Genomic DNA, 72,089 nt, shown 5'->3' with positions numbered 1-72,089 from the left:
AGACCATTTTTTGGTCCCATTTACCTGGACCAAACTCAAAACTCCCCAGCCACCGCCCCAACTCACCACCAGGAGGAACTGGTCAAAACTCCCATTGGAGTCCTGGCTGCATAAACTGGACTCCACTCGCCCGCTACCCTGCCTAGACCACAATGCGGCAAACGCCCACTATGAAAGCTGGATCACCCATTCGCTGGATTCGATCCTCCCACTTCGTAGATCCTCCTCAAAGAGACTTCAGAAATCAGCCCCCTGGTTCTCTGACTCTCTAAGACAGCTAAAACGCCTTTGCAGGCAACGAGAGAGAGCTTGGCGTCTAGACTTCCTCCCAGATAAAAAGGCTTCCTACAAAGAGGCGATCAAAGCCTACAAAGAAGGGATCAGAACGGCCCAGGCAACCTACTACTCTGCCAAAATACTAGAGGCAAAATCCAAGCCCAAAGAAATTTTTCAAATTATAAAGCAATGTTCCAGTGCCAGCACGGCACCCTCTCCCAACAACACCCAGGACCAATGCAATGAGCTTGCGGATTTCTTTCACGACAAAGTTCTAAAAATTTACTCTACCTTCCCAACGGCAGCCACAACCCTGGATGCTATTAATCCACCTCCCCCTAGACCACCTCTTCACATAGACCAGCCTTCCCTCGAGCACTTCCCTCCTCTGGACCTCGACACTTTAAGCAAGGTGGCACGACAAGTCAAGTCTGGCTCTCCTTGTGACCCTGCTCCGCCAGAAATCCTGATGCAGGCAAGCGAAGCCACCCTGCCGGTAATCTTGGATCTTCTAAACACATCCATATCCACTTGCTCAGTCCCCACAGCTTGGAAGCAGGCCATGGTACGGGCGCTGTTGAAGAAACCCAGCCTGGACCCTAATGACCACTCCAGCTATCGTCCCATCTCACTTCTCCCTTGGGCGAGCAAGGTGTTAGAGAAGTATATAAACGCACAGCTGGTCCAGTTCCTGGAGGTCCACGCTCTTTTACACACATCCCAGACAGGTTTCAGACCGAAGCATGGCACGGAAACCGCCCTGCTAGCGGTCACCGAAGAAACTAGAAGGATACTGGACCAGGGAGGATCAGTGGCAGTGATCCTCCTCGATCTAAGTGCCGCCTTCGATACGGTCAGCCACACCATCTTGCTGGACCGTCTCTATAACATCGGGGTTTCTGGTGACGCTTTAAGGTGGTTTGACTCCTTCTTGTCTGGGAGGTCGTTTCAGATCTTCGACGGAGAGACGATATCCTCAAGCAAACCCCTGAGCTGCGGAGTACCACAGGGCTCCTCCCTGAGCCCTGTATTGTTCAACGTGTACATGGGACCGCTGGCGGGTGTTGTCGAACCATATGGCATTAAAATCGTGTCATATGCCGACGACACCCAGCTTGTGGTCTCGCTGGCCACGGAGAACAACAGGCATTCCCCAGCCGACCTGCTAAAATGCCTAGAGGACGTTAAGGGTTGGATGACCAACTCCTCCCTAAAACTAAACGGAGAAAAAACGGAGCTTATGCTCCTAGGTCCAACCTCTCCTGTGCTTTTTTCCTCTTTGTGGCCCAGCACACTAGCCCCCCCCCCCACCCCTAAGGAAAGTGTCAAGAGCCTGGGAGTGTGGCTGGACAACAAACTCTCCTTCTCCACCCAGGCCACAAAACTGTCCGCCACCTGTTTTGGCCTACTTAGAATCTTGAGGAAGGTTCTCCCGCTACTTCCCCTAGAGGCCAAAAAGGTGGCGATACAGGGTCTCATCCAGTCCCGCCTGGACTCGAACAATGCCCTATACGTGGGGGCACCTGAGATGACCCTCCGGAAATTGCAGGTTGTGCAAAACTGTGCAGCACGCACCCTGCTGAAAATCCCACGCACCCAGTCAGCCAGACCTGCTATAAAAGATCTTCACTGGCTGCCAGTGAGGCAGAGAGTGGCCTTCAAGGCGCTATGCTTGGCGCACTGCGCCTTCTGGAAGACGGGTCCAGCCATTAACACCGACCTTGTCACCCCCTACCACCCTAACAGGAACCTTCGGTCGACGGAGGCGTTCCTCGCCGTTGTCCCCAGAGTAAAGCGAGCCAGGTCTGGGGGTAGGCTGTTTTCTCTGAACGCCGCCAGGCTCTGGAATGCTCTCCCCATCTCACTCCGGTCTAACCCAGACCTCCTCCCATTCCGGAAAAACTTAAAGACACTGCTGTTTGCAAGTTCCTTCGTACCTTAGCCTCCCGTCTCTTCCTTGCTTCAATCCAGCGCTTGGACGCCTACGGGCAGCAACCGCGCTCAATAAATATTTTTACAATTACAATTACAATGTAATGAAGAAACATAAAAAAGAAACAGTAACAGATGCTGAACAAGATAAGGCATGTGCAAGGAAACTAAAAAGTTAACGATGTCCTTAACATTGATTGGCAATCTCAGACAAAGATCGATCAGGGAAATTGGCTTTGCGAGATCAGTTTCAGGTGAAGAGATCAGTTTCTTACATTTCATTTCAGAGTAAAAAAGAAACCTAGTTAATGTGTACATGAACTAAGAAGGCCAGGCCGCTTTGTTTGCCAGGCTACCTTTACAGGCCTACGTGAAGGCAACACAAAATGGTGGCAAAGAACAAAATGGAGTCAGATTTGAGAATTACAGAACCTCAGACCCTCCTTTTGGCATTACGTAGGCAATAACCTAAGACTCATGTTAATCTGAATCTAGGTCTATATCGATATTCATTAGGTCATCAAAGTGTTGCTGTAGCATCATTTTATTATTCTCTACTTCTCTCGGGACAGATCTCCCAACACACATAGTAGCACAAACACTACAAATGGCGGGACCACCCTGGATGCAAAGACAACAAGAGAAAAGGATGGCTAAAACCATACCAAGGAATGTCATAATCTTCCATCCCCATTTGGACAGCAGTCCCCAAAACCATTGCGTCAATGACCAGTCTCCTTCGTCTACATGGATAGACTCAGAGATCTTATGCAACCTAGAGATGGCTTGGTACACTGTAGGGGCATTATCTGTGATGTAAACACAGCAACTGGATCCAATCAATTTACATACTCCTCCTCGATCTGCAAGTATGATGTCTAATACCATACGATTCTGCAAAGTCATAAGGCGGTCCGCTTGAAACTCAGCTGTAACATTACTAAGAGCACCTGCTGTCTCATTAATAGTAGCTTCAACAATGCTGACAAGCTGTTGAATATGCCTACTATTGATCATAGGACCCCAAAAGGGCAAGAAGCCCTTGAAAAAATCTCCTACTTCGTGTGCTGCAGTATCTTCCTTATTGACGACACCTCTACCATAGCTCGTTCTATGATAGTCTGAAGCAGTAGTGTATGTAGGGGGAAGCAAAAACGCCACATAACATGTTCCTGAAAATCAGGTGGCAACCATGTGTAGGCTCTGTCATGACAAACAAAATATGTGCCTTTAGCTGGCACAAACGGTGGAGAAGTCCGGGATGAATAGACATAGGTTTGAGCACACACACTCTTACCTAGCTGAGCTTTCGGATTCCGACCAGTACCTTGCAAACAAAAATGGCCTCGGTGGGGTACAATCCAAATGGGGGGAGACCTCTTTCGTCTCTCCTTCTCTGTCAAGCTAGTACTATATCCAGTCACGTTCCAACCAACATAAGCCTGCACCTCATCCTTAGGGATAGCATTATATGCATCAATATCTCGAATCATAGCTACTATTCCCCTTATCAAAGCATTATTGCTGGAGTTATCTTTAAGGGAACGTAAGGGGCGTACCTCATTTGCATAAACATGGTCTGTAAAGCCCACACAGACCCATTAAAAGAAAAAGGCAAAACCAAATATGGCATACCTTTATCTGTCGTATGAGGCATAAGACCACAAACCCAACAATTAGTGGTATTTACTACTAACTGATGCTGATGCAACAACTGTATGAACGAGTTGTTGACAAATTCTGATCTCCTTGTTTGTTCATGTTCAGGCAACGTATAAAACTGGTGCAAAGAAACAGTAGTGAAAGAAAGCATAGGTTGGGAGGTGGGTGCAGATGTCTGGTGTGTAACATAGACAATACAACCCACACAAGCTAATGTGATACTTAAAAACATCAAAAAGCACAATATTATAAAACATTTGCTATATATCAATGTACAAAATCTTGTCTTAAGATCTATTCTCTCAACATCTCTTTCAGTTACAACAGACTCCATCCTCTAACGTGCTGCTCGCGGAAATTTTCCCTCTTCACTCAAGTGTGCGTCCAGGCGTCCTAGACGTCCCTAGAACCACAGACCTTTCGTCAATACGCAAGCCACCCCTTAAGTCTTATACCGCGACCCTGCAGCTGAACCCGGATGGTGGCTCAAAAAAGCAATAGAAAAATAGTCTCTTGTCTGAAAGAGTGTAATTCACACAAAAAAACTGATTTTATTTGTCCTTTTTAGACCTTAAGTTATAGCGTTCTTTACCTGGCACAGTTTGATCCTGAAAGAATGTCTCTGGATGCGTAGTATCAAATCTCAAACACGGCGGCACAGCTTCTTGCAAGACTTCATTATCCGCACGTTCTGACTGAGTCCATTCCAGATGTGCATCGCTAAAAGGTACAAATCTTGGAACCCTTTCACTCTCGGAATCGGCAACACCTTCCCGGACCCACTTATCGTACGGTAAGGGCAAAGGTATCTTCTTGCAATGGGTACCATGTACCCAGTTTTTCTTGCCGAACACCTTAATAGCAGTCAGAGTTGATAACAGGACTTGTTATGGACCGGTCCATCTTGGTTCCAAGTTCTTTGACCTCTGAAAATTCCTAGTTAGAATCCAGTCGCCAGGTTGAATTGTGTGGCCTGTGTCTACAGAAACTGAAGGCAAAGTGTCATGGACCTGTTGGTGAAGAACACGCAATTTAGCAGTCAAATCATGTAAGTAGTTAACCAACATAGGGTACTCAATATCACTGTACTTCTTAGGCTTTGGCACACCCCAGACATTCGCCGGGCGTCCAAAAACAATCTCGTATGGGCTAAGTCCCACGCGAGAATGTACTCGTTCTCGTGGACAAAAGTGCCAATGGTAAGGCATCGGGCCATGTAAGACCAGAGCGCGCTTGCACCTTGGCCAACTTCAGCTTCAGAGTGCCATTATAGCACTCGACCAGGCCTGCTGACTGGGGCTGATTTGCAGCATGAAATTTCTGTTTAATACCCAGACCCGCACATACTTTCTTCATAATCTGACCCACAAATTCACTTCCATTATCACTCCATACCATCCTCGGCAAGCCATATCTGGAGAAAAATTATTTGAGCAAAACCTTGGCTGTAGACAAGGCAGTATTATCCTTTAGGGGGTAGGCCTCTATCCATCTGGAAAAGGCACAAACAACCACAAGGACATACTTCAAGTTATTGCATCTTTCCATATGAATGTAGTCTATCTGCAGCACCTCAAACGGATACGTTGGAGGAGCAAAATGACCCGCTGGAGTTGGGGTTCCCTTTCCAGGATTATGCATCGAGCAAATCATGCAGATTCTCAGCACACTTAGGAATTCCACCATTCTGCCATACCGGAGCCAACAACTTACATATCCCTTTTGAACTAATGTGAGCCAGCCCATGAGCCATAGTAACCACCGGGAGCACATATGCATCCGGCAACAACCATCGCCGGTGCTCTGACAACTCAACCCATCAGCCTGTTGAATCCAACATTCCCATACTCTCTCTCTACATACTCAATTATTTCTCAGTAGCTTCTACCTGAATCATCTTTACACTTTCTGTTGTATCTTCACACATTCCTCCTTCCACAGGTCCATCTGGCAGGACCTGTAACATACATCCGACTCGTCACATCTTTCGCTGTTTCTATCGCTACTTCATCTGCAAACGCATTCCCTTGACCCACATCATCCGTAACCTTCTTATGCGCACTACACCTACTATCGCAATTTGGAAAGGCAAAGTAAGTGATTCAAGAAGTTCACTCACTAATTGTCCATGCTGAATTTTCGTACCATGGGAAGTAAGAAATCCTCTCTCTTTCCGCAAACGACCAAAACTGTGAGCCATGCCAAATGCATATTGGCTATCATTAAAAACATTCACTCTCTTTCCTTTTGACAACACACACGCTCTAGTCAATGCTATCAACTCCGCTGCTTGTGCTGAATTCTGTACAATACGTGCTGTTTCAACAATCGTGTGCAAAGTTGTGACAGCATATGCTGCAGTCGTCTCTCCGTTCGGAAGCTTAAAGCACGAACCATCTACCCATAGGGTACCATCAGGATTCGAAAGAGGAGTATCTTTCAGATCAACTCTACCCTTCGTTTCCTCCTCTGTCCGGAGAAAACAGTCATGCTGTTCCTGAACATCTGTCTCTGCAAAAATTGGCAACAATGTAGCTGGATTCATTGTGTTGCACCGCTTGATGTGCACATAGCTAGCCAAAAGCGTCAACTCATAACCTGACAAACGTGCACTGGTAAGATGTTGAGTCTTTGTTCTGTTCAATAGGGTATCCACTGCATGTGGAACCATCACAATCAATGTATTATCCAATACCAAACCAGCAGACTGTCAGATAGAAACAGCCGCTGCTGCTGTAGCTCTTAGACAACTAGGCAATGCCCTAGCTACCAGATCTAAAGTGGCTGAAAAATACGCACATGGGCGCTGCTTGTCTCCAAATTGTTGCGTCAATACTGACAACGCACAACCTTCTCTCTCGTGTACATAAAGTGTAAAAGGTTTACTATAGTCTGGGGTACCAACACCGGAGGAGAACACAATGCATCACGCAATTCAGAAAAACTCTTCTGACATTCGTCAGACAAAGGAAGAGGGTGTGGCGTGTCCTTAAGAGTAAGTGCCAACAAAGGTTTAGCTAGCAAAGAAAAATTCGGAATCCACTGTCTACAATACGAGGTGAAACCTAAAAAGGCACGCACCTCTCTCTGTGTGCATGGCACAGCCATTTGGGCAATCGCTTGAATACGCTCTGGGGTCAATCGTCTTCCCTCCTTCAACAAGAGATGACCTAAGTAGGTCACTTCTTGTCGGCAATACTGCAACTTCGAAGGTGACACTTTATGATGAAGGTCAGAGAGGTGTCGCAACATAGAAAGAGTAACCTCTTTACAAATCTCTTCATCATCAGCAGCAACCAACAGATCATCAACATACTGGATAAGAGTAGCACCAGAAGGCAATGCAAAAGTATCAAGCTGAGTTTTCAAAGCCTGACTATAAATGGAGGGACTCTCACAATAACCTTGAGGAGTGCGTTTAAACCGAAAACTGCGGCCTCCTAAAGAGAAGCCAAAAATATCCCTACTTTTCTCAGCAATCGGAATACTGAAGAAAGCGTTCTTCAGATCAATAACAGAAAACCAAGCAGCTGAGGCAGGGATCATAGTCAATAAAGCAGTAATGTCTGGAACAACAGGAAACTGAGGCACAACAATCTTATTAGCCTCTCGAAGGTCGATCACAAACCGATACACATGTGGCTGAGAAGAGTCAGTACGCTTAAGGACAGGCAGAACAGGACTATTACACACATTACCTCTTGTTTCTTCAACCACACCTTTCTCAACCAAATCATGGATAATCGCTAAAAGAGCTCTTTCGCCATCACTGGAAATTTTGTACTGAGGAATGCGAGGTAATTTAGCATTCGACTTAAGGGTAACAACGTAGGGTGGAATCTGCAAGAGACCAACATCATTAGGACCTGTAGCCCAAAGTGTATCAGGGAGAGAACGCAGTTCCAGTGGAAGGCGATCCTTAGACAGATACATCGGGGAAATCACTTTCTTACCCACTGTAAGATGTACTCCCAAAGGAGAACAATGTAATGTCGCATGCAATCTTTTCGAATAGTCAAAACCCAACAAATTCTCGCCACAGCCAGTCGTTAGAATAAGGGAGCCTCCAATTCACAAGGACCAATAGAAAGGGGCAAAGGACAAGAAACCGGATTACAAACTGGGGCGCCAGAAAATCCTACCAAAACATTAGTCAAGCCAGACAAAGGTGCGCCAGGGAGTTTAGAGTGCATGATAGAACTTTTTGCTGCACCAGTATCCAAAAGAAAAGGTTCTGTCACACCTGATGTAATCACTTCAACATAAGGTCCACTCTGGTCTACTGGAACTGACACTACTCCCTCCCTTTGTCCATGGCTGTCCTAACTATCATTAAAACCAACACTCTCACTTCCAACATAAAAATCATCAGTGTAGTACTGAGCGGACTGGGCGGTCGGAACATTCTGTTGGTCAAAATAATTCATAGAATTCTGAGGGGAAAAGGAACGTTCATTCTGGGGAAACTTACCACGTGCCCTACCCCTAGGTACTTGTTGGTAACCACCATGACCTCTCAGACCAGACATACCAGTCGCACGCTGTAGCAAGATCGGGCAACTATTCTTGAAGTGACCTTCCTCTTTACAATAAGCACACTGATTAGAACCTAGCGGGAGTCGCGAAGCAAAAGACTCAGGCTTCTGCAACAGTTTCTGAAACTGTGGGGGTTGCTGAAACTGACGCTGATTAGGGGGAGGCGAATAAGCCTGCTACAGAAGAACTCTCGTTTTTAATTCTCTAGTCTTCTTCTCTACTTTATCCTTCTCATCTTTATCTCTATTCTCATAGTATTGTGCAGTAGCCAATATCTGGGCCGAAGAAGAAACTGCCCATGAACTCTCAGAGTCCTTTAACTTATTAGAAAGTTCAGGAAGTAAATTAAAAACAAACTTATCTACAAACAACCTCTTACCACCTTCTGTACTCATGTCCTGACCAGTATGATCAATGAATGTTTCCTCAAACCTATTGAAGAAATCAGACACACTCTCATCTTTCTTTTGTTTGCATGCTGCTAACTTGTCCCAATTCACCCGCAAAGGAGGCATCATAGTTTTCATTAAATTAATAATCCTACCAGGTAGATCTGCAACTAAGGGTTCAGGTTTGGCACCTCCTACCTGCCGACCATCTGCAGCAGTAATATTAACCCACGTATCTCCTAACTCTGGCGCGTGATCCTCGTGATGGATCTTCGCCCACAAGGGTTGAGGAACTACATTACCCATCAACATATCTATGTCAGCTAAATTCATAACACACGCATCAACTGTCTGAGACAACTCCTTGTAATAACCAGCAGGATTTTTACGGGGGTCAGGCAAGGTCTGCTTAAGAGCCAGGACCTCAGCTCTCTTCCAAGGGACATGTACCCACACTCGCTGAAAATGAGCCGGTGCAGCCACAATACCATGAGTGGCATCAGCCACAACTGCCTCTCTCCATACAGGGGGGACCTCTCTTATAGGATACTGCTTCACTTTTCTCCTAACAGAAGGGTCAGGTTCGAACAATAACTGAGGTGGAAGTCTAGACCTAAAAGTGAGTAGTGTCTCTACCGCTTCCTCAACATCGGAACCCACTATCGTTCCTTTAGCAAATTCAGACTGAACATTAATCAATTCCAGTGGAATTGAACCCAACTCATTATCTTCCCACTCCTGATGAAGGAAGGTACACATGACATCAAAAACATACCTTTGTTTTGGTGCCTCCCACTGTAGGAAGATATCCATAACCACTTGTGGACCGTACTTGGAGGCATTTGAAACCCATCTACGAGCAAGAAGATCTAACACTGCCCTCTCTTCGGGACCAGGAAGCTGACTACGTCTCTGCTTACGTTCAGAAACAGAGGTCATATTCAGTGACCCAAAGAAAGGAGATAAAAGACTAGTGACAGTCTCAGTCATTCATTGCCGAGCAGAAGGAGAAGAAGTTGACATAAGGACAGGAGACAAAGTGTTTTGAGGCAAGAGAGACGTAGGGACAGAAATGAGAGAAGTCGAAGATAAAGGAGTGTAAGGCAAAGGAGTTTGAGGCAAGGCTGGTGACAAAGCTGGCGGCCCTGGAGGGGGCTGTGCCGCGGGAGGAAGAACCACCCGTGAAGCAACAGATGGCTGAACAACAGCAGGGGTGCAACAACTGGAGGTAACAGAGGTGCAGTAGCACCCTGCACATAAGCGGGTGGTAATCTCAGTAAATGTGACATCAAATGATCCTTTTCTGGGTCTTCAGTCACATTGGAAAGGGGAGGTGGCAAAGCCGGGTAACATTTGTCAATGGCCATGCAATGTTGTCTATCTGACACTTCAATCGCACGATCTTCTTCATCTTCCTTAAACTGCCTAGCAGCTTGCATTACCGACATATTCCTTTCCTTCCTATCTCTCTTAGCTTGCTTAATTTCTCGCTGTTTGGCTTCCTTACGCCAAAGGTGGAAAGAGTCAAACATCGCCGGCCGGGCTTTCTTCTTAAATAGCGCAACTTCAAGGTTATCTAAAACATCTGATTCAAAACTACCATGTTGGGGCCATCGTAAAACACCATCTTTCCTTGTATAATGGACCCATACTTCATTAAAGGTAATGGGACCCACACCATGCTTTGAATAGAGCTCATAAGTTGGAGTTCCAACCGGAGGTATCGGACACGAGTCCTCCAATCGGGAATCCTTATTAAAACTACAACAAAACCATTTCCTAATTTTGCCAAAACCAGGCATCTTTAGCTCACTAGTCTTGCTTCAAACTTCAAGGGGTTATCAAAAAAATGAGACACTCGTAATGATACGAACCCCTCGGCTTTGACTATTGCAATGGCCGAATCAAAACCAAGAAACAAAACAAAGTCGTGGGAGCAACCCACTTCCAAAATGTCTGTCACGCCACCTAGAAGACCGTCTAACGTCTCGCCTTACAAATCATCACAAGAGGGTCCAAGACAGGGCGACAGTCAGGGCAGCAGTCCTTCGCAGCCGTCGGAAAGGGGAAGCCTCGCAGAAAAAACCTTTGGTCCACGTCGACATGCAGGGGTCAATGAAGTGGCGGCCGTCCTCCAGAATTTCCTCACGGGGCTCCTCACAATCTTCGGGCTTGGACCAGTACTGCTGAAGTCGCCCCACGTTGGGCTCCAGTTGAAGAACCGGGGTTTAACCCAGCGGCGTCAGGGACACGCCTAAGATCTTCAAGTTCACCTGTCTTGGTATTCAAAGACACGGAATACTTCTGGATGGCATCAGAGACCAATTTTATTAGCTGCAGCTAGTAACAGTGATCCTAGAAATACATCACGGTGTAAATTCTCAGGAGACTGCTCATTTTACTAAGGCGAGACGTCTCCTTTTATACCCAATATTTCACATTATAAATGTACACCCACTGCACAAAATTCTAGCCAATATGATACATTTTCAAACAAATTATCACATAGCAAAAACTCAATTTACAATATCCCAACCCAAAAGTTAATTATTAGGAATGTGTCAAATTCAATCTCCACAAGCCGGACAAACCTATAATTGAAAGCATAACCCATGTAATGAAGAAACATAAAAAAGAAACAGTAACAGATGCTGAACAAGATAAGGCATGTGCAAGGAAACTAAAAAGTTAACGATGTCCTGAACATTGATTGGCAATCTCAGACAAAGATCCATCATGGAAATTGGCTTTGCGAGGTCAGTTTCAGGTGAAGAGGGCAGTTTCTTACAGTTCATTTCAGAGTCAAAAAGAAACCTAGTTAATGTGTACATGAACTAAGAAGGCCAGGCCGCTTTGTTTGCCAGGCTACCTTTACAGGCCTACGTGAAGGCAACACAAAATGGTGGCACAGAACAAAATGGAGTCAGACTCGAGAATTACAGAACCTCAACCTTAGGGGTGACTCACATGTAAGAAAAGGGAAGGTCAGGGCCTGGCAAGTGGGTGCACTTGCCAGCCTGACATGGCACTACTGAACTGTACACAGACACTGCGATGGCAGATCTGGGACCCTTTTATAAGGCTGCTGTGCGGATGGCACAATCAGTGCTGCAAGCCCACTAGCAGCATATGGTTTACCAGCCCTGGGAGCACACAGTGCACTGTAATAGGGACTTAACAGTAAATCAAATAAGCCAATTATGGAAAAACTATTCCATGACAAGAATTTGCAGAATGAGCCCTGAACAGCAGTGGCAAGTGTCCAAAGCATCTAGATCAGCGAAGTCCAACACACAGTAAAAACACAGGAGGCAAAGGCAAAAATACACGGCAAACCCACACCAAGGATGCCAGGTCTAACAGTGAGCATCTTATTCTTAAAAAAGTTGCCCACTAACTAAAAACACAGCTATTTCAAGACAATAAGAAGGACAATATCAATGTTCAAAAAACCTAGTGCTGTTTTGTTTTTTTAAATAACCTTTTCCATGTCAGAAAATTTTAGGTGGACGGACCTTCAGTTTGGTGGATAGGGTATTAATCTCCCTTGTAAAGTAGTACCCTCTCAGCCAAACTCTAAATCTGCCCCTTAATTTCCTACCAACAGAGTAAAGTAAGGTCTAGATTAGGCCCTAGGTAACAGAAATCTGCTTGGTAAGTGATCTTCCTCCTCTTGTGCTATGTGGTCTATTTGATGCCTTTTTTGGATTGATTTAGACTTTGGGGCACAGGTTGCTCCTTCACAACGATGGTGGATATCCCGTCCAGTGAAATATAAATCCGTAAAATCTAAATCAGGTATTGTGTCAGGAGTTTATTTCATACAAGTGAACAGTGACCAATGCACAGTGCACATATTTCCTTGTACACATACACAGATATGCCCCAAAGAACATACACTGACAAAGACAATCTAAGCATTTTTATAAACTGAAACAAAATGAAAGTACCTTGCTACAACGTAAACATTTCTTTTCACACATGTCCGTAAGCCTCAGTCTCACCGTGAAACCACGTCTGTCATAAACCCACTTGCTTTGTGAATTTATACCCTTGAAAGGTGCTGGACATATCAGTCAGAGCCAGGCCTCAAATGCCTCAGCAAAGCACGGACATTCAGCGATGAATGATGATCGCTTTCAGCCAAACACAGAACATGCAGGATGGTGGTGACCCCAGTGAAACTGCAGCAGCTTGTGCTTTTATTTGTTTGATTTCGTTTGTTTATCTGTGCACTATGCCTGGATGGAGGTTTGGGAGAGAGGAGAGCTGCTAAAGTTGCTTACCTAAGTACGTTCTATTTAAATCAGACTTTGTTATGCAAACTGCACTTGCGCTGCTGACCTGTATAAATACAGTAGAACAACCAGCGCTCGGTACCGTAGCACATCAGCTGGGCAGTTACACGGCCAACCACCACCACCTCACCATGGGAAAGGTAATGCAGTAAACCTAATGCCTCTAACTCTTGTTGATGTTCTCTGTTTTTTCTACACGAGCTTGCCTTGGCTTCACGATTTAAATCCATCCTGTTAAAGAGGTATTTTAACTAACCTCTTTGCGGCAGTGGGTTATATAACTAATATTGTATATGCTTTCTCTCGCCCTCTACTATTCCAGGTCAGTATCTGACAGTTTAGCACGCTCAGTCTCGAAAAAGATAGCTGTAAAAAGTAGATCGTTGTAATCAGTATATTTGTAGTCCTATTGAAGGTGAAATATTTTTCAATCTTTGACTATTCCTCTGTCTGCCACGATATAGCTCCTGGGTAGAGGTTTAGAGAGTGAGGGTCCAATTCACATTTGTGAGCAGCTGTTACATATTCTTGACGTAGGCGAGGTTTAGCTCTGAATTTCCACAAAAATCATATATTTGTGAATCTAAAATTGAGTTTGGACATGTGGGGCGCGATCTTTAGAAGGATTTTCACCCTTGCAAAGCCTTCACTTTTTAAAGTAGCAGTTGGTGTGAGGAGGAAATTGCAATGCATTAAAATCATAATGCGACTCTTCATGAAACATTGCAATTCCTTATGAACCACAAGGACGTGGACAGGCTTGGGTGTGGGGGAGAGGGTAGGGCTATGAGGCAGCTTAGAATAGTTTACCCCTTTCTGTGTGTTCTATTAGGAAATGCATCAGTGGTTTCTAACCTGTCTGGGTTACAAACCACAGCAATGGAGGTACATTTGTGGCCTTCAAGTGCTTACCCACGCCTGTTGGTTCTGCACCAATCATTTTGCACCTAACTTTGTCTCGAATGTTGTGCTTCTAAAAGTTTTTCTGCTGATGTTGCCCCAGTAGTGACTTAGCATCTAAATGTGATTTAATGCCTAAATCGGATTTTGCATTAAATACGATTTTGCTCAGAGTTGGAATTCAAAATATATTGCTTACTTTACACCAACGATGATTTTGCATCCGTAGATGTGATAGTGAACCTGAATGTGATTAGTGCTCTTAAATCCTTCCCAGACTCAAGTTAGTGTTGCATCAAATGTGAAAAATGTGAGGCCTTACTAATGCAAAATTGTGGCACTTAATGTGACAAGGCAACAGGCCGTCTCCATCTGTGCACCTAAGATCTGGTATAATAGCTCCAATATCGAGCAGGACTACCACAACCTTGCGCCAGCTTAAGAAAGAGCTGAGGATACACTGCTTTAGAGTACACTACATACATTTTGTAACTTTTCAAAATTAATTTTAATATCAACAGCAACAGCTTATAATCAGATAACAAACGATACACCAGTAGCTGGAGGAGAGACATCACTCTGGAACAAATAGGTACCTGCAAAAAGGATTCAGGGTGCACATTTGCAGTGGGGGCTCCTCCGCTAAGGTGGAGTAGAGTAACCCCAATGCTTTGAAGCAGTGAAAGAAAGGAAATATAAAATGATATTAAAGTAATATTATTATTACTTTATTTTGTCGTGCTGCGGCAGGTTTGTGGGGTGGGCTTCTCTGCTCACAGGTGAGGAGTGGTAGCACCCTCCTAAGTGCGCAATGACTGTTTGGCTGGCCTGCTCATGCGCACTTCGCATGTTCTCCACGCAGGCTGCATTACAGCCTGCATGGAGAACATGTGCAGGCCCCCAGTCCCTGGCTGAGCACCAAAATCATGACGCTCAGACCAATCACAACACTGCGTTGCAGCATTGTGACTGGTCATGGCAACCTGGCCGCCTGCTTCCGGTTTCATTCCAGAGGAGAGACGACAAAGACACACGGTGGTAAGGTATGTTTTTTTCTATTTTTAATAATCCCCTTATCCCCCTACCCACTGCCCTGCCACCCTCGAGTTGTGCCAGCCGCTACTGCACATTTGTTAATTGTCCCCCCACCAGTGAGAATATCAGGGCATCAAGTGTCAAATAATGGTAGATCAAAATAGGGTAAATTCCCTCCAATGCATGTGAGACTTCAAACATTCCCTTCATTGGTGAAAACTGGAACAAACTATGAATGAAAGGGTAAGATGGCAAGGTACCCTGGTGAACTGGGTAGGGTTGAAAGGTCTGAAACATTGTGAAGGGGAAATACTTTACTCATTGCCTCTTTAGTGAAGCCAGTCTGCTCTGTGCCAAGCTACCAGAGGCTGAGCACACGTTATCTTTTAGTGTGCATCTGGCTTACCCTAGAGTGGTGGTCCCTACTTTGACAGGGTGTATACCTCTGCCAAGTAGAGACTTCATTTCTAACACCATTTAGTGTAATAACACTTTAAAGTACACTACATTATGATTAAGGTTCCCTCTTTTCCATTTTACTGATTTTTACAGATATGTACAGACAGAAAACATTTATTTTCATGCCTGTATTTATTTTTAAATGTGGATAAAAACTGAAACTTGGTTGCCTTTTTAGTAATTCTAATGCTGTCTATCAACACTGCCTGGCCAGTAGCTGTGTGGATTGATAGGTTTGGGGGTTAAAAAGAAAGTATTTTTATTAAAAAGACTTTAACAGTAATAGATATGCACAAGGTTGATATTGAATTTTGCATATTTTCATATAAGTGCACTGATTTATCTTCTGCAGGTGTTCACAGCATTGAAACCTGGCAGGCAAGCCTTTCAGCTTCATTTTTCTATAAAGCCCGAAACAAATATGGATAAATACAAATAAAATTAGCAAAACATAAATATGGATAAATGGATAAATACAGACAGAAATGTCAGAAAAATAAACACCCTACAACCGGGAACCCTAATTATGATGCATTAACAGTCCACAAACCAGCTACCCCTCCCATCAGATGTTGATTGTATCTTTGATTTGACCTTGTACAATGCTAAGATGGTTTTTGTCTAGTTTTGGGCTATATAAATAACACATATGTAAATATATCTTACTACTTCATTTGTCTTTGTGCTAAGTGATACCGCAAGTCTATGTATTTCCATGGCCCCGTACTGAATGTTTTTCTCAAGGTCGATTTCCTAAACATGTTTTTGTGGTCATTTTTTGGCCAACGAGCACAAAACAAAGAGAGTTTGTTGTCAGATCAGAGTCCAGGATGCCTATAACAACACCTCAGACACCCTGTTCTCAACTGTCTTATGAAAGCTAGGAAGGAACTATATTCAGAGGCAGACATCATAGTCTCCGAATGTGCTCCATTAAAATTGACCTACATTTAGTTTTTTTATATTTTACAAAGGATATTATTCCTGGACTTATGCAATGTTTTTTCTTTATAGTCTCAAAGACATATGTGAATAGAACGTACTATCTCAGGTTGCCATAACCGTAATATGAGCCACACAACATCTTGTATGAAAGTTTAATGGTCAACCAACAGGGGTGTCAAAGTCCACACTTCCACCGCATTGTTTGATATCCTGAAGGCTCTATCTGTTTCCACTATGACAAGCAATGTTAGGACTGATAGTTACCTCCTTTGGCAACTGATTATGACACCTCCAATTAATCCTCATTCACGCTTCTTCTCATTATCACCCACAAACTCTTGGGAAATTAATACAGAAAGCATAAATCATGGTAATATGGATGATAACCTATTTAAAAGCTACTTCTAACACAGATCAAATGACTAATGCAACAGCCATCCAGTAGCCACCACCACCATTGGATACAGCCACCCTATGTGCGTGCAAGCTCCCAGTCAAGTCAAGCTACACCAAAACAAATTGTCTAGTCCCATAAGTAAACTGCCTGACATCAAATGTAAAATATCTCACCAGCATAAGATCATGCAAAGTCGTCAAACCAAGCTTTCCATTTCTATTTCACAAACTCTCTCCTCCCATGGACTGGTTTTGTGGCTTTCAAGGCGCCGTGAGGGCAACGGCTGAAAACTACATCCCCCAGGTGCCCCTGCAATCACCAGCGCACCGGTGACGCCACAGCCAGCGCCCGGAGGTGCCATCTAACAGCCGAGCGCCGAGCGCTCAGGGGGGGCTGAGGACAGAACTTTGCTGCAAGCTCCAGCCGTGAGGGAAACGGCGGCGGGGCAACTCCGTGGTTCTGTGGCTTTCAAGGCGCCGTGAGGGCAACGGCTGAAAACTACATCCCCCAAGTGCCCCTGCAATCACCAGCGAACCGGTGACGCCACAGCCAGCACCCGGAGGCGCCATTTAACAGCCGAGTGCCTCCCGTCCCGCGGGACGTGCGCGGGCGACGCCGGGCAAAGCCCGGGCCAAGGACGGGCCCGTTTGAGCCTGTTCAAGGCTGGGGAAGGCCGGGCCGGGCCCACCATCTAACGTCTGCCTTGGACATCGAGGACCACTCCCGCCTGGTAAGCAAACTAACTCAAAACCTCACAGTGCGGGGTGCATTTGCGCAAGTATTAGCAATGGCGTCTTGCATTACTAAAGATAAGCCAACTACGAACAGTGCAGGTATGATGGGGACTTTGGATTATTTTTCTACAAAGGCATCTAAAGCACTGGACCAGGAGATAGCGGTTGCAAAGCGGAGGCTATCTCTTGATGTGCATGTTCACCCTGTCCCGCCTGTAAATGGATGCATTCTACTTAGTCCACTTGTACTTGATTTATCTTGTGGCAATAATTCCCCTTCCACGGTGGCCAATTTAACAGCGACGGTCTCACCAAGCATAGCCATGGAAGCTATGGCTTCGGCACAGGCTTCACCCCCTTTAACAAGATCAAGGACTACTTCTTCTAAGAGCAGAAAAGATCATTCACTGACAAAGCAGGGGCCGACCAAAAAGAAACGGGAAATAGCACTCCAAAAGAACCACAGTCACAGTAAACCTACGAACCTGGGATCAGACGACGTGGTGCGGATATCCCCCGTTCGTTCTGAAGAACTGTAAGTAGCATCGGGTGCACCTGAATGGGCGCCACCCGACCCAGTATTTGCTGAAATGCCTTCTGCAAACGATACTATTTGGGACAAAATGGGGGCTTTTTTTACTGATCTTTTGTTACCCTTTACTCATAGATTGGCTGCTTTTGAAGTTAGCTTAGCGTCTGTAACCAATGTTCTAACCCACATTGTAGGGGATGTCGCTAATTTGTCCAAAGCAGATGATAAACTTGCATCTGTAGTTCTTGATGGCCCAAATAATATGGGCACAATTGCAGGTATAGTTACTCCGGCACTCACAATCCACAATGATGCGGGGGCGGGTAGGCCAGTCATACCAGATCCTATTGTACCAGATGTTGGGAGAGCGGAGAGGGATATGAGAGGGAGTGCAGGTGTTGTTTGTAATATGGGGCAAGCTCCAAACATAAGACTTAATTCCAACACATGCCCTGAAACTAAGGCACCCAAACAGAAACAACGCACTAGTAACCCCAAGTCCGTGACAATTGATTTGCCGCCTCAATCTAGCCCATATGTGGTGGTTCTAGCTGGGGTTCTGGAAATTATCAACGCGTGTGAGGAATCTTACACCTCACTCAAAAATAAAGTCGCGGATTGGTTAAACAAAAATAGACCACTCCCCTCAGCCGTGACTAGCGAAATTTTATTTGTTCGTAGGGTGTCATGGGTGGGCCAAAGGGAGAAGGATGTAAAGGGGGATTGCATTTTGATACATCTTAGAAACACACAGACAGTACACCACATTTGCCAATGGCCTCACCCTTGTCTTGCAACTGCCATACAACCGCTCCCCCTGGCATATTTTTATCCCCCGGGACAACTACATACCAACACTGGCTCCGGCCAACCATGGACACGGGTGGGTCGCCGATTGGATGGACCCGCACGAGGGGAAACTGTTGAGTTTGTTGGCCCTGCGACAATTTCCTTGCATAATAGATACAGCGGATTGGATCTAGTTGATTGACTAGGGTGCACCCAGGGTAAAACAAATTGGGATTCAACTGAATCTGACAGGGTTGAGGGAATACTGGGAGAAATTCCTCAAGAAGGAACAGGCAGAGCATAACAGGGGCGAGGCTGGAGGGATTGAATGGTCTGAATGAAATAATCCTACCCTGTCCCAGTAATAGCCAATATTCTGTTGTTAGTTGCAGAGACTCGGGGACTCTGACAGTACTGGAAGACACACAATTGGTGACTACAGTGTGTTCAGTGACCCAGACTAATGCAGAAAGTGCGAAATTGGCTGGTGGCCAGGACGAGGGTACAGGCCCAGATTCACTCACAATACTATCTTGGAATCTGGCCGGGCTCCCTAACAAGATGAGCTGCCCAGAATGGGGCACTTTTGTAGATAGCTCTGACGTGTGTCTCTTTCAGGAGAAGTGGGCTCGTACCATGCAACACCGGACTGGTTTTGCGGCATTCGGTGTGCCGGCTGCCTGGGGAGGGAAAGGCCGCCCCTCTGGGGGCCTGATTATTTGGGTTGGTATCCATCTTGGCTGTAGTGTCAAATCTATAGAAACCCATTCTAGAGACATCCAATGTGTAGTTCTCACCTGGTCTATTGCTTCCAAACTTGCATTAATCAATGTTTACTCTCGACCTGTCAGCATAAGTAATGAGTCTACTACCATTGAGGACCTAGCCCTTTTCATTCCCACCATCCCGAGTGACACTCGCTTGGTGGTCGGTGGTGATTTTAATTGTCACTTCGAATCCCTAAAAGGCTTAAATGATGAAGTGCTAACTTCAGAGGACAATCATTGGTCGATACCCTTATCCCAGGTCCCACCACCTAAGGCTTGGACGCCGTTGGTGATTCAAATCACGGCACTCACCCTAAATAACTCTTTAAGAGCATGTAATGGCCGAACTCTTTCGGACATTCCAGCTAAATTTACTTATAATAAGCCTGGGCACATGTCTCTTATTGATTACATTTTAGTTAAAACAAGGTTATGGCCACTTGTCAATGATTTTACTGTTTCAGATAGAGCAGATAGTGATCATAACGCACTAATTTTAGATTTGGGCTTAATATACAGCAGTAGCAAGGGTTCTTCAGCCTCTGGGGCCAATGATGACACTCTTATTGTTTCCAACGACAGACGTAGAGTCAAATCGCAACATTTATTGGAACATCCAGATCAATTAGGGATACTATACAGCCTTGCAATCCCCTTATTTACGGAGGTTGTGACATTAATTAATCAACCTCCATCGTCGGAGTATTTCAGTAAATTGGAATCTCTCCACGAAGATTTACTGAGAAATCTGGGCGTGATTCTTAATCCCCGGGTGTCGGGAAGAGTAAAAAAGGCGCCTCCTCACTCCTGGTATAATTCTGCATGCAGGAAGGCCAAATCTGAGCTACTGCATGCAGTCAAAGAGAATAATACACCGGCTATCAAAATCTTGAGGACACACTATAAACATTTGATTAAATGTGCTAAGATAGAGTGGGACGAAGAGAAATGGTCCAACCTATCATTGGCGCTGGCAAATAAAGACCCACGTAAATTCTGGACCATTATCAATAATGGATGCACTACGCCAAAGGCAGCTATTGAATCAAATATAGCCCCAGAGGCCTGGGAAGGATACTATCGGGCGTTATACTCTATGCAGGGCCTCCTTGAGTGTACAGAGGAACGGTTCGCTCTCCCCACTCTGCCGGTGGACATGGAGGTGATAGAGTTCACGGTGCCTGAAGTTTGTAATACTATCTTGAAACTTGCTTCAGGGAAAGCCCCAGGGTTGGACAAATTACATGGGGACCTTTTCAAACATGAGCACAAAATCTGGGGTCCATATCTCCAGATATTGTTCAACGCTGTCATGAACGGCATGTCGGTCCCATGTACTTGGTTGGGCGCAGAGATAGTGCCCATATTTAAGAAGAGCTCTCCTCTGCTCCCCACCAACTACCGACCGATTAGTCTTATTGACGTCCCTCAAAAGATCTTTGCAAGGCTCATCTTGGACCGGTTGCAGGACTGGATCAATGAGTCTGCCATCCTTAGTCCCTACCAGGCAGGGTTTAGAAAGAACACCTCCACCGTTGACCACATTTTCCGTCTACAATTATTGTATTGGAAAACGGTGAGAATAGAGGGTGGCAGCCTTTATATGGTGTTCGTTGACCTCCGTTCAGCTTTCGATCTTGTACCTCGGGGGAAACTCTGGGCTGTTCTTACTGACCTTGGCGTTCCTACATACCTCCTGATCATATTGATTAGGTTGCACAAGGCTAATTTTGGCCAAGTCAGATGTGGAAAAAATGGTAAGCTTTCATCCAGATTTTCAGTAGGTAGGGGGATAAGGCAGGGTTGCGTACTTGCGCCGACCCTGTTTTGCCTCTACGTTAACGGGGTAATTGGCCACCTTAACGGAATACAGAACAACAGGGTCCCAGCGATCATGTTCGCTGACGACACCCTTTTGCTCTCCAAATCCCCAATGGGTGTTCAGCTAATTTTGGATGGCTTTCAGGAGTTCTGCATAGTTAGAGGTTTGGAGATCAATACTTCAAAAACAAAATTCATGATCTTTAATCCACCAAGAACCTCACGTCCAAACCCAAGTTTAGGGGAAAGTATGCTAGAGAGGGTAAACACTTTTGACTAATTGGGGGTGACTTTAAATGAAAACCTGACATGGGGACCCCAGCAGATAAAGTCACTACTCAAATTGGCGCAACTCTCTGGTGGAATTCTTAGGCTCTCCAACAATTCCACTATTAAACCTGTGAGACCACCATTGGAGGTTTACAAAACACAAGCCAGGGGAGCTATCATGTATGGGGGAAAACTCTGGGGATTCTGTAATAGGTCTGAAATCACCAAAACTGAAAATAAATTTCTAAGTGGATTGTTGGCCTTACCATCTAGTTCCCCACTGCTTCCTCTTAGGTTAGATTTGGGAATTAGACCTATTGATGAAGAGTTAGCCATAAAACCCCTGAGATTTTGGCGTAGGCTCTGGGTCACCCCGGAGCTTACACATTACAGAGAGGAACTCAAGGAAATTTTGACTGCCACAGGCTCAGGCAACTTTCCCTGGCTCGCCTATATAAGAAAGGAATTCATCAGGTTAGAGATTCCTGAATTGTGGTCAGACTCAGAGAATGGTTGCAGACGACTGTCTCGCACTCAATTAACACATATATTCCATGCAGACAGACAGACAGAATGCTGCACTATCCAACTCCCACTTAGGTTCAATCACTGTTTCTTTTTTGCAAAATAAAGACTCCTACTTATTTGAGCAGTTCCTCGATGACATATACCCTGTGTTAGCAAAAAAATGATATCTTCAGTGGAGACATGGTGTACTTCCACTGCGAGATTTTACTAGCAGGTGGTCAGCCTCTACTCCGAAAAACTGTACGGCCTGTGGATGTGACACTGAAAGTGAAATACACATGTTGTTTTTTTGCCCAGGGTATTGCAAGGCCAGGAACTATTGGATTGTTCCCCTATGTAAAAACTTAGCTTTCAAACAATGCTCTCATGCATTTAGAATATTCAAAACCGACACAACTGGCCCGACCATATGTGCTGTTTCAAAATTTCTGGCTGCCATGTGGCGTAATGCTTACTTTCCCCTGAGGCGGAAGCCGGGGGCATTCTCTACTTTCCCTCCACTCTATTTAGTGCTTGTTGGCTGGTAATATATTTTAAAGTGTGTATATATTTTAAACTGTGCTATTTTACCTCACTTAGCGAGGTGATCCTTGCATGCGAGACTGAAGTCGCTTGTAGGGTCTCTGCACACCGGCGCAGCCGATTCAGGCGCTGACGCCGGCACACAGAGGGACAGCCGCCATCTTTGGGGAAGGCAGGGTAGCGGTCCAGCTCTTGGACGCCTCCCGCCCTCCCTTGCTATTTAAGGTGCTATTTTCTGTTGGCTGGCAGACGTAATGCTTACTTTCCCCTGAGGCGGAAGCCGGGGGCATTCTCTACTTTCCCTCCACTCTATTTAGCGCTTGTTGGCTGGTAATATATTTTAAAGTGTGTATATATTTTAAACTGTGCTATTTTACCTCACTTAGCGAGGTGATCCTTGCATGCGAGACTGAAGTCGCTTGAAGGGTCTCTGCACACCGGCGCAGCCGATTCAGGCGCTGACGCCGGCACACAGAGGGACAGCCGCCATCTTTGGGGAAGGCAGGGTAGCGGTCCAGCTCTTTGACGCCTCCCACCCTCCTCTCCATTTGTTTAAATGGTTGGGCTTCCCGTCCGCGCAGCGGGCGGGCGCAGCGGGCGCGCCGATGGCGAGCCGAAGGCGCGCCTAAGGCAAGCCCGTCTGCGCCCGTCCGCGCCTGGCCCATGCCTAGGGCCAGTCCCCCTGGCTGTCGGTCGGAGGCCAGTCGTATTGGTTGGGGTGGAGATCAGCTTCTGCAGCTGAGACCAGGCATGTGTAAGCCGACAACTCGCTGTTGTCCTTGTTATCTGGAGGTCGGCTCTTTTAAATGCCCACACTGTTACTTCACATTACCCCCTTGGAGTAAACGTTCCCCTCAACATCCCGATCTGGCCAAGTGTTTGATTCACCCTCTGACGCTGAAAGCAGGCTTGGTCAACTGCCGCTCTCTTCCTCGTCATGCCAGTGAAATTTGGACGTCACTTGTCTCTGACGCTTGGGATGTTCTGTTCCTCACTGAGTCTTGGATTAGAGACACTTCTAATCCCGACATTTACTTGGCTACTCCTCCAGGGTATCTCCTAAAGGGTATAAATCGAGAAGGTGGAAAAACTGGAGGGGGTCTTGCTATCATTTTAAAAACTCACCTTAATTTGACCATCAGTATAATTACGAATATTGGAATGATTGAAGCTATGTATTTTACCATTGCTGACTCGGCTGCTGTAATCCTTGCTGGTATTTTAGTATACAACCCTCCCAAAGCATCGAACCTCTCACTAACGTCATTAATTCACATGGCTGCAGACCTCTCCCTCAAACACCCACACTTTATAGTGCTTGGTGATTTTAATCTACATGTGGATAACCCACTATGTGCGCAGGCCACTTATTTGTTAGAAACTATGCAGGGTTTGAATCTGCTTCAACTAGTGCAGGGCCCAACCCATGTAGCCGGCCATACCCTCGACCTAATTTTTTCTAATCATTCGAATATTAAGGCCCATCCCTCTACCCCTAACCTGGTCAGATCATTATCTTGTTCCTTTTGATTTAAACCTTTTTTCTGTACCTAGGCCCGCTGCACTTGGCAAGGAGGTTGGGAGAAAATGGCATAAAGTTACTTGTATTGCCTTGGATCCCCTATTTTCCTATCAGCCGGATCCCCTGTCTAATGACATTGACGAAAGTGTGTCCAAACTCAATTCCTCTCTGCTCCTTGCTATTGATTCCATTGCTCCCTTACAATCTGTTACCTCCGCTAGATCCCGACCATCTGCCCCATGGTTCTCCCCGGCCCTTCGTGAGGAAAAGAGCCGCTGTAAAAAACTAGAACGCAAATGGTGTCAAAATTACGACCTTGAATCTAAAATTATTTACAAGACGGCTCAAAAAAACTTTCTTAAACTAAAACGTTCCACGATGAGAGACTTTTTCTCTTTACAAATCAAAAATGCAGATAACTTCTCAAAAACCTTGTTCAATATTGTTAAAGATTTTGTTAACCCTCCCGCTAGGGTGCCTCAGAATTCTTCTAGCCAGGCCTTATGTAATGGTCTGTCTGACTATTTGCAAGAGAAAATCGACAACATTAGATCTTCTTTCTCCACTGACTGGACTCCTTCGACGCCCTGTGATAGGGTTCTGGAAACTGTATCATTGAAGTCCTTTAAAGAGATGACTATTGAGTCCGCTTTAAGGCTGTTTTCCCAGTGCAAATCGGGTTCCCCTTTAGACCCGATCCCTGCCAAAGTTATGGGTAACTTGGCCCCTTTACTGGTCAGACCTTTTCTTTCTATTTGGAATTCATCACTCCGCACCGGCCTATTCCCGACTGATTGGAAGGAGGCTATGCTAGTCCCCATCCTGAAAAAGGTGGATGCGGACCCAGCACAATTTAGCAACTATCGTCCCATCTCCCTCCTCCCCAAACCAGCTAAAATTCTGGAAAAGGCCGTGCAGCAACAACTGGCGGAATATTTAGAAAGTAAGCTAATATTACACGATTCACAATCCGGATTTAGAACAGGTTTTAGCACTGAGACTGCTCTCTTGGAAGTGTCTGAGACGATCCGTGAGTGTGTGGATAGGGGCAAGGAGGCCATGTTGGTCCTCCTCGACCTATCTGCCGCTTTTGACACGGTATCCCATATGATACTATTAGATCGTCTGAGTCAAGCTGGAATTGGTGGCGTTGTGCTAACCTGGATCGAGTCCTTCCTCACAGGAAGATCTCAGAAGGTTTTTCTTAAGCCTTTTAAATCAGAGGGTAAACCCCTCCTCTGTGGTGTTCCTCAGGGCTCTGCCCTGAGCCCTCTATTTTTTAATGTGTATCTTGCACCTTTGGCTAAAGTGGTGGAGTCTTGGGGGGTCAGAGGGATCTCTTATGCTGATGATACTCAGCTTGTGTTTTCTTTTAGAGATCACTCTGACTCCACCTTTGCCAGTTTTCGCCACTGCCTGGACAACATATGCTCCTGGATGACCACCAATCACCTCAGGCTTAACACTGATAAGACGGAGGTCTTATTTTTTAATCAGAAAACCCCGCTGCCTTCTAGCCTGTGGTGGCCTACAGTGCTCAATCCTCCTCCCACTCCTGTCCAAACAGTACGTAACTTGGGCTTCCAATTTGATAATGCTCTTTCATGTAAAGTCCAAATTAACAAGGTTACATCAGCCTGTTTTGCTAAACTACGCATGATCAGAAAGATCTTCCCATACCTTCCTCTAGATGCCCGCAGAACCATTATCCACGCTCTCATTACATCACATTTGGATTATGCTAACAGCCTATATGCCGGTGCCCCCTTATATCAAATTGAACGCCTGCAGATTGTGCAGAATGCGGCGGCGAGACTGATCGGTAACATCCCGTATCGTCAGTCGGTAGCACTCTACCGTAAGAAGCTACATTGGCTTCTCATTGCATGTCGCATCCAATTCAAGATATTGACTCTTGCTTTCCGTGCTCTTAATGGCTTTGGCCCAGGATACCTGAAAAAGCGACTGGTTGTGTCTCAATCGGTCAGATCCTTGAGATCAAATAGCCTACGTCTTTTGATTATGCCACGCTTTCGACGTTCCAGAATGGGCGGTAGAGCGTTTAGCGTAATGACCGCCAAGCTTTGGAATAGCCTCTCACTTGACCTGAGGTTCAGCCCCTCGGAATTCCTTTTTCGCAGTAAATTAAAAACTTGTCTGTTTTCCATCGCCTAAATTTGTTTTAATGGTTTTCTTTTCTTTTTCTGAGCCTTCCGTCTTCAGCGCCGGGACACCCCTTTTGGTGGTAGCCGCGCGCTTTACAAGCTTCTTAAATAAATAAATAAAAATAAGCGCAGGCTCCTAATTACCCGAACTTGAGCACGGTTTGCCTACGGTTTCATACTGTCCTTTTATCCTGTTTTAAATCATTTTTGAAATGTATTTATTTCCTTAACTATTGTACGCTTTTCCTTGTGTCGAGCTTATATGAACTGTTTTTATCTTGAGTATCAATCTGCTGCTATTTGTACTATTTTTTATAGTAATCTACTGCACTGTTTTTATGTACTACTGCTGTTTTCTTTTATGGCATCTGCCGAAATAAAGATTCTTCGTATCGTAAAGTATCCAGTTTTCTTGCATCCGGCGTGGTGAAACAATATGGCAATCGTTACACGTCCGGCGTCAGGAACATGAGGTAGCAAGAGTCTCGAGTCCAGAGAGAAACAATGTTGCAATAGTCTCGCATCCGGAGGGAGTCAAACAGGCAAATGAAGGATTCGAAAAAGGGGCGTGGAACCAGACAGGAACAGGAAGCCAAGTGAAGGCTTGTACCAATGACGCCGTGTTTGAACCCTCAAGGGGGTGAGGATAAATGCAGCACCCAATCTCAAGGAGTATAGTGAGGGAGTTTCCCAAACGAGAGATTGTCTTTAAACATGACATGCACTAGTGGACCTATATTCTGTTCCAAATTATGGAACAAATGGCCTGATTCCTGACAGTTCTCCCACCCAAAGGCCTATTTATGGGGCGAGGTTTTGCAGGGTGTAGGGCATGAAATCTGCATATTAAAACAGGTGCATGGACGTGGTCTGCAGGTTCCCAGGATCTATCTTCAGAGGAAAATGCCACCTAGTCTATTAAGTATTGCAGCTTGCCTCTGTGTCTACGGGAATACAAGGATATGTTTCACTTCACATTCTGCTTCCCCTTCACTCAGGATGGGCAGAGGTGGTACCTCGGGTTCTAGAGAAGGGGTATATGTCTTAAGTAAGGAGGTGTGGAAAACAGGATGGAACCGCAGGTCTTCGGGTAGACTGAGTTTTAGGGTAACAGGACCTAAGACCTTTATAACAGGATATGGTCCTTTGTATCGAGGCTGTAGTTTTCTGGGTCCCTCTTACCTCAAGTTCTTGGTAGATAACCATACGTTATCGCCAATTTTATAAACAGGAGCAGGACGATGATGCTTATCAGCTTGTTGTTTCATAGCATCTTTAGCTCTCTGTAACTGCTGTGTGGCCTTTTTCCATATTGCTAGGAGGGCTCCATGATGTGTCTTGACTGCAGGGATCTCTACTAATTGGGAGGGCAGGGGACAAGGCAATAACCTAGGATGGTGTGCATGAGAGAAATAAAAGGGAGAGATACCAGAGGGTGAATGTGTGGTATTGTTATAGGCAAATTCTGCCAGATAAAGAGCCTGTACCCAATTGATTGTGATGGTGGTTAATAAATAACGTAAGTATTGTTCTAGAATCTGATACGTTCTTTCGGTCTGCCCATCTGTTTGAGGATGGTATGCTGTAGATAATCTATCATCAATACCAGGAGCCGCACACATCCCTTGCCAAAATCTAGGCTCAAATTGTGTATCTCTGTCAGATGTGATAATGGAGGGAAGACCATGTAATCTGACTATTTGTTCATTGAATACTTGTGCTAGTTATTTAGAAGATGGAATCTTTTTTAAGGGTATAAAATGAGCCATCTTTGTGAGCAAATCCACTACCACAGATATGGGTAGTGGATGGATTTATCCCTGTGATCTTGGGAGATCAGTTATAAAATCCATACTGATGGAGTGCCAGAGTATCGAGGGAATTGAGGTGGTCCTTAACAATCTGGTAGGAGCAGCGGGAGAGGTTTTTTGTCTAGCACAAACAGAGCATGACTTTACATACATTAATATGTCTTTGGCCATCCCATCCCACCAGAATCATCTTTGACAGGTTTGTAGGGTTTTTTTCTCCGCCTGGGTGCCTAGCTAGTGAACCATAGTGACACCATCGAATCATCTGCAGTTGTAAATCCATAGTGGGTACCAACGGTTTTTTGGCATATTAGTATAATCCATTAGTAATGGTATTTAATGGATCTTTTAACCATTCAGAAGGAGGTACTGCCGAGCAAGAGTCTACTAAGTTGCCCTATTCCAGATAAGGCATCTGCTTTACCGTGTTGTGGACCAGGATGATACGTAATCACAAAATTATATTCACTAAAGAATAAGATCCACCTCATTTGTCTAGGCGTAAGGCTTTAGTTGATCAAATAACTGCATTATCTCATGAGCATACTAGATAGTGATAGTGTGCGGGTGCCCAATAGATAATTCTCCATTCCCGAAAAGCGAGTTTGATGGCTAATAACTCGCATTCTCCGATTGTATCGTTTTGCTCAACAGGGAGAAGCGTTTTAAAGAAATAAGCAACTGGATGTAAACAACCAGTCTTTGGGTTTCTTTGAGACAAGACTCCTCCCACCGCGTATTAGGATGCATCATCTTCCGCATAATAAGGCTATGTGTTAACTGCATGTTTCATAATGGGGCTGTTGCAAATCATTCTTCCAATTTGACAAAGGCTTCTTCCGCTGCATGAGACCATTCAAACTTAACTCCATTGTGGAGTAGACGAGTGATAGGTGTGATTATCTCAGAAAAATGAGCTATAAACCTTCTGTAAAAGTTAGCAAATCCTATAAAAGTTTGCACTTCCTTTACAGAACCAGGACTAGGCCACTGCACCAGGGCTTTTACTTTCTTAGGATCCATGTGGATGCCTTCGGGAGAGATCACAAAACCTAGAAAGGCAATTTCGTTGGTGTGAAAAGTGCTCTTATCTAGTTTGGCAAATAACTGATTTTCCTGCAGTTTCTTCAGTATCATTTTAACATGAACCACATGTTCTTGTTCTGACTGAGAAAAAAATCAATATATTGTCAATGTAAATGATAACAAAGAGATCCAGGTATTCTCTTAAAATCTCATTAACAAAAAATTGAAAAGCAGTGGGGGCATTACAGAGGCCAAATGGCATCACGCAGTATTCGTATAGACCAAATTTCGTCCAGAAAGCTGTTTTCCATTTGTACCTTACTTTTCTCTGTATCGAATGATATGCCCCTCTGAGATCTAACTTCGTAAAAATCTTGGCTGCAAGTATTTGGTCTCACAAGGCCGAAATAAGAGAAAGGGGATATTTGTTCTTGATAGTCACACAATTCAACACACTGTAGTCTAGACAAGAGCACAATCCTCCTTCCCATTTGGGTATGAAAAATATGGGAGAGGATACAGGAGATGTGGAGTGTCTTATGAATCCTTTTCCCAACATTTCAGTTATATACGTCTGCAGGTATTCTTTCTCAGGATCTGTTAAAGCATATATTCTACTCACTGGGAATCCGGCCCCTGGTACTAAATCGATTCAGCAGTCATAACTCTGATGAGGTGGAAGCGTAGTAGCTTTGACTTCATCGAGACATCCTTATATTCTCCATACATAGGAGGTACACTTAGTTATTCATCAGAAGTATCAAGAGTTCAACATAGGGTGTTTTTCCAGTCACTGGCTTCTTGGTGGCAGTGTAACATACAGTGCAGTGATTTCAGAGTAACCTTTCTAGAAGTCCAGTCTATATGGGGATTGTGGATTTGTAGCCAGGGAACACCAAGGATGGCCCCAAAGCTAGGCGCATCAATCAAGTGAAATTGAACGGATTCTGAGTGTCCATTGCTACAAACCATGGTATGTCAAGGGTGTGATATGTAACCAAACCTGAGGATTACTCGATTCCATCCACCGCACACTGATTCAGGACGAGATTTAGGTCAAGAAGGGATTCTCATCTCTTGGGCCAATTTGATGTCTAAAGAATTCCCTGTGGCCCCTGAATCCAACAGAATAGATAGATTCTTTCTAATTTGCGAAGAGATAGCTAATGTAACTGACAAGTTGAAATGTTTAGGCACAGTAGCTACTGTATTAGCAAGATATTTGGAGACCTGAGGAATTAAACAACCTGAAGAACCAGTCTCATGTGTCTGCAAGTTAGGCAGTTTCCAGACGGTGACCTACAGTAGTCGGTACCCACTACAGATTTAGGAGGAGAACGAGGTTTTAAAGGACAATCTCTAGCCTAGTGCCCTCTTTTCCCACAATATAAACATAATTTGAGCTTTCTTCTTTTCTCTTTCTTCTCGACAGACTTTGGTGTCCATACTCTCCTTTTTGTCACATCATACTACCAGGAATCAAGAAAGTGTATGGCGTGATTTGTCCCCTCTTCTTTTACTCAATCTATGATCCAACTTAACCACTAGATCTATAAAAGCAGAGAAATCCTCTAGGGGGTCCACTATCCGAGACAGTAGATCTTTCAATTCGTCACAAAGCCCTGGGTAAAAAAAAAAGAGGTCCTTTTCTCCTCTGGCCAATGTGTCTCAGTGACTAATCTGTTGAAACAGGTAATGTATGTGAGTAAATCCTTGGATCCCTGTTTAAGAATTAATAACTCATTGTTACTAGCTTGTATGAATGAATGTTTTGCAAAAAGACTACGCATCTTCTCCTGAAAAAGGGTAAAGTCATACAACAACGGATCATTGTTTTCCACCTATGGCACAGCCCAATTGGCTGCATTGACTATTACATAGGAGATAACAAAAGCAACCTTAGCGGCGTAATCAGGAAATGAGGCGGCTTTACATAGAAACGGCAACTGACATTGATTCATGAATGTACTGAATTTAGCACTGTCTCAGTTAAATCTTTCAGGCATGGCTACAGGAACTGGACTAGGTGTATGGACTGTGAAATGAACAGGAGGATGGTTTCCTTCCCCTCTTGGCATAAAACTAGCGGTAGTGGAAGGGACTGTAAAATAGGCAGGTAGCTTTTCTTGTTTTTATGAGTGGGACCTGTTGCTCTGGTGTCTGAAGAGGTCTGAGTCTTAACATGAACCAACTCCACATGGAGGCGTTGATTCTCTGTCCTTAACCTTCCTACTTCTGACTGTAAGTCTATAAAGGCTGCAACGAGCTCCTCTAATGAGTGGTGTTGTAGTGCAGACTGCAAGGTGACATTCATGGGAGAACACACCCCCTCGGTATTCATCTTCGCTCAGGTGGAATATTATTTTTTTTGGCTTGACTTTTGGTCACGCGCAGGATCCCATTAACCAGAATCAGTTTTGCTTTGACGGGAACAAAGAGAATTTCCCCATACTCCCCAAAAACTGCTCCTCAATTAGACACAAACAAATCCCATTCAAGATCACTATCCAGGGGGAGATAAGGGGAAGAGTGATAACTACTGGCCACTCCACTCTTCCCCCGTAGGTAATAGTAGGTCACACCAGGAGACGGGGTATGAACTGAGGCAAACTGAAAGGGAACCAGAATTAAATCAGGGCCTTATAACTCAGACTAGCAGGGACAATTTGAACCGTTTTAGTGCATGTCCTGTATAAACAGTGATTCCTCCTACCAGTTATGTATCTCCCTGGGCATTGTAGAGATTTTGTAGAGTTGATCACTTTACGAAATCTAACACTCTAAATCAAGGGGCTGGTAAATAATTCTTTACTAACACGTGGCATTGTTAAAGTTCAATGAGGCGTAATATTAGAGTAGAATACCAAAGGTATAACGATGGACCCTTCCTAATGTCAGCACCTGACTACTTTTCACCCCAAATAATAATTAACCCTAAGGAAGCTAAAGGGAATTGTGTGCACACTGACTGGCACCCATCGTTACTGTGCCTATTCCAAATGGAATTATATACAAGTCAAACAACTGCAAAGGTGCACCACAAAAAACAATGAACAAATTCCAATATTATTAATAAGCAAGAAAAAAGGACGTTTTGCATTAACGGGATGTTGTTATTCTTCAAGTGGTCTTTATTTTCAATTTATTCAAAACAATGTACAGCCGACGCGTTTCGTCCCAAGCTGGGACTTCTTCAGGGCTTTTATAAATGTGATCTGTCCCATTTGGAATGAGAGTATGCAGACATTGGAGAGTCCGGACCACGTATTCCCAGATTCAATCATCCATTGTGCACTTTTTGGTGTATATAGTTTTTGTTGTTTCCTTTTCTCAATCAATATGGAACAGACAGGGTTGTACTATGTACTTATGTATTAGTTCAGGACTAGGTTTGGTGGGATTCCTGAGTGTAGGCAAAGGATACTCTCACAAATTCATGTGTTTAAACATCTTCTACATGTTCTGTAATATTGACAGAATATCAGGGGACAAAGGTATCCTATAAGTCCCCAGGAGAAGGATGTGGGCACTGTATTCCAGTAGGCCGTTTGTATTCAAAACAGCCGGCGCCCATCCACCAAGCCTACGTCCCGCCGAAACACCCGCAAGGTCCCCTAGTCCTGAACTAATACATAAGTACATAGTACAACCCTGTCTGTTCCATATTGATTGAGAAAAGGAAACAACAAAAACTATATACACCAAAAAGTGCACAATGGATGATTGAATCTGGGAATACGTGGTCCGGACTCTCCAATGTCTGCATACTTTCATTCCAAATGGGACAGACCACATTTATAAAAGCCCTGAAGAAGTCCCAGCTTGGGACGAAACACGTCGGCTGTACATTGTTTTGAATAAATTGAAAATAAAGACCACTTAAAGAATAACAACATCCCGTTAATGCAAAACGTCCTTTTTTCTTGCTTATTAATAATATTGGAATTTGTTCATTGTTTTTTGTGGTGCACCTTTGCAGTTGTTTGACGAGTAATATTAGAGTAGACCTTCTTTAGATATACAAAAAATAAGCTACTCGTCAGCAGGAATGAGCAGCCTTGAGATTACAAAGGAATCAGAAGGTTTAGGGGATAGCCAATAAGCACTAATAAAAAAAAGGAATCTGGAGCGGGTGCTTAGAGGAGAGACTTGGTTGCGGCTCTGGGGTAGTAAGGACTGATTACAGTCACAATGGGTGGCAGACAACCGTAGGACTGAATGAGATCTGCCAAAAATAAATAAACACGGCTGGGAAAAGAGCTCGTGTTACAGGGCTTCTGTGTTGACTAGTGTCAGTTGTCTTGAAAAAACATAGCAACAGTCTGCAGCTTGAAACTAGTAGCAACAGTCAGCGGTTTGAAACAAAGTAGCCACAGTCCGCGTTAGTTGGCAGGAAAACAAAGTATCCAGTTTTCTCACATCTGGCGTGGTGAAACAATGTGGCATTAGTTACACATCCGGCATCAGGAACACTAGGTAGCAAGAGTCTCAAGTTCAGAGAGAAACAATGTTGCAATAGTCTTGTGTCCGGAGGTAATCAAAAAGTCAAATCAAGGATTCAAAAAAGGGGCGTGGAACCAGTCAGGAACAGGAAGCCAAGTGAAGGCTTGTTCCAATGACGCCGCGTTTGAACCCTCAAGGGGGTGAGGATAAATGCAGCACCCAATCTCAAGGAGTATAGTAAGGGAGTCTCTCAAAAGAGAGATTCTCTTTATACATGACATGCACTAGAGGACCTTTTCTTCATCATCACAGTAATATGTGACCAATGTTCCAATGGCTGGGTCATCATGCATCTCTGTGATTTCGTCAATTGTTAAAGAGATAGGGACATTTGCTACAGCTTCACATATGTTTCCGAGCTGTGCTTCAAACACTTCGGGGAGATATTGTTCATACATTTGGCTAGATTTGCACATTGTCCTTGCTGCAGGGCACAGCTGCCTAATCAGCTTCCCATTTGGACCATCAGTCTGGTGAAGTGGAACACCACCTTCACACCGAGCTTTCACAAACTTGTGCGGGATATCAATCAATCAATCAGTCAATCAATCAATCAATCAATCAGAGTACTTGTAAAGCGCACTACTTACCCGTGAGGGTCTCAAGGTGCTGAGGGGTGGGGGAGCCGCTACTGCTCGAAGAGCCAGGTCTTGAGGAGTCTTCTGAAGGTGAGTAAGTTTTGGGTCTGATGTAGGTGGGTAGGGAGGGTGTTCCAGGTCTTGGCGGCGAGGTAGGAAAAGGATCTGCCGCTGGAGGTTGTTCGTTGGATGCGGGGGACATCAGTGAGGGCGAGGCTGGCGGAGCGGAGCTGGCGGGTCGGGGTGTAGAAGTTGAGTCTGCTGTTCAGGTAGGCTGGTCCGGCGTTGTGGAGTGCTTTGTGTGCGTGGGTGAGGAGCTTGAAGGTGATCCTCTTGTTGACGGGGAGCCAGTGTAGGTCTCTAAGGTGGAGGGTGATGTGGCTGCGTTGGGGGACATTGGCGATCAGCCAGGCGGAGGAGTTTTGAATTAGTTGTAGTCATCGTAGGTGTTTGGCTGGTATTCCTGCGTAGAGTGCGTTGCCATAGTCCAGTCTGCTGCTGACGAGGGCCTGTGTCACTGTTCTTCTTGTTTCGGTCGGGATCCACTTGTAGATCCTGCAGAGCATGCAGAGGGTGTTGTAGCAGGAGGAGAAGTCGTCGTTGACCTGTTTAGACATGGAGAGGGAGGAGTCGAGGATGAATCCTAGGTAGCGTGCATGGTCGGTAGGTGTTGGCGCTGCTCCCAGTGTGGTCGGCCACCAGGAGTCATCCCAGGATGAGGGAGTGGGTCCGAGGATGAGTACCTCCGTCTTGTCCGAGTTCAGCTACAGACGGCTGTTTCTCATCCAGTCGGCGACGGCCTTCATTCCCTCGTGGAGGTTGGTTTTGGCGGTGTGCGGGTCCTTGGTGAGGGAGAGGATGAGCTGGGTGTCGTCGGCGTAGGAGATGATGTTGAGGTCGTGTTGGCGGGCCACTTGTGTGAGGGGGGCCATGTAGACGTTGAACAACGTCGGGCTGAGGAATGAGCCCTCGGGGACGCCGCAGATGATGTCGGTGGTCTCGGATCGGAAGGGCGGGAGGAGGACGCTCTGGGTTCTGCCGGAGAGGAAGGACATGGTCCAGTCCAGGGCCTTCTCTTAGATTCACGCTTCTCTGAGGCGTGTCTTTAGAGTGCGATGGAAGACCGTGTCGAAGGCAGCTGACAGGTCCAGGAGGATGAGTGCTGACGTTTCACCGTTGTCTAGTTGGCGCCTGATGTCGTCTGTGGCGGCGATGAGGGCTGTCTCCGTGCTGTGGTTTCGTCTGAACCCGGACTGGGACGGGTCCAGGATGTTGTTGTCTTCCAGGTGGCGGGCCAGTTGCATGTTGATGATTTTCTTGATGACCTTCACCGGGAACGGGAGCAGGGAGATAGGCCGGAAGTTCTTGAGGTCCTTGGGGTCCGCCTTGGGCTTCTCGAGTAGGGTGTTGATTTCGGCGTGTTTCCAGCTTTCCGGGAATGTTGCTCCTTCGAAGGAGATGTTGATGATCTTCCGTAGTTGGGGTGCAATGGCAGCGTCTGCTTTGTTGAATACGTGGTGTGGGCATGGGTCTGATGGAGATCCTGAGTGGATGGAGTTCATGACCTTGCGTGTCTCGTCAGCGTTGACGTTGGACCAGGAGGTCAAGTGGTTGGCGCTGGTGGTGTTCACAGGGGAGGTGGAGTCTGGCGTAGTCGGGGCGGTTGTGGTGTTGAAGCTGTTGTGGATGTCAGTGATCTTGCGGTGGAAGAATATGGCTAGTGAGTTGGCGTTGGGGCTGGGTTTGGAGAGTTCTTTTACGATACTGAAGTGTTCTTTGCTGTCGTGTGCGTTGTTCACCAGATGGTTTTTGAAGGAGGATCTCTTGGCTATTCTGATGAGGTGGTGGTGTCTGCGAGTGGCGTCCTTGTGGGCTGCGCGGTTGTCCGAAGTGCGTTCGTGGAGCCATGTCTTCTCCAGTTTCCGGCAGGCGCGTTTGGAGGTATGCAGCTTGTCAGTGAACCAGGTGGCTCTCTTGGTGGCATGGTTGTTGGAGGGTTTCTTCAGTGGGGCGAGGGTGTTGGCGCTGATCCACTGTCTGAGGTTGCGGGCTGCGGCGTCTGGGTTGGTGGGGTCGGTGGGTGGGTTCTGTGCGAGGGTGGTGATCAGTTGGTCTTTGGTGACTTTGCTCCAGCAGGGGATAGGCAGCTGTTGGGTGCGGTGGTGCGTGGTTGGTTTGTTGTAGGTGAAATGGATGCAGCGGTGGTCGGTCCAGTGGAGTTCGGTGGCGTGGTTGAAGGCGATGTGGGTGCCCGTGGAGATGATGGGGTCCAGTGTGTGGCCAGCGCGTGGGTGGGTGTGGTGACGAGTTGTCTGAGGCCGAGGTTGGCAAGGTTGTTGATCAGGGTGGTGGAGTTGGCATTGTTGCAGTTCTCGAGGTGGAAATTCAGGTCCCTTAGGAGGATGTAGTCCGTGGAGGCGAGTGCGTGGGTACTGGCGAGGTCGACGATGGAGTCGCTGAATTGTGCTCGGGGTCCGGGTGGTCTGTAGATGAGTGTTCCTCTGAGTTTGGTGGTGGGGTCGGTGTGGATCCGGAAGTGCAGGTGTTCGGCGGTGTCATGGGTGTCATGGGTGTCGTCTGCGTGGGTGGCGACCTTGAGGGTGGACTTGTGGACGATGGCTATTCCTCCTCCGATTCCGTTGGCGCGATCCCTGCAGGTGATCTTGTAGCCGTCCAGGATGGCTATGGCGATGTCGGGCGCCGAGAAGTCGTTCCACCAGGTCTCAGTCAGGAAGGCCACGTCTGGGGTTAAGGTGTCGAGCAGGTCCCAGAGCTCGACGGCGTGTTTGCGTGCGGAGCGGGTGTTGAGGAGTATGCATCGGAGGTTTTTGGGTCAGGTCCTTTGAGGTTTGGTGGTTCTGTCACAGGTGAAGCTGCAGGTGTGGCAGGTGAAATGTCCGTGAGTCCGTTTTGGTGAGGCTTGGAAGCAGGAGTGGTTTCGGCCAGTGTTGAGTGCATGGAGGGTGCTGGTGTCAAAGTGGATTCTGGTGTCATGGCGTTCGCGAGGTCCAGGGGTTCTGGCGCTGGGCGCTTTCCAGGCGTGGACAGGCGCAAATGGGCTTGCCTTTGGCATGCCAGCGGCGCGTTCGCTGCGCGGCCACATAGCTGCCTCTATTTGAGGCGGGGAGGGAGGAGCAGCTGGGAGGTGGGAGCGGGCTGGCAAATCAGCTGGCAAGGGGGCGGGGCCACAGGGGAGCAGCGGCGGAAGGCACTGGGCACAGGAGGAAAAATGGGGGATGGGGTGAGGTGACAATGCTTAACAAAATGGCAAAAATAATTATTACAGCAGTGATACAATGAAACAGAAAACAGATAAGAAGCAGGCGTAGGCGAGAGCCCCAGAGCAACAAGGCTCAGAGGGGCTTGAACTCACGGCAGCAGTGGTAGCGCGAAGGGGAAGGGCACGGACACACAGATGGAGCTGTGCGGCGTGGGGAGCAGCATCTTCAATATGTTGGCATGCACAAGTTGTGCATTGCTCGATGGGGGCCTTCTTTACGACAGGAAAAGAAAGTCTTTTGTGGGTTTTATTGCTCAGGTGGGCTTTGATATTATCCACTGCCCTGTTTTCAATCTCAACAGTTGTTCGACATGACTTGCAGGTGAACCTTTTTATCCCTTTAAGGGATACGGCTTCAAATTCAGCATACTCCGGTACGTAATCATCAATGTCCTTGCGTTTGCAGCCCATCTATATAAATGTAAGGATTCAACAATTAAGCAGCCATTGGTTTGATGTTTAAAATACTGTATGTGACCATGACAAAACACCATTATCTGCACTGCGGGATTGGGTATGTAGGAATTTTACCCCAAAGACATTCAAATCCATCACTGTTTCTCGTTAATCTTAGCTTGTACATTTTTTGTTGCAATTAGTTTCTTCTTTATCCAAATATGTTCACATATACCAATTGTTTCATTATTTATATATTCACACGCTCACTCAATTAGGTGATTTATAGAGCTCAGCGAATCACCCGAGAGGGTGTCCAGGCATTTGCAGGGTCCGAGATACTCATTTAAATAGCCAGGGAGGTTGTTCCATGTCTTCGCTGTGAGATAGAAGAAGTATCCTCCGCTCGTGCTTCTGCTGATGCGGGGAGTGGGGGCGAGCGAGATGTAGGCGATGGTGACATGCTATGTAATATGACCTCTGCAATCTTTTTTGCTATTGGTAATCTATCTGTCATATCACAAAAATAAATGATGCAAAAGGACATCATGGCCAAACTATGAAAAAGAATAACTTTCGAAACTGGCCCCTTAGGGCAGAAAGACTCACAGCAGTGGTTGCCTTATTGTTCCGGATTTCCTCTGAGTTAAAAAAAAAAGCTTTATTTAAGGTTTGAAATTCTAATTTTTCCCATGGGGAGACAGAGTTAGACAAATGGTGTTTTTGTTGTTGTTTTATGATGTGTTTTTTCTCTGAACAGTTACCCTCACCGTAGGCATACGCCATACTGACTTAACACTCCTGATAAGGATGAAAGGCCGAGTGGGCCCACCGATTTAAAATTGACATCCACTCTTTTAAACAGTGTGCTAATAATTACATGGAAGTGCAAAGGTAAACGGGGCGCCTCAAGGAAGTACTGAACCCTAAACTTAACAGGCTTACCTTAATAAGTGTTAAACAGGAAGTGACATCAGGACCTTGTAGCAACAGGCGAGTCAGGAGAGTGCAACACACTGAAAGCAAGACACACAAAGATTCAAAATTGGCTGCTGCTCAAATGAGGGAAGGGGTAGAGACAAAATCCTACGAGTTATATAAACTGGCACACATATATAAAACATGAGCCATGGAGATTGTAGTGCAATCTCTTCACAGTACAAACTTATTATTTTCATTGTAAAAAGATGCCAATATAGTCAGACAAACCCCCAACACATGTACAACTGCTTGTACATGGAGAGCAGAGGGAACAACAAACTAAAAATGGCAACTGAACACATGCTAATAACAAATTAAAAGGAACACCATGGCCGGCTTTAACGCTAGTGGCGCCCAGTGCTACAATGTTAGTTGGCGCCCCCCCATGACTACCTCCACCACGGATTCTCTCACTAGCACCCTTTACATTGTGAACAAGTCTCCATAACCACTCTCTCTTAGGTGTATTGAATTAGTTATTTTGCGCCACTCATACCAGTAAACGATGTCAGCGCACTTTGCATTACACACACATTACACAGAGGCAATAAACATACGTGTGTAAATCAGCTTATAGGAAATGTTACGTAAGCCAAAGGATTAAAAGTGTAGGAGACACATATATTCCATACTAGTAGGCCATATAGTTTAGGAGTGCTTGGTGTGGAAAAGCACAAACTAAGAGCAGGAAAATAAGCAGCATAGTAGGGAGTTTTCTTTAACAATAAGAATCGATTTCTACCCAAAATAACCCTTTTTGCCACATTAATCTCTGCTCTAAAATTTACTTTGCAGTGTGTATGCAGCTCTATACTGAAAGTGAATAGCTTACTGTTCTATATTTGGACTTTAAGTTATGTCTCTTTTGAAAGCCGTAACCTGCTGATCTATTTACATTATATGCACTCTGTAATCTACATGGTACACGTTCTTTGCAGCAGGCATATTAACCCTCTGCACTACCTTTGCATGAATCAAAACATCAACTATTCAAAACTCCAATCTCTGTCCAGGAAGAACGTTAATCACAGCAGTTAACTTGACATTTTTGTGAGGCCTGGTAATTGCCAGAGGAAAGGAACATGGCAGCAGGGGCTTTAAAAACAATAAACTTGCCCTAGAGCTGGCCCTGAGGAAGACCACAAGTCCCACCCACCCACCCACAGTAGGACGGAGGCAATACATGGAAACCCACACATTGCCGGAGTCACATTTGGCCACACAGCGCTCAAGACAGCACTCTTTGCCTGCCACGGCCCGTGGAGGGAGTTCAAGTGGGGCAGAAAGGCGGGGCGGGGAGGGGCAGGGTGGGGGGTTTCTAAAAACCGGAATATGGATAATTGGAGGTAAGTAAACTATTTAATAAATAAAACGAATTTCGTAGCGCTCTGTGCATCGCTACGAAATTCGTTTTATTTATTAAATTGTTTACTTACCTCCAATTATCCATATTCTGTTTTTTAGCACCCCCCACCCTGCCCCTCCCTCGCCCCGCCTTTCTGCCCCACAGGAACTCCCTCCAAGGACCGCAGTTGCTCTACGCAGAACAATTTCCTTTTGACACTTACCAACCCCTTAACCTCATTCCCAGCCCTACTCGATGAATTAGACTCCTTTAGTCTGGTAAAAGGGTTTAAGTTAAATATGCAAAAGTCACAGGTCCTGACACTTAATTCCTCCGAGAAGAACCCATCTCCACTCCAGCAGCAATGCCAATTCTCCTGGGCAAACTAACATATTACCTACTTGAGCATTAAACGTTGCTCAACGGTTCAGCCTACAGCGGATCAGAACTACTCTAACCTCCTCCATATAGCCTGTAGGGATTTACAGAAGCGGCAGATGGAGGGGCCTTTCATATGTATGCAGTATAGCATTGGTTAAAAAGACCCTACTAACTAAAATATTGTATCTGCAGGTGCTACCTCTACAACCACCCAGGAACATTCTGTCTGCAATGTAACAATTGCTAGAGAAGTTTGTTTGCAAGGGAAAGAAAGCCTGAATGCCAAGGTGATAACAGTATGCCCTCACATCAGAGGAAGGACTGGGAATTTCCTGCCTCAAAAACTACTATATAGCCACCGTACTACGCTACCTGTTAGAATGGCACCGCGAGACTTCTGAGAAGCACTGGTGCTTAATGGCTCAGTCACCGGCATCCATATGTGGAAGACTCCCTGACTGCCCAAGAGGCACAGACAAAGGAGAAAATATAGTTCCCCGGTAGTGCAGGTAATCATTGAAACAAGGTGGGAGACTGCAGGAAACGTACCCCTCTGAAGAGAACCACAGAGGGATAACACAAGAGAAAAATGTTATTTGCCTAGGTCAAGTCAGAGTTCAGCAACATCCTTCCAACGCATCCCCAGTCCCTGTCTGTACGCAAAGACCACCACCTCAACTCTCAGAACACAAGCAGTGAGTGGAGGAGCGACTAGATCACCCTGGGTGCCCCTGCACTGATTCTCCTGTCGTGAAATGCACATGTGGCATCCAGCAAATATTACAGCGGTTAGAGGGGGCCACTCAAGAACAGTGGAGGAGCGATTAGATCACCCTGGGTGCCCCTGCACTGATTCCCCTGCCCCTAAAAGATGCCCCGCTCAGGGTCTGATGCCCCTAACTGTGCGGCTCACGTTCACTGCAAGCAGAGCCTCCAACTTCACTGGTGCATGTCACCGGCCAACTCTGATCAGCGGCCCCACAAAGTGTACCAGAGACAGAGAAGTGACCCTAACTCCCCCGCGAGTATTAGGGTCACCCAGATTAGGTGTGGTGCAACATGCTGAGAAGGAGTAGGGTGCTGGGGGTGAGTGCACACGGGGCCACATGTGAACAGGAATCGAGATTGGCCCAGAGGAAATTTGATCACCACAACAAGCAATTCTGACTCGTAACGCACTTACCTTGTGAATAGGAATGGCGGCAGGCTGACGCAGAGCTAAAGCCGATGGTGGCAACAGGAAGGCACCTTCACACATAGTGGTCCGTAGTGCAGGGAAACAGTCATCTGTAGTGCAGGCAAACGGGAAGAATAGGCAGGTGAGCCCCCCGAAATAAAGGGCAAAAGTTATGAGGGAGGGGCTGGAGGTGTTGGCGCGCCCACACAGTGACGCTATGATCAGAAAAGGATAGGCTGAGGGGCACGATCGTCACTGAAAGACCCTGTGCCCATAGGCCTACAGGAGGGCACTAAAAGACCCTGATTGGAAAGGATTGCAAGGAATTTCCTGGAACCGGGCGTGGCAAGGACACTCTGCGGTAGCGCAGCAACATTTAGTAGTATTTCGCCATTTATATATATATAAATACAGACAAAGGAAAAATAGATTTCCGTCTGTATTTATATGTAAAAATCCGTGAAAACCGGGAGACCTAGTTATGACTGATATGTTAAGAGGATTTGTAAAACATGGCTTATCACCTGTGAGGGTATCCTAGTGCTGAGTAGGTGTGAGGTATGGGGGTCTGATTCAGGGGTCAGACTGAACAACCTGACTCTGGGGTATCCTTGAAGTAGATCAGAAGAGCCAGGTCTTGAGCTTTTTCTGGAATTAGAGGATTGGGGTTGAGACCCTTATGTGATGCTGGAGTCCATTCCAGGACTTGGCTGCGAAGGGAAACATCCATTACAATGCAGTCATCACAACAACCTACCTTTACAACACAACTGTTACAATGCACCTGCCTTTACATCACATGCCATTACAATGCATGCTATTACAATGCATGTCACTACAAAGCATTCCATTCCAACGCATACCATCACAACGCATGCCATTACAATGCATTATAAGGTAAGTAATGGAGATTTTTTTGTTTTTGTATTAGGTTGGGTATGGGTTTTGGGGTACATGGGAACAGTAATTCTTACCCCTACACTATCCAACACTTTCCCTACTGTTGCACTCACTGGAGTGGGAACAGTAATTTTTACCCCTACACTACCCCAACACTTACCCTACTGTTGCCCTAAAAGTATTATGCGGTGTAATGGTATGCATTGTAATGGTATGCATTGTAATGGAATGCGTTGTAATGGTAGTTTTAAAAAAATGTGTTGTGAAATCACGCAATGTAATGGTAGGTGTGATGTAAAGACTGCGTTGTAAAATCATGCATTGTAACTGCATGCATCATAACATCATATATTCGGCAGCGATATTTGAGAATGAGCAGCCTCCAGCTCTACTTTGGGGATGTGGTCAATGTGTGCTAGAGAGAGTGCTGCAGATTGTAGTGGTCTGGCAGGTTGATGCAAGTTCAGATGGTGTTTGGGTTATGAGGGACCGGTGTTGTGATATGTGTCAGGAGTTTTTAAGAGGCAGCGTTTCTGTACTGGGAGCCAGTTGAACTCTCTGAGGTGGGGTGTGATGTGGGTGTGTTGTGGAAGGTCAAGGATGAGTCTGCAGATGGAGTTCTAGAATGTCTGGAGCCTGTGGGGGGTGTGTGGATTTTCCTCCATACAGTGTGTTGCCATAATCAAATATTCTCACGATGAGAGCTTGTTTGAGGGTGTGTCTAATGTTCTGGTAGAGCCATTTGTAGATCTTGCATAGCATATGTAGGATGAAGAAGTGAGAGGATGATACTGCACTGACCTGTGATGACATGATAAGTTTGTCATCTAGGATTATTCCAAGGTTTCCTGTGTGGTTCGTTGGCACTGGTGTGTGGCCTAGCTCCGATGACCACCAGCAGGAGTGCCAGGGTGAGCTCTTGTTCCCAAATAATAGCAAATCTGGTTTGTTGGTGTTGAGCTTCAGGCAGGTTCTTCTCATCCAGTTGCCCACGTTGGTCATGCAGTTGTTGAAATTGGTTTTGGTTGAAGTGGTATCATCTGAGAGGGATAGGATGAGCTATGTCCGTGTCAGAGATGATGATAGTTCTGTGTGATCTGATGATGTCTGAAAGCGGTGTCATCTATATTTTGAATGAGGTGCTGCTGGGTGATGATCCTGTGGGACTCCTCATGTAACATTCTTATGTTCGGAGGAATAAGTAGGCAGTCTTATTCACTCGGTTCTCTCTGTGAGGAAGGAGGTTATCCATTTGAGTGCTGGTCCCCGAACACCGATGTCATGTAGTCATGATAGGACTTTATTACAGTGTACAGTACACAACAGGACCAGTGACCCAACAGCAACCATTACTGATTAACTAAAACTGTCCCCTTGCCTCAAGCTGTATCGACATGGCAACACCAATCTTCCACACCTATGGAAACGTCAACACTCCATGACCCAGGACCCAACGAGCCTTGAAACCGTGCCACAAAAGTACTGAACTATTTCATGAGTGCCCTTTCAGACTGCCTTTTCAGCGACTATGACTTTATAGAATATGTATGCGAACATTGGACAGTAAAATGTACTATTTGACTGTATTTTTAAAAATGAGACTCCTGCTCAGTATCCTCTTGAAGGAATCTGTTTTTGAGCAGTGGTTGGTGTTAGCAGTGAAAGTGGGTTACATAGGAGGGGGCAGTGAGGGGTGAGTTCCTAAGAAATGTTTTGGGTACATGCACTTATATTTATTTATTTTATTTTTACAAATTAAGAGCCTGTCCCTTTGAGGTGGACTGGGTTGGCTATGTGGGTAGGCCCCATGTTGCAATTAGGTGACCTCTACCTGCTTGTCACTTGGAGTCAGTTTTAGAGATTGCAAGAGAAAAGAAAAATAGAGCTGTGTTAGGAGTTTTGTTTGGTAAACTGCTGCCTGCCCTCCTGCTAAAACTAAACATCCTATACCAAATCTTATGTCAGGTGATGAGGAAGCCCTGAAGCAGCCCATCTTCATACACAGTGGGTGAACCATTCTGCACCATTATGTGGGCAGGACAGGTGCCTACCAGACTATGTTCCCCTTCTGTGCCTCCTCGAACTCCAGAACCCAGCCTTAGAGCATTCTTCTTGCAGTATCAGGGGCCACATTTGGAGAAATATGGGTTTGTGGCCATTACACAGCAAATCTCCTTGTTTTTCCTCAATGTGTTGGTGATCCTCTCCTGGTCTATGAAACCATTTACCTTCAACAGGAGGGTATTGCCCCTTGCTTTTTATTGGGTCATATTTTTTAATATAGATATTATTTATCACCAGAGTTGCTGCTGTCCAAGCATTTTGAAGGTTTCAAAATTCCGAGTGAGCAAAGAAATAATAAGCTATATAATTTAAGGTCACTGGTTTAGAATTTTTTTGTAAATATGTGGTTTCTTGAAGGCCCAAAGAGACATAGGCCCGATTCACAAAACTAACTTACTACCATTTTGGTATTCACAGAAGGCACTTACTCATTTTGGTATTTACAGAAGGCACTTACTCATTTCCGTATTCACAGAAGTTAGGAGTCCTAACTTTAGGACTCCTAAATGCATTCTGTGAATACCAAAAGTCTTAAAGTTATGATTTTTCTCAGTTTAGGAGTAGTAAAGATTCTGTGAATCGGGCCCATAGTGTGGGGGTAGGGGTGCTCCCTTTTAATACTTTGCAGTGGGGCCCTCCAGGTTTCGTTACACTCGATTGGGGTCATAAAGCAAATAAGCAACATAGTTTTTCCACGGGCCGCTTTTGATTTCCAGTCAGATCTTGCTTCCTATTCTGATAACAATGCCCTGTCTTAGTAAAACAGAACACATTCAACTATGGAAAGTGACACAGAGGTGACAAGCTGGGCCTAAATGAAGCATCTTAACAAAGTAAAGAAATAAATGCCAGTGACATAGCATCCTAGAGTTTTAACCAGTGAAAACATGTCACATTTCTTACTTAATAAACCATCCTACAAACATTATTGTAGAGAGTTGATTAATGGTAGTAAATCTTGCACTCAAATTTATTAACCAATTCTCAGATGGCTCATTTGGTGCCATGATTTATATTCCTTACGAGTGCACGACAATTGTTGGCGGTAACTTCACACCTGGTAAACTTTTTCTACAGAGTGTGTAATTACATGGTATGTAAGTACCACGTCATTATGGGTTTTAGCCACCTTTAATGAGGATTACGTGCTAATAGCATTCCACGGTGCTAAGACAGCATTCCATGGTGCTACAAATTTGCTGAATTTGCAATACATTTCACGTGGGAAAATAACCTTGTTAGCAAACACATGTGGGTGTATTCTTATTTGCGCCTGTATCGGTATATCTTTGGCACTTAGAATAAGGCCAGAAGGGTTTCCAACACGTTTGAGGAATAATGTCGATGCTATCTGCTAGGCAAAGCCATACAGTGATTGTTAATCCTCAGATGTGTTCGATGCTCTCTGATGAACTGTCCCTATGCTTGCTCTGTTCGCACACACTGCACATCAATATGCTAATGCAAGTCGCTGAAGCACTGTTCTGTCATAATGTTTTGTGTTGCTTGCAGATAGTCTTCTATGAGGACAGGAACTTCCAAGGGCGCTCCTATGAGTCCAGCACAGACTCACCTGAACTACAGTCCTACTTCAACCGCTGCAACTCCATCCGGGTGGAGAACGGGAACTGGATGGTCTACGAGCGACCCAACTACACGGGCCACCAGTACTTTGTGAAAAGAGGGGAGTATCCTGACTGCCAGCACTGGATGGGCCTCGGGGACTCCATCAGGTCTTGCCGCTTGATTCCACAGGTAGGATTTGGTTTTCCATTTTGTTCTGACAAAATATCAATCAGTCAATCAAGCCAATTATAAAGCACACTACATACCTGGTAGGGTATCAAGGTGCTGGGAGGGTTAGGGGAGTTGCTGCTACTGATCGAAGAGCCAGGTCTTGAGGAGTCTTCGGAAGGCCAGTAGGTCTTGGGTCTGCCATAGGTTGGTGGGGAGGGTGTTCCAGATCTTGGTGGTGAGGTGGGAGAAGGTTCTGCCGCCAGCGGTCGTTCTTCGGATGCGAGGGACTGTGGCGAAGGCGAGGCCGGCGGAGCGGAGCTGGCGGGTGTGGGTGTAGAAGCTGAGTCGGTGTTGTGGAGAACTTTGTTACGTGGAGGAGGAGCTTAAAGGTTACCCTCTTGTTGACGGGGAGCCAGTGCAGGTCTCTCAGAAGGGGTGTGATGTGGCAGCAGCGGGGGATGACGAGGATCAGACGTGCCAAGGCGTTCTGGATGAATCGCAGCCGTCTCAGGAGCTGGGCCGACATTCCTGCGTAGAGGGCATTTCCGTAGTCCCGCCTGCTGGTGACTAGGGCCTGGGTGACTGTTTTTCTCATTTCGGTGGGGATCCACTTGAAGATCCTGCGGAGCATTCGGAGGGTTGAAGCAGGATGAGGAATCAGCGTTGACATGCTTAGTCATGGAGAGGGTGGCGTCGAGGATGACCCCTAGGTTGCGTTCGTGGTCGGTGGGCTTTGGTGCTGTTCCCAGTGTTGTCGGCCACCAGGAGTCTTCACAGGCTGAGGGGGTGGGGCCGAGGATGAGGACATCCATCTTGTCTGAGTTCAGCTTCAGGCGGCTGTTTTTCATCCATTCGGCGACGTCCTTCATTCCTTCGTGGAGGTTGGTTTTGGCAGTGTGAGGGTCTTTGGTGAGGGAGATGATCAGCTGGGTGTCATCAGCATAGGAGATGATGTTGAGGTCGTGCTGTCGGGCGACGTGGGCGACAGGTGCCATGTAGATGTTGAATAGCGTCGCGATGGGTGCCATGTAGATATTGAATAGCGTCGGGCTGAGGGATGAGCCCAGGGGTACTCCGCAGATGATCTCGGTGGCCTTGGAGCGGAAGGGGGGAGATGGACGCTCTGAGTTCTGCTGGAGAGGAAGGACGTGGTCCAGTCCAGGGCCTCTTCTTGGATTCCGGCCTCGTGTAAGCATGTTCGTAGTGTGTTGTGGCATACTGTGTCGAAAACGGCTGACAGGTCCAGGAGGATGAGGGCCGCTGTTTGCCGGGAACGGAAGCAGGGGTCCGCCTTGGGTTTCTTGAGTAAGACGTTGATCGCGGCATGCTTCCAGCTCTCCGGGAAGATTGCTGTCTCAAAGGAGATGTTGATTACTCTCCGGAGATGGGGTGCGATGGCTGTGCTGGCTTTGCTGATGATGTGATGAGGGCATGGGTCTAACGGTGACCTGGAGTGGATGGTGTTCATGATCTTGCTGGTGTCTGCATCATTGACGCTGGTCCAGGAGAGCAGGCGATTGGTGCGGGTGGTGGTCATGGGGGTGGTGGTTGTCGGGGTGGTCGTGGCGCTGAAGCTGTCGTAGATGTCGGCGATCTTGCGGTGGAAGAAGGTGGCCAGTGAGTCGCAAAGGTCTTGCGAAGGTGGGATGTCCTTGGTGTTGGAGCTGGGGTTGGAGAGTTCCTTAACAATTTTGAAGAGCTATTTGCTGTTGTGTGCGTTGTTATCTAGTCGGTCCTTGAAGGAGGTCCTCTTGGCGGCTCTGATGAGTTGATGGTATCTGTGGGTGGCATTCTTGTGGGCTGTATAGATGTCCGGTGATCGTTCGCGGAGCCAGTTCTTCTCCAATTTTTGGCATGATCATTTGGAGGCCTGGAGGTCTTCGGTGAACCAGGTGGCTTTCATGCTGGTGTGGCTGTAGGAGGGTGACTTGAGCGGGGCGAGGGTGTTTGCGCAATCGTCGACCCATTGTCTGAGGTTGCGGGCAGCGGTGTTGGGATCGGTGGAGTCAGTGGGTGGGTTCTGGGTGAGGTTGGTGGTTAGCTGGCCTTTGGTTACTTTGCTCCAGCAGCGTTGAGGCATCTGTTGAGTGTGGTGGTGCGTGGTGGGCTTCCTGAAGGTGAAGTGGATGCAGTGGTGGTCGGTCCAGTGGGGTTCGGTGGTGTGGTTGAAGGAGACGTGTGAGCTTGCGGTGAAGATGGAGTCAAGCGTGTGGCCGGCGGCCTGGGTGGGTGTTGTCATGAGCTGTCTGAGTTAAGGTTGGCGAGGTTGTCGATCAGGGTGGTGGATTTGGGTCATTGTTGTTCTTGAGGTGGAAGTTCAGGTCTCCTAGAAGGATGCAGTCTGTGGAGGCAAGCGCATGCGTGCTAATGAAGTCCACGATGGAGTCACGGAACTGTGGTCGGGGTCCGGGGGATTTGTAGATGAGGGTTCCTCTGAGGGTAGTGTTGGGGTCATGTGGATCTGGAAGTGCATGTGTTCAGCGGTGCTGAGGGTGTTGTTGGTGTTGGTCGAGACTTCGAGAATGCTCCTGTGGACGATGGCGATTCCACCTCCTACTCCATTGGTACGGTCTCTGCGGGTGATCTTGTAGCCTTCCGGGATGGCTATGGCGATGTTGATTGCTGAGGCGGGTCTGGCCAGGTCTCTGTCAAGAAGTCGATGTTGGGTGTGGTGGAGTCGAGAAAGTCCCAGAGTTCGATGGCGTGTTTGCAGGCAGAGCAGGTGTTGAGGAGGATGCAGTTGAGGTAGTTGGGTTCCTTGGTTGGTGGTTTGTCTGGCCGGATGCTAGTGAAGCTGCAGCTCCTGCAGGTGAAGGGTCCTTTTGTGCGCTTGTGGGTGGCCTAGTAGCAGGTGTGTTCTCGCCCGGTGTTCAGTGCGTTAAAGGTGCTGGCATTGTAGCTCAGTCGGGTGTTGTTTCGTCCACGGTGGCCAGGGGTTCTGGCGCTGGGCACGGTCCAGGCGCGGACGGGCGCAGACGGGCTTGCCTTAAGCGGATGAATGGGAGCTGGGGGGCAGGGTGCACGGAACGCAGTGGCAGGAAGCGGGACCGGTGAGGGGGCAGAAGGCGAACAGTCCCACGAGAAGGCAAAACACAAAGCACAGGCAAAGGCAGGAAAAACAGCACAAAATACTAAATAACAGTTGTTAAATCAAAACTGAATGACAGTCACAAAGTACAGAGCGGTCAGAGCAGACCAAGGCCTATCAGGCGGGCCTGGAAATCGGCAGCAGCTGGGTAGTAGCACAGGCGCAGTAAGGTGGAGCTACGCGGCGTGGGGAGTGGCCTGCCTGGAAGAAGGGTCAAGAGTCAAGGATGCAGTCAGTTGAGGCATAAAAGTGTAGATTCAATTCTTGTGAAGAGTAACCCTGGGGTTTTAAAACTGAGCTAATTTATCTCTCTAACTAAATATTACGAAATTGAACGTATACAACCTAGTTATATCTAGTAGTTCCTCACATGCATCTTTCTTGCTACAAGAAGGCAGGTTCTGCGGTCCAGCCAGAAGGATTTCCTGTGTCAGAGTTATACATGGATGCAGGTGGATAATTATTATTATTGTCAATATTACTAATCAATATGGAAGAGAAAAGCATTATGCTTGAAAAATACATTTGAGCAAATGCATGTAAAAAAATGTGGATTAATTGAAGGAGCTTGCAAGAATAAATATCAAAAGACTATTAATCTTAGATACATTTTATTTTTCATTTTAAGCGAACACGTCCACAAGCAGCGCTGATTCATTTGGGGTTTTGTTTGCACATGCATGAGCTCATGGCCTACTTTTCCTGGAACACCTCGTTTACAAAGACATTCAAAATATTCTAGACTCTCCCGTGCATCTACGACTCTCCCTTAGCCCTTTGCAGTGTCTTCCCTCATAAACTTGCAAAATTGGGGAACATCCCAGTTAGCTCTTATAGTTCACTCTGTCTCTGTTTACCAATAATCACCTCTCCTTCAGTGCCTTCTTAACATTTGCAGATCCCCTTAACTCATCCACTCCTCGCTGCTAGAATATTTCATGAGGCGCAAATCCGAAGAAAAGCCATTGTCCAACCTTGTACCCATTACCACTTATCCTTTAGTATTTAACTTCTGCGGATCTCTTTGCCCTGTCCACCTCTCATTATCCTTCCAGCATTTTATTAGTACAAACAGGGGAAATTCCATGTTCCCTCAGTGACGTCTTAAGGCAGAGCCAAAATGGGCATGTGCCTTTTTCACCTCTCCGCTCCATCTCGAGGATTTTGGGATCTCAGGCAAGAGATATTTCAGTTGTTTCATGTGATCCCATTTCTGAAAGTGTACTACATATATTAATACTTTTAGGCGTCTTGCAGGTTTCAATTAAGACAATAAGGGTTATGAAATTCAATATTGTTCCGAATAGGGGGTCTCAAAATGTAATTCCCGGGGCCACAAAACTCCTTAAAATGGCGCTGTCTCAGTCATCTCCGACCCACCCTGGGTCTGTATCCAAATGCCTCAAACATCCTCGAGATTCTATGTTTACCAGAGGAACAACAGGCCACACAGCAAGCTTGTGCAGCGGTGACTCAAACACTGTGAGAGATGTGCCATTGCACATTTGCCTTCATTATAGAGCTCTTGGACGCACCATTACTACATTAAAAAATAAAAAGGCCTATTCTTTTTCCTCATTTTGCAGATGTTGGAAAATGGCCCTCTCTGAAGGGTCATACCAAACTTTAAGCTTTTTCTCCTCCTTTTCTGGCCTTCTTTTTGTTGGCTTAAGGACTTTGGGCACATTACCACTGCTGACCAGTGCTAAAGTGCATTCCCTATCTTCCATAAACGTGTGTGTATACATGATTGACATATTTATCTAACTTATAAGTCCCTTGTAAAGTGGTATACTGTATACCAAGGGGCCGGGAAGTTAAATGTTACTAGTGGGCCGCAGCACTGATTGTGCCACCCACAGAAGTGGCCTTTTTAACTTGTCTCAGGCTTCCCACTGCAGTGCCTGTGTCTGCAGGTCTACTGCCACACTTCGACTTGGCATTTAAAACTACTTGTCAAGCCTTAAACTCCCCTTTAGTACATATAAGTTACCCCTAAGGTAGTCCCTATGTAAACCTAAGGGTAGGGAGGTATGTAAGTAAAAGGTAGGACATGTTCTGTTTAGCCTGTCCTGCAAGGCTAAATTTATCTGTCACTACTGTGAGGCTTACCCCTCTCATAGGTTAGCCATGGGAATTTGCTTATACCTGTTTAAGTGGTAATTCCTGATCGGAGAGGAGTAGCATTTTCATGTTTAATATCTTTGGATTGGTAACGATAAATCCTTCCTACTGGATTTAACCTTACTGATTTAGAAATGCCAGTTTTAGAAAGTGGACATTGCTCTGCACTTACTGCTCTACGTGCCTGACAGCCTGTCTCCAATACATGTTTGGGCTAGGTGACAGTTACCTTTGTGCATTCCCTCTAGACAGCCACAACACAGGAAACTCAACTGCATCTGCATTCATCTGCATTCTGATGGGTCTTCATAGACAGGGAGGGATGAGAGGGACACTTCAATAGGTAGTGTCCTGTCCATGCACAAAGTGCTGATTAACCCCCACCAATACCCTGGCAGACAGGGCTGGGTTGAAAGGGATCATTGTGTACTTCAGAGGACTCATTTGAAGTCACCCCCTACATCAGATGTATTTTTTTCATATAAGTATTGGGTCTCTGACACCATCTAATGAGAAACTTTGGACCTGTAACCAGACATCGCTGTCCCTATATCCACATGATGCCAGAAGGACTTCTGGGGTTCCAGGAGGGACTGGCGTTGTGCTGACAGCTCTGATGTGTTGGCCTCCTGCTTGTGAGGCTGCAGTAGGGACTGCCACTTTGCCACCGGCCTTGCTGTGCTGGCATAGTGGCTGCTACCTCCGCGCTATGCTGAACTAAAGCGCTCTCCTAGGGCTTGTTGGCTTGCCTCCTTTTCTTGAAGTCTCAGGGCCGTCATAGACTTCGCTTTCCCCCACACCTCCGTTGGACTCTGCCATCATGAGTCCAGTAGCTAAATGTGTAGCCAAGCAGACTGTAACTGATCACCAACGTGTGCTGTGGTCTATCAAGCACTTGGTCATGAGAAAGATCGGGTGCCTTTTTGCTCCACTAGGATCCTGTGTGTGCCTGGCTTCAGTGGATGATGCCACAGCGCCGAGAGAAGCTGTTGTGCGCTGCCAAAGTGGTACCACAAGTGCACCTGACTCAGTGCAGCCCGGGACCTGAGACCGCCGTGCCATGGAGTCTTTTTGTGGTGTATTCATTATGTTAATCTGTGTGAGTGTCAAACATATTTTACACATTGCCTCTTTTGATAAGCCTGTCTGCTCTGCACTAGGCTGCCAGTGGGCGAGAACAGGTTATCTCAGTTTGTACCTCGCTTACCCCGTGTAGAGTTGTGGGTTCTGCTTGGCTTGGGTGTATACCTTAGCCAACCAGAAACCCACATTCTAAAATCAGATGTATTTTCAGAGCTATAAAGGTTCCAAAAATGAAATATCTGCTTTAGCCAAGCAAATGATACACAGGAATAAAATGAATAATAATATTGGAGAAATGCAACTGTATCTGAGAGGCCTTACAGCTGCTTTGGTGGCAAGATTATGTAAAACAAAAATGTCCATACAGGTATCATTTAAACATATGTTTGAGTGCTTTGCACATGATAGTGAGTAGCTCATAACAGGACATCCAATGCTACTACAGGAAATGATTAAAAAATAATCATGTGACCAAAATTGTTCAACTGGGCACAAACTGTAGCATTCTCTGCCCCTGAATATAATTAACTCTGAAGAGAGGGTAAGGTATTTAAAAAGATGGTATAGGTGGTAGGCAGTTTCACCAGTTCTTGAGTAGAGGGAAAAAACTTTACGTTAATAAATAAATATATAAATATTTTCATATGTTGATGAAGTAACATGAGAGGCACGAAATTAGCTGCCTACACTTGGGGAGCTTTTTTCAATGACGATCTGAGTACTCAGGTTGTTGCATTTTTTAATGCAATCCTGAACATTGGATACTAGAAGATAATATAAAAACATTTGTGAAAGCTGTTATTTCTATTTTAACTGAGACAAATTGTACAATGGTAACCTTCAAAGGATTTTTTTTTTTGGCAAGGAGCGTTAACATACTCATTCAAGTATACCTCTTCGTATAGATCAGTGAGTGAGTCTAGGACCTATCTGTAGAACAGTATATTGTCAAACAAAGTAAAATTATAAGCACTTGAAGGAAGGTCAATGTTATATTAAGGGCATTATGGATACCGTAGGGTGCTACAGAAAAGGACACATGAGTTTGCTAAAGTGCAACAAATGGTCGGAGAAATAGGCTTGTTGTTTGGGCAGAAGCAGAGCAACTAAATGATAAAATATAACTTTGTCTTTGGCCCCCAATTTTTCCCACAAGGCCTGCTTGAAAAAGTATATTTTTTATTTGTAATATACCTTATTCTTTCAAAAAGCCATGTCTCTTGGGAATTCTTTCAACTTCCCTATAAGTCTATCTGGCTTGGACCTTAATGTCAAAGCGTTCGACATGCCATAGAAACTATTATAACAATATGTATTTATCTCTCTTTCCACCACAGCAGCACCGCGGCTCCTACCGGATCAGAATCTATGAGAGAGAGGACTTCCGAGGCCAGATGATGGAGTTCACTGAGGATTGTCCTCATGTGAAGGAAGAGTTCAACTACCATGACATCAACTCCTGCAATGTGCTGGAGGGCCACTGGGTCTTCTATGAGCAGCCCAACTACAGAGGGCGACAGTACTACCTGAAGCCCGGGGAGTATAGGCGCTTCACTGACTGGAATGCCATGAGTGCTAGGGTCGGCTCTTTTAGGCGCATTGCTGACTTTTATTAAACTGTTGACTTTCTCATGCCCTAAAATTTATATTTATTAAATCAATAAATTAATATTCCCTCAAAAAGCAATTTTGCATGTGAAGTACTTTTCTCAGTGTGCTTGTGGTGCCTGCTTTAGGTCTCACCTGTATGTGCAGTGGTGTGGTCTTTGAGGTATGTGTCTGATATAAATGCAACATGATGTGTCCACATTTAACAATTTGTCCAGCATCTGTCCGATATGTCTAGGAGCAATCCACTACAGCCTCCCCCACACAAAACAAATCTTTGAAAGACAAACAGTTGCAGAGGAATACATAACTGCGGTTGACTTAATCATATGATCGAGGTGGCGCAGCGCTGCACACTGGATCCATAACTAAGGTGTGGTGGGTGGTGAGTCTGGGGAGAGGTGGAGTGTAGTGACATGTGAGCATGGAGCATGATGGCAGAGAGAGAGCAGCCCTCACCTGAATCACTCTTTTTAGGTGGGATCCCTCAATCTGACTGTGCCAGGGGATGTTTGAGGCTTGAAACCAATGGAGAAGACACGTGTTCTCACATCACAAGCTTCTGTTAATCTTCCTGTGTTTTCGTGGTTCCTGTTTTCGTGTGGCGCTTGTTAGTCTAATGCGACGAGATGGCAGAGTTTGTAAAATGGCTTCGTTACAAATGCATTCTACAAAGGTGGTGAGACTCATAGTTACAAGGTATGAGTGCAATTATTCATCAGAAACAGCTATCATCAGACATCCTAGGAAAGGATTTTGACAAAGCTCCATCAACTTTTAAGGAGTTTGTAGCTGGGTACATGAAGGCTAATTTTTAAACTATTCGATGGCACACTTTCTGCAATTTCTGTTTAGCCTCTGTGACAAAGAGTAGAGAATAGAACCAGAATGCTGTTTCTTGAATGTTTGAAAGATTTTAATTTAGCTGCTTCTGGATTTTGCACCACGCACACCATAGTGAACACACTTTACAGTCACCTGATTACCTGAGCACCTCGGCGGAAATGTGCAAGGTTTAGAAGGGGTGGGATTTGTTCGTGTATTAAACGTGTTAGTGCTTGTGGATTTTCAATACGAGCACTACATAGGGAACATGCTATCACACTACACTGCAGCACTACTTTGTTATAGTGTTACTGCTTGTGGAGGAAGATGAGTGGAACTTCACAGTTCAATACGCTGAATGCTGCTTGTCAATGGATTTGTGCTCTAAGAGCTTCCTTGGGCGCGTATGTCAGCATTACTTTTCACCATCTCCTTTGTGAAGTGTTACTAGCTGAAAAGACAGGTGAGTGTATCTCTGCAGGTTCTTAGGCTGGTGACAGAACAAGGCATGTTTGTTGATTTGCACAACAAACACTACATCAGACACTATGAACAGGATTATATTTCAACACCAACATTTTTTAAAGTGTCGGATTATGGAAGCAAAGCAAACACAAGGAGATGATGGACGGAGCACTGAAACTTTTCAGACACTCACCCGCAGTCACAGATCTGGGTTAAATCCATCATCATTCTTTAGCTCACTTCGCCACCTCAGTTCAGACCCAGCTATATGCAAATCAGTCTTGATCATTTGCCTCATGGAAACAGACCAGCCCGAACTGCCATGCCAGGTCTTCCCTGAACCGGAAACAAGCATCCTGCAACCGGTTTCTGGGTAACACCTTTCACCGCCAGTCACAGATCTAGGTTAAATCCATCATCATTATTTAGCTCACTTTGTCACCTCAGTTCAGACCCAGCTATATCCAAATCAGTCTTCACACTGGGCCTCATGGGAACTGTTCATCCCGTACTGCTAAGCCAGGTCTTCCGTGAACCAGAAACAAGCATCCTGGGACCAGTTTCTGGATAACACCTTTCATCAGGCAGGCTAGCTTTAGTCCAGTGGCAAAGTGAGCAAGGGACCCACATCTGGGCATACCCTTTCAACTTAGGGCAAACAAAGCAAACACAAGGAGATGATGGACGGAGCGCTGAAACTTTTCAAACACTCACCCCCAGTCACAGATCTGTGTTAAATCCATCATCATTCTTTAGCTCACTTCGCTACCTCAGTTCAGACCCAGTTACATGTAAATCAGTCTTGACCCTGGGAACAGTCCAAAAAGAACAATTGATGGACAGAATGCAGAACAATGTCATACATTCACCCCAGTACAGAGATCTGGGCCTAAATCCATTGTTTTTTTGCTCACCATGCCATTCCAGTTTGGACCCAGCCATATGCAAATCAGCCTTGACCCTGCGCCCAATGGGAACAGTCTAGCCCAAACTGCCAGACCAGGTCCACCCTGGACTGGAAACAGGCATCCTAGGACCGGTTTCGGGCTTTCAGCCCTCATCAGCCAGGATAGCTTGACTTCAGTGGCATGGAGAGCACGGACCCACGTTTGGGCATACCGGTTCCACTCTGGGTAATAGACGCAAAAAATTCCAGCCCGAACTCCCAAGCCAGGTCTTCCCTCAACTGATAACAAGCATCTTGGGACTGGTTTCTGGGTAACACCCTTCATCAGCCAGGCTAGCTTCAATCCAGTGGAAAAGTGAGCAAGGGACCCACATCTGGGCATACCCTGCCAACCTAGGGCAAACAAAGAAAATACAAGGAGATGATGGACGGACCGCTGAAACTTTTCAGACACTCACCCCCAGTCACAGATCTGGGTTAAATCCATCATCATTGTTTAGCTCACTTCGCCACCTCAGTTCAGACCCAGCTATATGCAAATCAGTCTTGACCCTGTGCCTCATTCCAGCCCGAACTGCCAAGCCAGGTCTTCCCTGAACCAGAAACAAGCATCCTGTGACCGGTTTCTGGGTAACACCTTTCATCAGCCAGGCTAGCATGAATCCAGTGGCAAAGTGAGCAAGGGACCCACGTCTGGGCATACCCTGCCAACTTAGGGTGAACAAAGCAAACACATGGAGATGATGGATGGAGCGATGAAACTTTTCAGACACTCACCCCCAGTCACAGATCTGGGTTAAATCCATCATCTGGTCAAGGTAGGACCTGGCTTGGCAGTTCTGGCTGAACTGGTCCCACAAGGAAACAGGGTCAAGACTGATTTGCATACGGCTGGGTCCAAAATGGTGGGCTGTGGCGAGCAAAAGAATGATGGATTTAAACCAAATCCTTGTGACTGGGGTGAATGTTTGCATTGTCCAGCATTCCGTCCATTAATTGTTTCTTTTGGATTGTAGAAGCAGGCATATGTGACTTGGATAGTTTTTCAGAGTTTAAAAGACACTACCTGTTGGTGGATTTACACTTCAAATTCTATGTACATTAGGCCCATTTGTCTGCAATACGTTTCAGCTCCACTCCTTTCAGAAAGTCTTACAGTTTGTGGAGGACAGTTCGGGTAACTTTGCAGGTTTTAAACATGTGAAGGAACGCTACACGCTTGTGGAGATGCGCTCCGAGCATTGCAATATTCACACGAGGGATCTCTGGCTCACAGTCTCATAATCTCTGGTTTAGAAGATAAAATAGAATGCACCGGAAGCCAAACAAAGCTGGAGCAGGGTAACGCTTGGGGACTGAGCAGTTTACTGCTGAAACTGCTGTTGTTGTGCTGTGTTGAGGATGTAAACATATGCATGGCACAGTCAGAACCCACAGGTAGCACATTGACCACTCAAACACATTTAAAGACAGAGTATAGATTCATCAGCAGCACATCTTTGTAGACAGGCAGGTAGGGGGGCAAATGCCTTAACAACAGAGTTTTGAACAAGTGCACAATTCCGTGTTGTGATAGATCACAGGTGATTGGGTTTGTGAAGTTCAAAGGAAAGTTAAGACCACATAATTTGTGGCACCAGTGGAACAGGGTACTCCCTTGAAATGCAGTGCTGCCATAATTTACTGCAAAAACAGGAGATGCAAGGGAATGGATTATGGTGACCAATAAAACATAGACCAGCACAGGTAGGACAAAGTGTCTCAGGGCACAGTGAACAGAATGAAGTGAGTGTGACTGGAGGGATATGCTATCTACCAAATTTACAGTTTGTGTTTGTCTATCCCTTAAAATATGTGTATCTGATGAATGAAAATCCTAGAAACTCCAAGCAGCAGCTAAACATTCAGAGTTCCCCAGCCTTGAAGATGAAGGGTGCACATTGTCACTGACTCATAAAACTGGAAACATAGGCATCTGAGGTCAGTCCCTGAGTCCTCAATCAACTTAGTGTGCAGGTCAAGCAGTGATGTACTTTGACATGTCATGAGTGATGTAATTCGTGAAGTCATAGGCAGCACATGGTGGGGACGCAAGTTACAGTTAGCTCAGTAAACTACAGTTGGAAAATGTCAGTGTTCCTTTGGTATTAAATCATTTGTTTTGACATTATTACTACTAGCAATGCCATCACTTCAATCTGTGTTTTTTTCAGTGTTTTCTTTTTTTTAAAAACATTCTTATTACCTTAACTATAATGTCATTTTTAACCTTAGTCTTTCACTGTGAATTTGTAGGGCTTTTTTTTAGAGAAAAGCAAGATAGGGCCATCCTATCTTTCCATATGCGGAGACTCTGCAGTCGTAAATATACTACTAGTGACATATGTTTGTGAATAACAAACAATCGTAAACTTACACAAGTGTACGTTTACTTTGGGGAATCCGGCACTAAGTTTATTTTGTTATGTGGTCACCATTTTAAATTTTGGTATTGCAAGCAATTACATATAAACAAAACAAATAGAGGGATTATTCTGAAATCTCTAGATAGCTTCTGAAAACATTGATTGTTTGGCACAACATACATTCATTCAATTCTTCTTCAGCTCGTCTCCAAAAAGCCTGATTTAAGAGACAGTCTGACCTAAAAAATATATTGTCAATATGTAATTGTTTAACTTTATGGTTTTGAAAGGCCAGAGGGACTTTATTTGACCACATGGGTTTGATTTATTTGTCTAGAAATACATCATGAATAAATAATTTCAGCTCGTTCTGTTTTTGTTGGTGTCTGCAGTTAAATGTTACCTATTTCCTTTTTAAATATTGTGGTTTGCAATTTAAGTGGATATATGAGTGCTTTGGGGTGTCCCAGAATAGTGTATGTGGGGAATCTAGGAATCTGGGTTTCTAAGTAAGCAGCTACGTCAGTCAGAATCTCATCCCAAAATTGAGTTAAGCTAGGGCACTCCCAAAGGACATGTAAGAGGTTCCAAGGGAGCAGCTGTGCTTCCAGCACTTATTGCTGCATGTTGCATTACCTCTGTGTGAGCAAGCGGGGTCAGATACCAATAGGTGACCATTTTTGTTTCAGTCTCTATGCTTGATGTGTTGCTGACTATATGTCGTTCTTGATAATATGTATCCTGCCACTCCTTAGAGCACAACTTTGCAAACTGTGTGGCGGGACACGTTACTGTGTCGCAACCCATACGTAGGTGTGTCGCGCGATGTGACGCAATGACGACTGTCGGCCGGCCAATATTAGGGGAATGCGACTCGAGCCCCCTCCCTCAGTGATTGCGACTTGCAAGGCGGAAGGCGGAGCAGCTGCGGAGCGGAGCCTCGTGATCAGGAGCTCGATCCCGATATCCCGAGACTCAGTGGGTGTGGTGTTGCAGCGAGATCTGAATCCTACAGTGGGGGCATCGTCAGAGCCTCAGCGGCGGTGTGCAGGCCTATACAACGAGAAGTCAGTGGGAGTATTGACCTACCCCCCGGCCCCGCCGGTAGTGCTACGGCGCTGCTCACGGCCCTGAGCACGCGGCCTTGCTGGGACACAGTGATATTAGAGCCACCTCTACCCCACCATCCCAGGCACTCACTCGGTTGGTAAGTATTCGGGCAGGTAAGCTCCTTAAAGTCCGCCTGAAAGTAGTGCAATAGGAGCTCCCATTGTTTAGTAAAATCTTTCATTTTCCCCGAGCTCCCTTAAAATTCCCAGAAGCCACCACAGCCTCTCCATCCATTGTGCCTCCATAAGTGATGCAATCTGTCCCTAAAGTGCCAGCACAGTCTGTTTGGCCACCAGCAGGAGGAGGGAGATGAAGCCTCCTTTTCTACATCCCAGGAGGTAGTTCTCGTCGTATGGGTTGCACAATAAAATACATTTCGGGCAGCAGGTCTGTTTCGATCCTGTAATCTGGTGTATTGCTATCAAAATACCTGCAGAGAAAGTCTGAATCTTTCGACAGGTCCAGAGGATGTGTGTCAGAGATATGTCCCCACTGCACTCCCCCCAGTGTGAAAGGCTTCTCTCCCCATTCATACGGGCAAAGTACAGTGGAGTGTATTGCCACCTACATAAGATTTTGAGTGTTCTCACTCTCCCGGCTGTATGAGAGGTAAAGTTAGTCACTCACTGGAGTATCTCTTGCCAGAGGTCTGAATCTGAGATAATGTGGAGTTCCTTCTCACAGGCCCTCTGAAACGTGAGTTTATCTGCACCCTGTCATTTGTTAAGCACATGGTATATTTTGGATATTGCATGTGAGTCCTTGGGGGCCATGAGAAGGTATTATTCAAATGGTGTTAATGACCTGGCTGCTGTGTGTGGGGTTGTGTGGGTGTGTGTGTGGGGTTGTGTGTGTGGTGTTGTGTGTGTGTGGGGTTGTGTGTGTGTGGGGTTGTGTGTGGCGTGTCTGTGGTGTCTGTGTGGTGTGTGTGTGGTGTGTGTGTGTGTGTGGTGTGTGTGGAGTGTGTGTAGTGTGTGTGTGGGGGGTGTGTTTGGGGTGTGTGTGGGGTGTGTTTGGGTTGTGTGTGGGTGTGTGGGGGGTTGTGTGTGTGCGGGGTTGTGGGTATGTGGGGTTGTGTGTGGGGGGTTGTGTATGGGGTTGTGTGTGGGTGTGGGTGGGGTTGTGTATGTGTGTGTGGGGGGTTGTGTGTGTGAGAGTGTGTGTGGGGTTGTGTGTGTGTGGTGTTGTGTGTGTGGGGTTGTGTGTGGGGGGTTGTGTGTGGTGTGTGTGTGGTGTATGGGTGCTGTGTGTGTGTGTGTGGGTGGTGTGTGTGTGGTGTGTGTGGGGTGTGTGTATGGGTTGTGTGTGTGGGTATGTGTGGGGGGTTGTGTGTGTGTGGGTGTGTGTGGGGTTGTCTGTGGGTGTGAGTGGGGTTGTTTGCGGGTGTGTTTGGGGTTGTGTGTGTGTGGGGGGGGTTGTGTGTGTGGGGGGGATGTGTGTGGGTGTGTGTGTGGTTGTGTGTGGGTGTGTGTGGGGTTGTGTGTGTGGGGGGTTGTGTGTGTGGAGGTGTTGTGTGTGGGGTTGTGTGTATGTGGGGTTGTGTGTTGGGGGTTGTGTATGGTGTGTGTGTGGTGTGTGTGTGCTGTGTGTATGTGTGTGGGTGGTGTGTGTGTGGGGGGATGTGTGTGGGTGTGTGTGGGGTTGTGTGTGGGTTTGTGTGGGGTCGTGTGTGTGCGGGGTTGTGTGTGTGGGGGTGTTGTGTGTGGGGTTGTGTGTGTGGAGTTGTGTGTGTGTGGGTGGTGTGTGTGTGGGGGGGATGTGTGTGGGTGTGTGTGGGTTTGTGTGTGGGTTTGTGTGGGGTTGTGTGTGTGTGAGGTTGTGTGTGGGGTGTGTGTGGGAGTGTGGGGTGGGTAGGGTGTGTGTGGGGTTGGGTGTGGGGGGTTGTGTGTGGTGTGTGTGTGGTGTGTGTGTGCTGTGTGTGTGTGTGGTGTGTGTGTGTGGTGTGTGTGGGGTGTGTGTGTGGGGTGTGTGTATGGGTTGTGTGTGTAGGTATGTGTGGGGGGTTGTGTGTGTGTGGGTGTGTGTGGGGTTGTCTGTGGGTGTGTGTGGGGTTGTGTGTGGGTGTGTGTGGGGTTGTGTGTGTGTGTGTGAGGTTGTGTGTGGGGGGTGTGTGGGGGGGTGTGTGTGGGTAGGCGTGGGTGTATGTGGGGTGGGGTTGTGTGTGTTTGTGGGGTTGTGTGTGGGGGTGTGGGGGTGAGGCTGTGTGTGTGGGGTTGTGTGTGGGGTTGTGTGTGTGGGGGGTTGCGGGTTGTGTGCATGTGGGGTTGTGTGTGTGTGGGGTTGTATGTGTGGGGTTGTGTGGTTGTGGGGTTGTGTGTGTGTGGGGTTGTGTGTGTGGGGTTGTGTGTGTGGGAGGATGTGTGGGGGGTTGTGTGTGAGGGGTTGTGTGTGTGGGGTTGTGTGTGGCGTGTGTGGGGTGTGTGTGTGGTGTGTGTGTGTGGTGTGTGTGTGGTGTGTGTGTGTGGTGTGCGTGGAGGGTGTGTGGTGTGTGTGTTTGGGGTGTGTGTGCGTGGGGTGTGTGTATGTGGTTATCTACTACTCAAATCCTGAAATGTTACGGGAGAGAATGAAGACTGTTAGCAAGGCATAAGATTTTTAAACTTCGTATCTCATGTTCTTCCTATCTCTAGATTTCCACATTTCATTTTCCCGGAAGGCAAACAGAAACTCAAATGGATACGTTTATAATTCGGAGGCGAAAAGCTGGTGACGATGACATTTGCGAAGAACAAAATGTAGCAGCTATTGAGCAGAGTACCCAAGAATCAACTGAACAGTCTTTCTCAGTACGTAAGAAGTGTAAAGGGAAAATCGCCAATCCCCGTTTATATAATACAGGTTATATGGAACTGGGGTTCACATTTTCTGGTAATGAAAACCATCCTTGTCCCCAGTGTTTAGTTTGTGGGCAAGTACTGGCAAATGAAAGTATGGTACCAAATAAATTAAAATGCCATTTCACTACAAAACACAGCCATTTGTCAGAAAAACCAGTAGAATACATTATTGAGCTTGCAAAATCTATAAGGAAGTAGTCTGCATCATTCACAAAGAGAATGAAGACATCAGAGAAAGCTCAAAAGGCAAGTTACTTGGTTCTTCAAATAATTGCCAAAAACAAGGAACCACACACTGTTGCCGAAACCACCATAAGGCAATCTTGCTGTGCTATTGTTCGAACAATGTTTGGGCCAGAATTTGAGATTGAAGTTAATGAAATCCCTTTAGCAGACAACACAATTGGAAGACGGATTCAAGATATGTCTGCTAACGTTAAGCTGCAAATGAAGGATATTTTTCACGACGACAATATTGTCTTTACATTGTAAGTAGATGAATCAACAGATGTCAGTGGGTTAGCTCAATTACTGGTTTTCATACGTTTCATTCATACTGACAAAATTATTGAGCAATTCCTGTGTTGCCTAGAGCTTCCATTGAGAACTAGAGGTGAGGATATATTCAAACTTTACATTGCTTCATGAAGGAAAATAATTTGCGCTGGTTAAATTGTGTTGGGATATGCGCGGATGGAGCACCATCAATGGTTGGCTCAACAAAAGGTTTTATAGCTTTAGCAAAGAAAGAAAATGAAACTATCATATTTACTCATTGCTTTTTACATCGCAAGGCACTATCGCGCAAACCATTGGGAATGAATTAAGGGAAGTTATGGATAAAGTGATTCAAATGGTGAATTACATTAAAAGCCGACCTCTTAAATCAAGAATATTTGCTCATATTTGTGAACAATTGGGGCCAAGCTTTAAAAATCTCATACTGCATACAGACGTTCGTTGGCTCTCAAGAGGTCGTGTGCTTTGTCGTGTATATGAATTGCATGACATGATGCTTAAACTTCATGAGGATAATAAGCAGCACGAATTCTGCGGTCTAATTCAAAACAAACTTTGGTGCACAAAATTGGCATATCTTGCTGACATATTTGAACATTTGAATAAAATTAACACCAGTATGCAAGGAAAAGGAGAAAATATCTTAACAGCAATAGATAGAATTTGTGGTTTGAGAGACAAAATAAAAATTTGGGAAAGGAAAGTGAATGAAGGCTGTTTTGAAATGTTTTCCAAAATAGATGAGTGCCAGATGAAATGTGATATCAGCCCGCTGACTGTTGACCATTTAACATTGCTCAGAGAGAAAGTTTCTCATTACTTTCCAAATTTGCAATCCAAGACTATGATTGGATCAGAAATCCATTTCTTTCAGCTGCACCTGGGAACTTCTCTCTTACTGATGAAGAGTTAGCTGAAATAATAAATGATCGAAGTATGTTCATGATGCATTCAGAGGGTGATTTAGACAGCTTTTGAGTTTGTGTTACAAAAATGCATCCAAATCTAGGTAAAAAGCGTTAAAAATTCTCTTGCAGTTTTCTACTACATACATTTGTGCAGTATCCTTTTTAACAATGACAAACTTAAAGACACTGAAACGTGGATGCTTGAAAATGCTTGATGATGAAATGCGAGTGTCTTTATCAAATAGTCAACCAAATATTGACCAGCTGTGTTCATCCTATCAGCCTCATATATCTCATTGAAAAAGTAGGAGAAGTGCTGTTGTTTTTATTCACATTTTGTAATTCTTGTGCTATGAGAGACAAAAGAGCAATTTGAAAAAGCAAAGTGAACGAAGGAAATTTTGAAATGTTTTCCTAAACTGCTGAGTGCCGGCTGAAATGTGATATCACCCTGCTGATTGTTGACCATTTAACATTGCTGGGAGACAACCTTCATCCTTACTTTCCAAATGCTGAAATCCAAGACTGTGGTTGCATCAGTGTCTTTATCTAATATTCCACCAAATATTGACCAGCTGTGTTAATCTTATCCACCTCTTTCATCTCAATAAAATAGTAAGTGTTGTTGTTTTTATTCAAAGTTTTTAATTCTTGCACATATTTACATATTGTTACTCATAAAGGACATCATGTTTTGGAAGTGTATGTGTGTTATATTACAAATCATAATTCTTTTTTTTTTAAATCAATGAACTGTTTTCGTTTGATATGTTGTGTCCCCATACATTTTGATACTTATGACGTATATGTATTTGTCCTCTCTTATATGCAGTTAATTTTAGCTCAAAGTGCTGAATGGAAAACATATGACTCATCTTATTTTCTGTTGCCTTTTGGCATGCTGCGCGGAGGAAAGCGGTCCCACCTGAGTTCAATGCGCAGAGACCGGTTGCTAAGTTGCATGATTGTTTTATCACTCACAATTCCCCCTTCCTGAATGCATTTTTGTATAACTCATATTCAGCAAGTCTCTTGGGAATACGGAAACCAGAGGAATACGGAAGCCGGAAGGGGAGTGTACAGAGTTGATCGACGGGTGAGGGGCGCCGTGGGATGCCGAGATTCGTGCTGCGGCTGGAGGACGGCACTTTGTGCATCTCCCGTCCACAGTTTCTGACCCTGTCTGGCCGTTGTTCCCCTCAGCTGCCCCTGCCTTTTGGAGACAGGAGCCACAGAACGAGCGGTCGGCTCGCAAGTGGCGGAGAGCCGACACCGCTGGGGCAGCAGGCCAGGACCACCGGAGGCAGGGGGAGAAAAAAGTGCTGGGTCCCCCATCGGCCTGTCGAGATACCGCTGAGCAGCAAGGAGCTGCATAGCCTCAGTGCTGGACTCCCGGAGGCATCTCCTCGAGGCATTCCCCTTCCTTTTGTGAGGCACTGGAGACTTTTGCAGTGTGGCCTCAACGAGGATCGAGGCGGCTCTTCCGCTCCTGAAGGCTCCTGAAAAAATCCACGAGACCTAGTGGGTTACAGTAGGTCACGGAAGTGCCGCCAAAGACTCTCTGCTGCAGCTGGAGGACTATAAAAAAGCCCTGAGATCCCCACAGCGAGGGAGAGCCAGGACACTGTCACGGGCTGGGAGACTACAGATCCCAGTATCCTTTGCGGCCCTTGTGCCGCCAATGACTCTCTACCTGCACTGAGAAATTTATCGCCACATTGCCACGCCATATTGCCACGCCATTCAGCAGTGGCAGGTCTCGCAGCCCCAGAACCCACTAAGCTCACCGCCGAGTGCGCACTAACATCTTCACGCCCGGAGGCGCACATATCTAAAGGTCAGCGGGCTCCAACAGCGCAGCAAACCCCGCACCTGGCATGGGAGTTTGTTCTCTATTTGCCACCACCGCCAGGAGTCAGCTTTTCTTGAACTCACTTTCTGGGGGTATTGTGGTCATAGGAGCCGCCAACGCCGAGAGTCACCGGGGCCATTTCAGCATGGACGGAAGCCAGACGGCTGCTCAGAGCACCAGGAGGCGCGTAAAAGGACGCTCGGGCTCCTTCGTAGCCAGGATGAGGCAGGGCGGGGCCATCCCTACACCGGTGCTCCCAAGGACTTGGTCAGTGACATTGGAATCTTATCTGGTGACTTTATAAGTCCCGACATATCTTTACATTCCTATTGGGTAGTTTTTCTTTTTTAGGGGTACTCACAGTTGAACTAGATCACCTACTAGTGGCCTTTTACCTCTTTTGGATGGGGTTAATATTCAGCTAAATAATTGTCCTGGTGAGTTTGGAGGTACCATACTTACACAGGGGGAGGGTAGTGACATTCAAGAGGTGGTTGTGCTTACCCCTGTTTTGGAGTCTCAGCAGGATGCCCCAGCTATGCCCTTTTCTCCTGTTGTTATTGTGGCAAATAGGCAGGAGGCTGTCCCGGCACCTCTTAGCAGAAAGGATGGGGAAGGAAGGGTGACCTCTACTACATATACAGAGGTTACCAGCGACAATAATCCGCCACAACAAGTGGGGGGTGCTCGCTTATCAAATGGGAGTACAAAGAGAAAAGGCAAAACAATGGGCAGTCAAGCCAAAAAGAGTAAATCCAATGGAATGTCAATGCCAGCAGCAGAAACTAGGGTATCACCAACACCAGTTCCTGCTGCGATTGATCTTCCATTGATGGAAGTGTTTAAATCTGCACTATGAAGCATATTGAAAGATAAACTTCTCCAAATTATGATTAAATTACATAACATTGAGCAAAGTATAGCAGATCAGCACAATAATATACAACCTGTTCAAAATCGAAGTAGTGCTGTGTCAGCCCCTTCTGCTCTAAATAAAGAACTCCCGAAGGTACATATAGACGGGATATCTGAAACCTCTTGCCCTCAAATTAATTGTGCACCTGTTGTTACAGATGTGAGTCTTAGCTGCCCAGGAGGGCTGAATGACAAGGCTCCTGATCGTTTAATAACAGATGGAGTGCAGGCAACAAAGCAACATGGTGCAGCTTTTAGTGTAGTGGGAAAGAACGGGGGCATGTTGCAGGGGTACACCAATGATGTACAGCAGAAATTACCTATAATTGATCTACCGCTGCAATCAACACCGTTGGTGGCTATCTTAGGGAATGTGCCGCCTCTTCCAATGGGCACAAAGGAGGACTTTTTTCAGCTTAAAAATAAGGTTACACATTGGCTGTTCTGTAATGTTGAAGCTGGCCCTGCAATTGTACACAATATTATTAAGGTCCGTTGAGTTGCTTGGCTTGGAAGCTCTAGGAAAACTAGGGAGGGGGACTGTATTGTATTTTCTGGGAGGTAAATGCTAGTCCCGCAAAAAGGGACCTCGGTATTCAGATACTACCATTGGGATACTTTTATAAGGGGATGAACCCAAGACAGATTCATTTTAATTCAGCACTTTATACCTGGCCTCAAGAGTTAGTGGAGACGTCCAGTACCGGGTCATTTAACCCTTGGGTTGAAAGGCATAATTTACGTGAGGATTGTCATCCCTCTTCCATTGTACAGGGGCCAAATAGATTCACAGCTCTGTCAGGGCTGAATGACTGTGATTGACTGAGTAATAGCTCAGAGCTCTTAGAATCAATGGCCCAGATACCTGCACCTGCTGATTCTATTTCTCCAGATGCTGGTTATCTAGATAAAATACCACCAGAGATACCTACTGTTGAGTTATCAGAAGCCAAAACTGGTGCAGGGCCAACAGCTCAGGAGCAGCGAGTAATACCAATTCCCATGCTACTGGAGGATCTCCCTATTGCAGTTTCAGAATCCGATCCAAGATAGAGGACTATAATGTCCTATCTTGGAATAATGCTGAGCTGTCAGAGAAGATTGTAGACCCACTATGGGTGCAGTTCATCAGGCATTTCTCTGTGATCTGTCTTCAGGAGACTTAGATGGTGAGCTGCAACCTATTTTTGGAGGGCTATAAAGCTTTTTTTGTCCCAGCAGTCCCAGCAAATAATGGAAGAGCCAGGGGTGATTTGCTTATTTTTGCATCCCTGTCCCTGAAATGTAGGATTAAGGATATCTCCTCTGCCCAAAGCGATTTCCAAGCAATTTTTTTAAGGCAAGGAAACTGTAGTCTAAGTTTGATTAATTTCTACAATGCAATATATAGACAGGGGGTTTGTAAGATAATTCAGCTGAATAGTTTTGTCATATGAAACTCAGCTGCTTCTTCAAATGGTCTCACTGCATACAGAGCCTCTTGAGCCTCTTGAAGATCATCTAGTAATATAATAACAGCATCAGCATACAATATGATAACATGCTCCTTCCACCCAAAACACACTCCAGTAATTTTTGGCTTATTGCTCACCCTCTGTGCAAATGCCTCTACATAGAGTGCAAATAACAGGGGTGACAAGGGACACCCCTGTCTCATACGTCGACGTATGTGGAATAGGTCAGAACTTCCACCATAAACCCTAACAGAGGCTTTAGGGTCTCCTTAGTTGCTGAGTATCCATGCACGAAACCGTTCTGCATGGACAAATTATTTAGTGTCTCGGCCAAGTAAGGTCAGTGAATGTGGGCAAAAACCTTTTCGGCGTCAATGGAGAATAACATAATTTCTCTCTGGGAGCGATTGGCTTTATCTATGAGATGCAAAATTTGTTTGGTATTGTCTGCGCATTGCCTGTGAGGAATACATCCTGGCTGATCAGGGGCCACCAATCCAGGCATCGAGGGAGCAAAAGAGTTGCTAGAATACCAGTGAATATTTTGGCATCAACATTTAGGAGGGGGATGGGTTGGCAGTTGCCTATTTTTACCGGGTTTCACAATGACCACAATTGAAGCCTCCGTCATTGAGGATGGGATCAAAGCTGGACTCGTAATTGGATTAAAAACCATAGTGAGGAGAGGAGCTATTAAAATGCTAAAAAACCTTATAAAAAATCACTGGGAAACCATCTGGGCCAGGCGAAGTAAGGGTGTTTTATCTGGAGATAGCTGATATGACCTCATCTAGTTGAATCGGACTGTCTAGCCTGGACGCCTGATCTTCAGTCAGGTGAGTCACCCTTGATCCCCTCAAGTAGTGAGTTGGATTATATGCGGGGAGAGTTTGTGCTGAGTAAAGATCTTTATAGAATTCTCCAAACCTTGAAGCAACAGGTCCATCCACTTCAACTTGGTTTCCCTATCTGGTCAATAAGGACTCTACTGTGGCTACGCTGAGCTCTGAATTTACTAGCCAACAATCTCCAACATTTGTTCTATACTATTTAAAATGAGTGTTTAAGACGAGGTAGGGAATATTCAGCACTATCTAGATCTAACCTTGCCAGTTGTTTCTTGGCGGATTCCAACTGGCACCAGATCCTTAGGGCCCAAATTCAATGATGAATGCGTTCGAGCTCACATACTTGATGCTGTAATTGCATTTGTTTATTATTCCTCAATTTATTATGTGCCGCTGTAATTGCAATTAGCTCCACTATAATAACTGCCTTGAAAGCATCCAAGACTATCAAGACAGGTGTATCAGGAGTATCATTGACAATTAAGTAATCAGTGATCGCTTTCTGTATCTGTTGGACCATGGCTGTTCTCTGGAGGAGGGTCTTCCTGAACCAAAAAGTACGGGGGTAGTGTCAGGTCGCTGCAGTGTGAGGTCTAGAGAGAGAGAGGAATGGTCTAATAGTGAGCATGATTCTATATCCGCCAATGCAACCACAGTCTTTAAATCTCTAGAGCCCAGAAAATGGTCCTGGTGAGCGTAAGTTCAATGTGCATGGGAATGAAAGGTGACGTCTCGTGTTTGTGGATGGCGATTGTTAGAACTGGGGGTCTCTGGTTGGTAGAGATAGGTACCTTTGACCGAATAGGGACCCTTGCTTCTAGTCAGGGAAAGGGTCCTGGATAACCCTTGCTCACCCACTTGGTAGCTTGGCACGAGCAGACAGGCTTATCTCAGAGGCAGTGTGTTAAGCATTTGTGAACACATACAGTAATACAGTGAAAACACTACAGATGGACACCACACAGGTTTTATAAAAAATAAGTATGCTTTAGATAGACTTAACACAAGACCACAAATGAAAAAAATCCACAATACTGTACTCAAAATAGACTTAAAGTTGGTAGAAGTAACTTAGTTCAAGTTGATGATAAATGCGACACGTTTCTCACAACAGTACTTATTTCTCCCACAAAATAATGGAGTCTGCCTCTAAGGCAAAAGACATATTCTCTATAGTGAATGAGCTCTCCCTTCCAGATCGGGTCACTCCTCCTCCCCTACCCACTCAGGCTCTGTGTGACTCGTTAAATACTTACTTCTTGGATAAAATCATCACTATTAAAAACAACATTCCCCTGCCCCCATCCCCTCTTCCTCTTCCTCTATCACCCAATAATCCACAGCATCTAGACGCCCTCCCCCCTATCTCTATCACTGAGTTTCATAGGTTACTGCACAAAGTTAGTTCCGGTTCCCCCAATGATTGCTGTCCTCCCCAGATTCTCAAAGAAATCTTTTTGGCTTGCCCTGACCCTGCCTTGGCACTCCTCAACAACTCGCTGTCTACTGGAGTAGTCCCGGACTCCTTTAGACAGGCAGTTGTGATACCAATCTTAAAGAAATCTAATGCCGACCCCACGGTCCTAAGTAATTATAGGCCTATTTCCCTTCTCCCCTATCTAGGAAAGATCTTGGAGACCTATGTCACGCGCTGTCTTAGCGCTTTCATCGAGAGCTCGTCCTTTTTAGATCCCCAACAGGCTGGTTTCCGCCCCCTTCATTCTACTGAGGCGGTCATTGTGGCTGTTATGGACACTCTAAGAACAGGTGCTGATAATAACATCTCTCAAGCCCTCGTCCTGTTGGACTTGTCGGTAGCTTTTGACACGGTCGATTATACTATTCTGATCGACCATGTCAAGAATGCCGGCATCCAGGGCGTAGCCCTCGATTGGGTCAGATCTTTCCTGGACAGGCGTTCCCAAGCCGTACATCTCTCCACTTTGTCTGCTTCTCTCTCTCCTCTTTCTTGCGGAGTCCCTCAGGGCTCCGCTCTATCCCCTTTGCTTTTCAACCTGTATATGCAGCCCCTCATGGTTTCTCTTCGCAAATCCTCTGCAACCATTTTCAACTACGCGGAGGACTTGCAGCTGATCTTTCCTATAGACACTTCTCTTTACTCCCGTCTCAGTTTTCAAACCACCATGTTAGACATCTCAGACTGGATGTCTTACAGCCAGCTCAAACTAAACCCCACAAAGACCGAGCTGGTGCTGGTGGGTGGATCTGCCAACCCATGGAATGACAGCTTTTGGCCCCACTCACTCGGGATCCCCCCCCGTCCGGTCAATTCCATGAAAAGCCTCGGTGTAGTCATCTCCGGTGACCTTTCTATGAAGTCTCAGATTAGTGCTGTAACATCATCCTGCTTCTTCCACCTGCGCAGGATACGCAAAATCTGTAGATTTCTCACCAGAGATGCACTCATCCTTGTCATCTTGGCTCTTGTAATGTCCAGAATTGATTTTGCTAACATCCTATAC

The 72,089-nt window shown here is 45.8% G+C and overlaps 1 protein-coding gene across 1 annotated transcript; it reads left to right on the top strand.

Annotated features, from left to right (window-relative positions):
* The first annotated feature begins 13,185 nt into the window (after window positions 1–13,185).
* Window positions 13,186–54,640, top strand: LOC144824584 (gamma-crystallin 2-like). Its single transcript, XM_078683636.1, has 3 exons — window positions 13,186–13,233; window positions 46,434–46,676; window positions 54,291–54,640. The coding sequence occupies exons 1-3, from the start codon at window positions 13,225–13,227 to the stop codon at window positions 54,567–54,569; spliced, it is 531 nt and encodes a 176-aa protein (XP_078539762.1). The 5' UTR covers window positions 13,186–13,224; the 3' UTR covers window positions 54,570–54,640.
* Window positions 54,641–72,089: the final 17,449 nt, after the last annotated feature.

The sequence above is a fragment of the Lissotriton helveticus genome, chromosome 3_1, assembly GCF_964261635.1.
Source record: "Lissotriton helveticus chromosome 3_1, aLisHel1.1, whole genome shotgun sequence".
Lineage (NCBI taxonomy): Eukaryota > Metazoa > Chordata > Amphibia > Caudata > Salamandridae > Lissotriton > Lissotriton helveticus.
Note: the sequence above shows the minus strand (reverse complement) of the source record. Positions and strands in the feature narration are given on the sequence as shown.

Bases quoted from the DNA above. Each gene is read 5' to 3' on its own strand.
- LOC144824584 (XM_078683636.1), top strand. The intron at 46,677-54,290 runs GTAGGATTTGGT...TTTCCACCACAG, and splicing joins CTTGCCGCTTGATTCCACAG to CAGCACCGCGGCTCCTACCG.